This window comes from Saccostrea echinata, unplaced genomic scaffold (genome assembly GCF_033153115.1).
Source record: "Saccostrea echinata isolate AGI-Se365-2 ecotype Australia unplaced genomic scaffold, CSIRO_AGI_Sech_v1 ptg000052l, whole genome shotgun sequence".
Classification (NCBI taxonomy): domain Eukaryota; kingdom Metazoa; phylum Mollusca; class Bivalvia; order Ostreida; family Ostreidae; genus Saccostrea; species Saccostrea echinata.
In genome coordinates, this window is record NW_026889801.1 from 12176974 (window position 1) to 12249062 (window position 72089).

Here is a 72089-nt window from a genome sequence, read left to right on the forward strand (position 1 = left end):
GATCTTAATTTTATTTCAAATTCTATAGAGAGTGTTAAAAAATGACACCGGAAAGGGTTGATCTTTTACTCGAAATTCATAATTATAGAGTTTCACTTTGGAAAAACTCGCATAGACTTTGAATTGTTTGAAAAGCGTTGAGAAAGACAAAATGTGACGGTAAAAAAGATTTAGAAAGAGGGAAAACACATTCAATGTCGTGAAAACTTAAAATTGTAGCTTGTGATGATCTAAGTTCAAACAATCGGCTGCATCCACACAAACAAAGTACCTACATATGAAAAGTAATCTACGAGTATTATTTTAAACATTTCTGTCGAATATCTGCATTTTGCTGCCTCATTGGCGAATATGTAAATTTAAAAGCTTGCTTTTGTTTTTAAAGTCTTCAGGCTTTCTTTGTACCGAGTATTGACATTCAAATATGAAATTTTGCTCACCTTTTGGAAAATAAAACTGCTGGTGGATTTCTGCATTCAATGTTAAAACATGCAAAAAATTTTACGCCAATAGAAAGTTAATAAGTTTGTTAAATTCTGCTCTGAATATACATACCTGAAAACACATTCAGAGAGTTTGATTATAATATGTATTATGATGATATAGAGATAATTTATATTGATAAGATATTGATATGTATAAGTCAAATTCACTTCAATACTTATTCCTTTGTTTAACAAAAATATAAGTTATTCTTGGGTCCATCTTTCTCCTTTTCAACAGTTATAGCAGGGATTTCATTTCTCTCATATATAAGATTTCCGATAAAAATTCTAAATGGTGTAAAACATTTTTTTTTAAAAATTACCATTGACGATTGATTAAAATTACAGTTTCTTTCTTAAAGAAGAATTAAAAGCACCGTAGTGGGGTAAAAAAAGACTCCCATGTTTCTTTGTTTCAATACAAACACAAAGATAATATGAATACTTATTAAATGTTATGAATAAATATTTTGCCTTTCAGTGGAAGAAAATATCAATATTATTACTAAACTTCCAAACTACATGCTATATATATTTTTAGGATAACTGATCAATTAGAGAAATATAATTATTTTCCTTTCTACCTACCTCTGTTATTACTTACCTTTCTTAGTTACTAGTATTTAAAGCAAGCAGATTAACAAGAGCCCTATGGGCCGCAACGCTCACCTGCGTCAATATGGCTCTGTCGTTCTTCATCAGCAGATTTTTCTCCTACATATTCCTATGTACAAATTTGATCCCCTATTAAACCCCCTCCCCCCCCCCTCCGTGTTATGATTTGAACAAACTTATATCTAAACTATCTTAGGATGCTTTCAAATCCATAATATTAAAGCATGGCTCTGCTGTTCTTGAAAAGAACATTTTTAAAGATATAGCTCCATCCTACCCCTGGGAGTCAAGATTTGAACAAACTAAAATTTATGCTCCCTGAGGATGCTTACATATCAGTAAGACTAAAAATGGCTTTACTAATCATGAAAAGAGTTTTTAAAGATTTTTTTCCTGTAAATATCTCTACGTAATACTTTGACCCCCCCCCCCATACATTGTGGCCCCATCCTACCCCAGGGATCAAAATTTGAACAAATTAAATTTACACTACCTGTGGATTCTTCCATACCTATTTCTTGGTGTTCTTCAGAAGATGATTTGTCAATACTTTTTTCTATATATTCCTATGTAAAATTTGATCCCCCTTTGTGGCCATTTCTACCCCAAAAGTGAATTTGATTTGAAACTTGAATCTACAGTACCTGAGGATTCTTCCATATCAATATGATTAATCATGGCTTTGTTGTTCTTGAGATGAAGAAGAAAAAAACATCTAAAACCTTGAAAAAAAAGTTATTAGAATATTCAAATGAAATTCAGTAAAACCCTTACTATATCAATACTCAAATGAAATTCAAGTTCATGTTCATAGAACTCCATAAAGGTTCGGGCTCAAATGGTAGTACTCCAAATATATTGCGATTAATTAAGTATGAATCATATATTTTTTTCTTTGATCGCGATCGAGGTCTCAGAGAAAACTTGGACAGAAAACTACATCAATCTGTCAAAGTTTTTATACCCCTATCAAAGAAAAAAATTATATTTCTTACCATTTAATATTTATTTTTCAATGATGACATTTAACATGAAGATTATTGATTGTCCAACATATATAGTGTAGCTTTAACAAAATTTTACCTAAATACATGTATTTAAACGTGGAGTAATATATGGCCGTAGGAACCGGGGAGGGGGGGGGAGCGTGCCCCCCAATAATTTTGCCGATATATAGATTACTGTAGAAAACATTCCTACTATATGTTTGTGCCCCCTCAATATAAACGTTTGATGACCTTTTTTTTTTAAATTTATTTTTTAATTTTTATTTTATTTTATTTCTATTTATTTATTTTTATTTATTTTTTTTTTTTGCTTGTCAAGAAATTTTGGTTGATAGTGCCCCCTCAACTGAAAATATATGGCTGTGCCCCCCCCCCCAAAAAAAAAAATGAAATTGCCTCCTAAGGGCCTGCAACAAATGACTTTCACAAATTGTCCTGTCATTACAAGCAGATTCTAATTGTAACACAAAAATGACTTACCATTTGTATTATTGTTTTTTTGTTTGTTTTTTTTTTTTGTTTTTTTGTTTTGTTTTGTTTTTTTTTTTTTTGCTATATCCTACTGAGTATGTATCTCCTGTACGGTGTTTTAAGCTTTGTAAATGCAAGGGGAAGCTACTCCAAACCCTGACAACTCTTTCTAGGTCACTAAAATTTTGAATTTCATTTGCGCAACACTTCACCTTAATTTCAAACGCAACATATACTAGTATTATACGTTTCAACTTATGTCCTTACATTTTACCTGGCTGTAAAATCTGGTAGAGTCTCTTGCCGATTGTATAACACTAAAAAGATTCCGTCCTTGCTCCGGTGTTATTCAAAAAGAAAAAGTAGAAATTGACAGGAACCTATCGGACAAATTTTGAAATTAAAGAAAATATCTAATTTTACTTTCCCAAAGTACTCAGAAATACGTAAAGTCAGTCATTATGCATGTGTATTTCCCTAGGTTCTCGATACAAAAATATCCATTTTCGTACAACAATCATGGTCGGCGTTAGGTTGTAAAGAAGAAAATGTCTTTCGATGTTTAAGTCTTGACAACACTGTGATTGTTATTTTCAGTTTCCTGCCAAACTACTCATTAAAAGTTAGAAAGACTAATAAGGCGGTTAGACAGAATTTTATTATGAAAATCTACCTATTAATGACACTGGTCTGAAGAATCAGCTGGGTGAGTCTAGTCGGTAATTAAAACAAAGGCTCATGGGCTGCGTCACTCACCTAAGCAATTCGGTTACAGAAAAGCAGAAATCAGTTTAGTATTGAAAAGTTGAATTGCATAAGTGGTTTCACATTCCCAGGAGGGGGCAAGGGAGAGAGTCATGAGGTGAACAAGTTTAATTAAGCATTGACTGAAAATGCTTTTAGTTTCAAATGACTAATCATGGATTTTAAACATTTTTATAGAATCTCCCTTATAAATTCCTAAGTAAAAATTGGATAGCCCATGTTGGTCCACGGGGGACTTGTTTTGAACAAGCTTGAATCCGCATTACCTGAGTATACTTCCATATTAATATGACCAATCACAGCTTTACTGTTATTCAGGGGAATATTTTTAAAGAATTTCCTTCATATTCCTATGTAAAACTGATTATTTGATGAAACATGAACCTTCACTACCTGGGGATGCTTTTATATAAATTTGAATACATGTAATCATGACTCCACTGTTCATGAGAATTTTCCCAAAATCCCTATGTAGAACTTTGATCGCCAATTATGGCCCCACCCTACCCCTGGGGTCATTATTTGAACAAACTTTAATTTACGCTACCCGGAGATGCTTCCATATGAATATAACTTATCATGGCATTGATGCTCTTAAATTTTTTTTCCCTATGTATTCCCATGTAAAGCTTTGTAAAACCATTGTGGCCCCATCCTACACTCAGACGTCATGATTTGAATAAATTTCAATCTATACTAACTGATGATGCTTCCATATAAATATTACTTTTCATGGCTTTGCCCTAGCCCGGGTAGTCATGATCTGAATAAATCCTTAGTCTACATTAAGAAATGAACATTTTGCATAAGTTTCATCTTTTCTGGCCCATTGGTTATTGAGAAGATTGTTAAAAGATGAATTTCTTTTCAATAATTCTTTATTAGATCCCCTTGAAAGAAAACGCAACTCTTCATTAGATCAAACTTTAATCCCCTTCACCATTGGGTAGTTTGTGGCAGGTTTGGTTGGAAATGGCACGTTGGTTCTTGAGAAGAAGTTGAACAGTTTACAGACTACATACGACAAACGGACGCCGAACAATCTTCAATCAGAAAAGCTTGATCATTCGGCTCAGGTAAGCTTATAAAAGGTTATGCCTATTCGTTAAGGAGCTTGTGTATTATTCATTTGAAGGGATTTTATGGGAATAATGATTTTCATTTACTGAGTAAACTAATAGTAAAATTAAATCTTGATCTCTATCAGTTGATCATATATATCGGAGTGAGTACTCTACCGATGGCGCTACATGAGGCTTGTAAATATTGGTTAAGATATTTTTATTTTTTATGCAATTGCAGGCAGATTATTTTTTATGAGATGACCAGGGATATATTTTATCGTTTTAACAAAACAAGGAAGAGGTGGACTGCAAATGCTCATGAATTCGAAATTTCATCTTTGCTAGCAAAGAGTCCTAATTCCTTACAGTTACTCACAAATCAGATGACTGATGGTCCATAAATCAATATCAGATTACCTATTTTATTGCCTTAGGAGGACAGAGGCAAAGAGAGCTTATTCATTTTTATTTTTCCAAAAACGCAAGCTCCCCTGTCCATACTTATCAAATTTCCCCTATGAAAGTCATTTATTTTTTGGATATTGTATTAATTTTAAGTGACACTGAAACTAAACTGATATTTTTGTCATTTTCATGAATCATTTACACTTTGCCTAAGAGAATAGCCAAAGTGGATTGAAATTCAACTGCAAACAAGAAGTTCAATCCAATGTTTACTCAAACGTCCGCAAAAAACTCATTGCAGACGTCTGAGAAAACATTCGATTCAATATAATGATTTCCCAGACGTACGCCATCAATTATGATTAATGTTTTCTCAGACGTTCGCGATTAATTCGATGCGGACGTTTGCGAAAACATCAGATTGAAATTCTATTTCTCTAAAAATATTTCAATCCAGTGTTGAAAACAGAGGAATATCTCGAGTTTTCATGTATCAATTTTCAAACATATTATATATTAAGAATGTTGAAAAGAATATATGTTATTCTTGTAAACTTCATTAAAAAGTATTGAGAAACTTAAAAATTGAAAAATTCGACCTTTATAAATTGCTTCCGGTAGCGACCGGAAGTGCCTACAAAGAACAAAAAGTCACGTCCTGGCTAGAATCTATCACGATTTATAATCCCTGAAAGTTTAACATTGAAATCTTCATCCTTTACTCAGATTATCTCATTTTAAAATCAGAAAATGGTCCGTATCTTAGAACCGGAAGTAATATTTCTAAATTCCTCATGGACAAAATTACTTCAGAATACGGCACACTGTTCCTGAAAATTTTAATTAAATCCACGCAATAGTCTTTAGAAATCGCGTGCACAAAATAAGAAGGTCAGAACAATCATACCAATAGTATCACAGTATATCTTGTCTATTTATCATATCTTGTTCCAATATGATATGTATATAAATGCTTGTAAACGATTAAAGGGGAAAAAACTTAGAAGAACAATCAAATAATTAAAAGATGTAGCAACACTATAAAGTCTTCCGTGAAGAAAGAATAAGAAGAAAAAATAGAATGAAATTTGATATGTAAATCATACTATCAATAGATTTTGAAATAATTTTTGTGAATTTATTGGATTTAGTTTTCGCTGTTTAGTCTTAAGTTAATCGTGCTAGATGGCTTCAAGGTTTTAATATTTTTAAGCATAAAATCCTCCATTTTCAAAAATAGATAGCGGGAACATTCAAAGCTAACTAAATAGTCTTTTTGACACGCTCACTTTCATTTTGCTTCAAAAGAGCCATTCTCAATCAAATCAGTTTGAAATCATTCATGAAATGTTAAGTGAAGGTTAGGTAGATGTAACACGATGTGATTTTTTCATTTAAATTTCTATTCGATTTTCCCATCATATTTGCCTTTTTGCTAATGCTGTACCGTGTTCAAAAGTTATCTATATATAGGCAAAAATATTGGGGGAGGGGCACACCCCCGTGCTCCCTCCGGTTCCTAAGGCCATGAAAAAGTTATAAGAGAAAATAAAATGCAAAATTTTGTCTGACCACCCCAACAATCGACCCCATTTCATTTTCCTAAGCTAGTCGAATGAATCATATGAAAACTCGCTTGGTTTGGCTACATTTTTAAGGAAAACTTAATTGTTGTTTTTTGTCAAGTGAAGTATGTAAATCATGATCAGTACTTTATTCAATCTTTTTGGCTACTTATGTGTATGCAAATCTGACTATTCCTTATCTACAATCTGAATTTTCTGTTTGTTTAAATAGATAATCAAAATTTATCTATATTGCACAATTTGACACAAATTGACTTAAAGATAATTTGATAAAATTGTTTGTCCTATTCATAAGATTTTACAATGCTATAGTTTGTTCTTTCAGAACAAAATATGCCCTGAGAAATAACACCAATCACCAATGACTGCTTTTCCGTTGGTGGAATAAGTTTGAATCCAGACCGTCTGATTGGCCTTCATTTGCACGATTGCTGAAGATGAACACTGACCATGCTCTTGATTGTTCGTAATATCTGCACAATAGTTGACACCCATAGTTGAGCCTTCTCTTACTAACAACGTGATAAATCTTTTACTAACTCCTGCAAGTGTAGTCCAGTCAAAATGGTATATTCCGTCAATAGGTGCTGTGAACTTGCCACTCTTTGTATTGTATGCGTTGCCCTTGTTCAAAAGTATCTCCTCAAATAGTACTACTTGGTTACTTCCCAGATTATATTTTGAAGACGTCATCTTCGCATGAAACGCCACAGTTGATTTGAGTTGTTTTGAGCCTTAAGATGCAAAAAAAAAGATATTAAATGTCATTAGATAATAGCGTGTATGTAAAAGTATTTCTTCAGTGCTTCAAAAATTTAAAGTTATTGATCAGTGAAGGATGAAAATACAACAAGAAAGAAGGGCGACACCAATTTAATATCTTGTTTCGGACCTGTGCGCTCGTATTTAAAAGGAATGTAAAAATTAATATTTCAAAATTCCCGCTTCCGGATTTTTCCATTATGGTCATAACTGTGCGTAAAATATTCAAGTAAAGTTTGATGTCAGCAAAATCAGAGATTTTTCTGAGAGAATTTTCAAGAGTAGGAAAACTTATTTGACAGTCTCTGTTCCTATTGTAAAAATAACAGAAAAAGGAGGCGTACTTTTATATATTATAACCGATTGCTTCAATGGTGGATGGTAACATTAACTGTTTAAAAAGTGCTTCTTAGAGTTACAAAAAATAAATAAACCTATCCATTGAAGAAGATAGTAGATCTATTTTTGTAAAGGCAGATTATTTCAACATTGCATCATGGGGTAAACGCTTAGATTTAAGTGCAAGGAATTATTATAGATAAGAACGTACAATGTACACATATATAAATCTCTATATCTACACGTATATCATTTCTAGGAAAAGAGAACATGGGACACTTCTGAATTGCTGCTTGAACAAGTTATGGAGCTATTTATGTCTCTAGCTTAAAAAAAAAACCATTCCCCCGAGGTTTAGTGTTGCTTTCTGAATTTCTACAGTTAAAACACACTCAACTCTTACAACCAAGAACCGATTATATAGTGCAGATATGTGTGGATCGGATTCATCAAGTAGGTCGTCAGCTGAACCAGAGTGTATAACATTGGTGGTTGATTTATTGATTGTATGTTGTTTTACGTCCAATTTGAGAATTTTTCACTCATATAGATACGTTTCCATATAGCGGTGAAGGGCTTCAAATTTTGAACTTTACTCGGCGCTCAGGGTCATTGAGCAGTGAGGGATCTTTATCGTGCCAACGCCTGCCGTGACACGGGGCCTCATTTTTTAAGGTCTCACCCGAAGGACCCGCAACTTTCACTTCAAAGTGCCGAGCGCATGGCGAAGGAACAGTTGCTACCCATTTTTTTTATCGACTTAGGAAAGTCGCGGCCGAGATTCCAACTCACGACCTCCCGATCAGGAGGGAGCGCGCTACCGATTGAGCTACCGTTTACGGTCTGGAGGTTGATAATACCTCCTTTACACCATAGAATAATCGGAAATATGTAACAGCATCCTTGACAAATAATTCCAAATAGTCATGGTCAACTGTAACTAAGGATCTGCCTGCCACAAGAAAAGTATCTGTCTACCTTGATTCATTGGACTAACTTCTCATAAAATCAGAAATAATTTTTGACACTGCTTTCCAAAATATATCAATAAACTATTGAAAATAAGCCGTTTCTATATTGCAAATGTAGCAAAGTTCCATTTTACAATAACTTATATTTTGAGTTCTGTTTTATTACAGCGCATATATTTGTGTATTACTATATATTAACTTACAAATACTGATATCAATTGTGAATGAAAATTAGTTGAAGCATACTTATTGAAAATTCTATTGTGGCCCTGTAATATTTTTTTTTTCATTCTGAGATTTATTTACAAGTTGTTGCTCAATGATAAGTCTAGCTCTGTTATTATGTCCAAGTACAAAAAAGAACAGTGATAGTATTGTTGGGAGAATTGGCCTTTTTATGTACAAGTATTTAGTTTTGACCAATTAAGCATGCAAATGTCTATGAGTACATTTTTCATATTATGTGTATCATTTATTGAAGATTGATTTACATTTTTATATTTGAAGAACTTTTATCAAATGTTCCATAATGCTTTGATATGAAGTTAAAAGAATCATTTTTAACTGATTTTTTTTATTACATAGGTCCTTAATGATGGCTTAATGGTCATCTTTACATGTAAGTCACCACTAAGCACCTTTAAGCTATATTTAAGTAATAAATACACCTTCATTAAGTTACTGTTAAGTCATCTCAAAGTTCTTAATGGATGCACAAGGATAGCTAAGTTGACTTATAGGTGCTTATTAATAGCTTCTGGACAATATTTAAGTCACTATTAAGCCAAACTCATAGGTGCTCAATGTCCAAACTCCATTTAGCTATCATTAAACCACCCTTAAGCTATCATTAAGTTACCATTACGCAGTCGATAAAACTGCTTTTATGGCTAAAATATTGCTTTCATGATAATTACTTCTCGTAAATTATAAATGTCGAATATACACATTCGTTCATTCATCAAATATAAAGTAAAAGAACGATTTTTTTTAATTGAAAACAATAAAACAAAATATGCCCCCCTTCCCCCGTGCAGCATTCGATCCTACGACCTTTTGTTAGGAAGGCGAATTTTTTAAAAATCTTCAATTGGAAGACGAAGATTTTAGCCACTTAATATTTTGTTATAATTGGTACATGTATTTTATTTATATAGATTATGTTAATAAAGTATTAATAATTATATATATATATATATATATATATATATATATATATATATATATATATATATATATATATATATATATATATATATATATATATATATAACTTAAAATTACTTACATGTACCCGTGGAGCTTGGTATGATGTTCGGTGTGAATGAGCTTTTTTTTATTTTAATTTATTTCTCGCTCTTTTATTAGCAGTTTTATAAGCTTGATACGTTGTGTATTGAAATTCCACAATTTTAAAATTAAATTGTTATCAAAACCAAATATATCACCGAAAAGGAAAGGATAAAAAGATAGTAGTTCTTATAAATATGCTGCGGATATTTACTAGTTTTTTGTGCTAAATAATTGACAATCTTTGTGTGACATTTGGTTCATGAAATGCTTTTTAACATATCGTCTTCAGTTTTAATTCTTTTTATATCATAATGGGTATCAAAATAATCGTCTTTTGGCTTACAATCCGAATCTTTAATTTGTTATGTGCTTCCATTAAATTTCCTGTTTTCTAAAAATAATTAATTACCGAGATATGTCTCTGTACGTTAATTGTGCATAGTATGATCCTGTTAGCTGAACAGGGACTGGGGGGATATCTAATTAAGGTCTATTGTCTCACCAGTCGATATACTGTACCCTGTGTTATTTTACCCTGCTTTCAACTAAGTATAAATCTGTTCGGATGTTATGTTTAAAATTTATTTGGAAATAACGCAGCGTTTTCTTTTTTCCCAATCATTTTATTTAATATAAAACATTAAAAATCGACTATGATCGATGATACATCTTTACTTTTGAATTATTTTAAAAGAAAATCATTTTATGTTACTTAGGATACATCAAAGGTTTCCAAATGCCAGAATTGAATTTGCATGTATTTCTTTCATTATCAAAGATTACATTATAAAAGTATATATCATTTGAAAGCTTGTTAAATTTACTATTTAATTATTCTAAGAACAAGGTACGGTTTCAGTACAAATCTTGCCATGTGTTTTTTCTTAAAAATGAAAGTGATGTAAAAATTAAAACTCATGCTTTCTGAATCATTGAAATTCCATGCAGAAAGATCATACATATCATTTTTCTCACATGACCTTCTAAATGCTAATTGTGACGTCATAAACTTGTGTATTTTCCCTTATTTTCTTAAAAAGTTGCAGAAGACACCAATTTTCAATGGAATTTTCTTTCAGATAATATTGTCCACAGGCATCGCCCACAAAGATTTTGAGATATGTGATTTTTCAAAGAATTTTACACAACATATCAAAAAATTAAAGTGGGCGACGGCTGTGGACACTATTTTCTTAAGGAAAATAACCCTTGAACTGGGTCATTTTGAGCCCTTTTCTGTATAAAATAGAGAAATGCATCAAATTAATGACGTAATATTTCCAGAATGGTACTCCTTCATGCCATATTCTTTCCTGATTTATCACAGCATATACTTAACTAATATTTAAGCCAGTTTAAAACTTTTTGAAAACATTAAATTTTTAGGGCATAATAAAGATAAAACCGTACCTTCTTCTTTAATTTTTAATTAATACATGTAACTTATTAAAAAAATATTTAAATATTAATGTAAATTTTAGTGCATGAATATTTTATAAATCACTTTTTTTGTCTTTAACCCCTCAAAGTGGTAATTTTGCCTCAAGGTAGATTAAAGATTGAACTTAAAAACTGTATATCAGAATTTTGATTAATCTTCCAATTCAAAAGTTACAGCCATTTGCCCTTCAATGTTACCAATTTATTAGCCTAATTTAACAGTTCCCTCAGTAATTCCAAACCTAAGCTAGGTATCAAAAATCCGAGACACTGTTTTGTGAACATACATTTGAGAAGCAACCCATCCAATTTTTAGAGAAATTGGTCAATAAATAAGGAAGCTGAATCCTTTGAAATAATACCACAAACTCTCTGCTCTTACTTTACAGTAGAGGGGCAAAAACCCATTACACAACAAAATCTGCCAAAGCTAGGAATATATGACACCTTGGAGATTCAGCTTTGGATACCTGTCACTTAGCCATATTCTCCATGCATATTCACAAGAATGGGAGGTTCTTTTCTGTATTTAAGTGCTTTTAATTAGGTAAAATAGGTTCAATTCTGAATCAGGAAGATTTCCCGGCAAAATAGCAAAATCTAAGCTCCACCTCATATTTAATGGTCATCAGTGATCTGTTAGATCTCCTTCTCTAAATCAAAAGTCCCTGTAGTTTGATTACTGATGACCTCTGTGTGGCTAGTGAAGAATTCCCCAAGTAGTCACAGTGATATATTGCGTCTTTCTTGAGCAGGCAGTCACAGATCAAATCAGAATCTTCAATTACGGAACATCCACATGTGGTAGTGTTTATGTTTCATTATTGTTTAATGATTAGAAAACCATTTCATAATAACCAGAAATTTTACATGCATTATAAAGAAGTGATAAGCTTTTTTTTTTCTTAGCCAAAAATCTCAAAATTGTTGAAAATCATGAAAAAAAGCCTTTGGTGTATCCTTAACCAAAAATTCACCTATACTTCTTTTTAATCTTAAACATTTCTCTACCCAAAGAAAAAGAGACAAAGAGAGATAGCAGTAGTGTCTATTATAAGTCTGCATAATTTAATGTCAAAGTTCAATTTATTCAATATACGGAATACCAGAAAATGACTCTATATTACAATATTTCCTATAAACACATTTCCTCTGCACACACGAAAGAAAAACACAACGTGATTTTTTTTTTAATTTCATATAGAGTGTGTGTTAATGTTGAAAATAATTTTAAAACAAGTATTTAAACAAACTGAGTTTTTTGGGATAGCGAAAATTTGAAAGCACTAAAAGGAGCTATTCCCGAGTTTATACGCGTTGACAATAAATGTTACACTTGTCAAATTATGAACTGAATATTAAGATTTCGCGTGAATGATTCTGAAATATAATTTAAACTTAACAAATTAGTTTAAAAACTTCATGCGTAAAGGTAGTTTAAAGATGACGTAATCGTGGATGAATAACGTTTGGACATTAAGTTACCATTAAGCTGCAGCTTAAAGGTGGCTTAATGGTAGCTTAAAGAATTTTGGACATTTAGCATCTAGAAGCTGCAGCTTAATGGTGGCTTAAAAGAATTAACTTCTTTAAGCCACCTTAAAGCCACCATTAAGCGATTGCTTAAAGATTTTTTTTCGTCCAGTGAACAATATTGTTATTTTATGTGTCTGCAAAAATCTAAAATAGTGAATGTTTTATATGTTCAAGGGATTTAAAAAAAGACTTCATAGTGTTTTACTCTTAAAAATGTTTTTAAAAAACAAAACAACAACAAAAAAAAACCAACAACAACACAACACCAATAAGGGAAATAACAAAAAAAAAAAACTATATTTAGTCGCTCACTACGTTATTTTACTTCATCGCCTGAAAATCATGTTGATAAAAATTGTTAATATTATAATTATCTAATCGCTACCTCGATAAAAAGTGTTCATTACAAATAAATATAACCATCTGTCAAATAATGTGCAGTATTTAAAGGAGATTTAATTTTACAAATAATTACAGGCTTCAATACTCGGGAAAAAATTATAATATTGCCAAAAGTAATGTGAATATTTACCTTGCGTAGTACTATGAATCATTTCGAAGTTGGAAACATTTTTTGAGAGCTTTTCTTGTCGGAAAAGCATGTCCTTTTTCAATATTTCCAGTGAACGATTCACTCTTTCATAGATTTGGTTATCATTTTCTGCAAGTAGTTCAGTAATGCTCTCTTCAATATGTGTGACATTTTTTGTCAACTGGTTTAAAGTTTCCCGTTTTAACCTTTGATTTTCTATTTTAATTCTTTTCATGTCCTTCTGTAGGTTTTCCGTAATGGATTCTAAAGTTTTCAAATTTTTCGTCATATCAACAACTTCTTCAATGAGGTCTCGAACACTTTTCTCTAAAGACATTCTAATGATAGTTTCTTGGTTTAACAGTTGTTGAAGAATATCCACGCGTTTTGTAGAACCTGTTGTTTTGTCCTTTTCGTCATTGGTTCTGTCTGGTAATATTGACAGTCCATTTACTTGAATAAAAACAAAAGAAATCAACTGAAAACAAAGAAAGTTTTGCTTCATGTTGAATAATTGAAGTGTACTGAGAGAAAATTAGAGACAAATGTTATTCAAACCATGACTGTCTTCTTTTTATATCAGGTTTGTGGAAGGGAACGCCTGATGCCAAGAATAAAATATTGCATGGATTATTTGCACGTGCATTAGAATCTTTATCTACAGTTTATTGCAAGTACATTTCACTTTTTATCAATTATCTTGACTAAAATTTTTAAAAACCTTTACACATTTAAAAAAAAAAATGAGATAACAGTGTAAATATAAATACCCTTACCTTTCCTTTAATTATGTTTTCACTTAGGTTACCTATCTCAGAAGTAAACGTCACTATGTCATATTGAAAAGTGACTTAGAATATTGACTATTGGAAACAAATTTGAGTTTTTTTTTTTTTTTTTTTGTTTGTTTTTTTTTTTTTTTTTTTTTTTTAACTGAAGACCAAATGTTCAGTAGATAGTGAATTGTAATCCGGGATGTAACTTTGGAACACTTTTAAATAACTGGATTTTATTGTTCACACTAGAATAAATTTTGTGCCTGATGATGAAATGCTAAATCTAAATTTCAAATTTCAAAATTCAAGATAATGCCAAAAGGATATGGGGCACTAGGTAGTTGCAATGTGAAAAGAAATTGTAATTTAAAAACGGAATTTGCGATTTTTTTATTGGAATAAATTCAAACTTATCGTTTTTCTTGAAGACCTACGTGCATGTGTTATCAAATTCACGAAAGTAATTAACAGCATAAACAATATATTTTAATTGAAAACTGATTAGCAAGTACATTTAAGGATAAAACCAACCTATAGGTATTCAAGTATCAGGAATACATTGCACGTTTTTATTCTTATTTACGGTAGTTCTACATGAACTATATGTACATTGTACTGTTAATACGTTTTAAAAACAACGTAATATCATTGTAAGATATCACATATCACTTCCAATTTCATTCTATGCTCTTAATCATTGGAAAATAAGGAAATAAGGAAAATAAAGGAAATAAGGTTTCTTTAAGAAATGTGGAAATCCTATCCTTTATAGGGTCAGATATCTACTCATATATTTTACAAGACAGTTTCAAAGACTTCCAAGAAACTTGGTTCACAGAACTATGCATGGGATACATTTTTTAAAAAAGAATTTTAATTCTAAACTTCATTTGTAAGACTTATTCAAATAAAAAAAAAAATTAAGAGTTGTTGTTCCTAACTGTGGAAAAAACGTCCTGTATTTGGCTGTATTTCTTCAATTATATAGAGGTGCTACAAGGTTACAAGATTATCTTGTTGCCATACATTATACACTGTATGTATAGATACTGAACTTTTATTTCATTGAACACTTTTAAAGATTTCCTTTAATTTGTTTTTTAAATTTTCTGGTAAACTGGCCTGGCATATTTTTTCTTCAACAGATGCAGACATTTTTTTCTATTATCTAGACACAATTGCAATTAAGGGACTCCTTATATGTTATTTTTAACCCAATGCTGCCTATGTTTCCCCCTGTCATTTTAAACAGATTTGTTTTCAAATTTAGATCATTCCTTACTGATTTTTGTGACATTTCCACAAACTAAAATGCTTATATAATTTTATAAATAATATGTATATTGTAAGATATTTATAACAGAAAGTAAAATGAGAGAAGTTTAAATTTGTTTTCAGTCGAAATCTTGAAAAGGTAGAAAGAAATATCAGAATCAGAGAATTATTTTCTCTTCTCTTATTCATTTAAAAAATTCGTATATCTATATAAAAGAAAAAAAATTGGTATTGATTATTTACGAAGATACGGAAAATTGTTTAGAACAGGTGGATTGCACGTGCCCCTATTTATATTGGACGCAATTTTCAGTCTTTTTACCCAAGTGTATTGCTGTTGTGATCCGGATTCGTTTCAGATCTTGAATCAATCATGTTGTTCGTGCGTTACATATGTCTGCGATAAACGTAATTAACATTATTTTTATGTTTATCTTATTAAATTATCTAGAAAGAATTTCCAACCTTCCAACCATCCTTGATTAATTGATCACGAGTTCCAAAAATATTTCACTTAGATAAGCTACCTTAGTAAATCATATGAACATTACAAATGATTCTTAATGATTTAAGCGCCCTTGAATACATAGAAGCAGATATTATATGTATGTGTTTAATAAGCTCAATACGATATGTTTCTAGAAAAGCTTAAGGAAATCAGAAGATTTATCTTTTATATAGTTTCCGAATCATAGTTGAAGCTGCTGCGAAGTCTTCGCAGTTCTTTTTTAGCTGTGATGTTTCCTCTTTGAGTTTAACAGCAAAATTGCTTTTCAAGTATTGCTGTTTGTATCTAGACTAGAATTTCCCATTTTTCTTCCTGAAAATATTTTTTATACAGCTTATTGATTGCTGTTTTTAACACAATAATTCATTTATACTCAGTTGTTCTCAGATATTCGAAAAAGATCATACTTTTGCAGGACATTTATCATGATGCAATGATTATTATTACAGAGAAGTAACTCATTTGATCATCCCAAATTTATAAATTAAAATTAATGAAAGATCATACAACTGAGTATCTCTATTCAGCACATTTCTTGATACCTACAGATATTTAGATTGTTTAAAGTAAATCTTAAATCTCTATGAGAAAGTTATTCTTTATTACAATTTTTAGAATGGTCGTTCGTTGTTTAACCCAAAGTTGGTATTGTTTCAGACACTTTTCTAATTTATTTTATTTAATCTTTTATTTGTTCGCTTTCTACTTTAATTAGCTGGTTGATGTTTCGAAATCAATTCAAAGACTTTGAAACCATATGAATAAACAAGAGGAAATATTTTTCAAGTTCTACATCATTCCGTGTTTTATTTAGACAAAATACACCGCGCATGTACATGTTTCCCAGCATAATACCAGGAAAACGTGTCATCATACAGCAAAAATTCCTAATCTGTAACCTTTATAATGATGCATTGTTGATACTTATCAAATCAATAAACATGGATGTACTTTCTTTGTGACATGTACACGAATTACTTGGGAACCAGTTACCAGCGATCTGTATATTTCTTGTCTATATTACAATGTCTAAATTTTCAGAGTTTACCCTTAGATATTGGTTATCTATATCAATTTGTCAAAAAATCAACAACAACAAATATCATACAGACAGCTAAATTTTTAACACAAAAATGCAACGATACATATAAATGCATAAAATAAATTATTTCCAATTTATTTTCAATATACATGTATTACATTAACAACAATCTGTGAGAATTCCGTGTAATGAATACACGAAGTCCCATGTTTGCTATATGTATGATAATTTTTATCATTTCATTAAATTAGCTCAGATGTTTATATATAAATCCAAATAATATTTGATTTCATGTAGTATGGTACACCAAGTCACGGTAAGTATTTTTTTTTTTAAATTTCCTGATCAAAGCTTCTATAATTAAAAAAAATGTCCATTTTACATTTTTGTATACTGAGACCATCTTCTTTAACATACATTTCAAAAAGAAAAAAAAGCAATAGTGTTTGCAAATATTTTGAACATTTAGATATTTTTCAGACACCCACGCACCCGCCTTCTTTCAGAAAAAATAGCTTGCCCCTTCAGTGGTTCTTTATATATCTGATGCTAGAGATACTTATATATAAAAAAAATACCCGTACCTCTTATCGATCTTATAACCACGTTTGATTATGAGGAATTTGAATCGTTAGTGTGATTGTATTGGGTTCTTTTTTCCTTTCCTTTATTAAAGATACAAGAACAATATTTATTCTTAAAGATCAGTATTTCTAAAAGATGGAGAGGACATATTTTTCAAAAAATAATCTTTGAAAGATGAAATAAAATTAGGAACACAAATAGTCATCTTTGATTTGTCAGGTACCTCTAAAGATATATAACCTGAATAGCAGATCGCTATATTTCCTTGTACTTAGTTCGATTTTATTTTCAAAAATATTTATATTTAGCCACTGTCAGTTGTATATACGCAATTTTACCCCCCAAAACAAATCTCTTAGCAATATCTATTATGTAATGTGTTAAATTAGGTTTAGTTATATATTTGTTAATTATGCAATGCATTGTCTCAGGGTTTTTTTTTTTTTGGGGGGGGGGAGGGGGAGGGGGATCTTTTTCATGTTCAGCCAATAGTTACAGAGCGATCACATGATGGCTATCAATGTTAGGTGCTTAAGCTGCAAGTGTTTGTGTTTTGTTTTGCTCTGATTTGTAAAGAAAAATATACCAACCATCACCCAGTTCAACCGTCCCATTGGTAGTAAATTTTCATATGAAGAATTGTCAGGTTGTTTCTCAAATAGTGTTTCTTTCCACCTTATTATTTCGCCATAAATGTTTGATGAAATTGTATATTGATTACTATCGTGCTGTACTTTTAAGTTTTGGGAAACCCAAACCCAGATGTGTATACAACTTGCCGAGAAACATAGGATCTCCCAATTTTCATGTGTTACCTTTGTGTCATTGATAAATGACATATTTACAATTACATTCATTCTTAGTTATGTATTCTGGCTGAAAAAATAACGGAGCTGCGGAAAATAGTATGTTTAAAATTTTCATTATTAGCATATTGATTGATTGATTGCATGTTGTTTACGTCCCATGAGAATTTTTAAATCATAAAGAGACGTTACCATATACCGGTGAAGGGTAAAATTTAGACTTATACTCGGCACTCAGGGTCATTGAACAGTGAGGGTTCTTTGTCATGCCAAGGCCTAGGCGAACCCGGCCCTCTCGATCACGAAGCGAACGCCCTACCGCTAGGCTACCGTAACCGTTCTTAGCATATTGAATGGATAAAAGGATTTGTCGTTCTTGGAACAAAGTTCACAACTATTGATGACAGCATTATTCAAGTCTTGATTTTTAAATGTTATTTATTCTTTATGTCTGCTTCTTTTCTTTCCTTTCGTTTAGAATTAGTCTACTTCTTATCATTAAGCATTAACCAGAGATTTCAAAATCAGAACTGGCAATTATGGACGACAGCTTGTTTAGTTTACTATCTCTTTTTGTTTAATAAAACAATACTTGTACATATCAAATAAACTTATGTGTCTTTGATCTGTCAGAGTACATACTGTATTTGAGTATGAATCTATGAATGGCATTATCGGTCTGTGGTCCCACCTACTAATGTCGAAAGGTGAATTTGATAAATATATAAAATCAAATTATTTATATAAAAATAAGATTTATGTATCATAAACTAAAGAGAGACAAGACGAAATCGAATGTTAAATTGTGTCGTCTGCAGGACCACCCCCCCCCCCCCCAATCGACCCAATTTAAATTAGCTAAGCAAGTCAAATGAAAATCGAATGAAAACTTGTTTGGTTTAGCTACTCTTTAAGGAAAACTTAAATCTTGTCTTTATCACGCGAAATAAGTATATATCATGATTAGTTATTTATTCAATTTCTTTTTAGCTACTTATCTCTATGCAAATCTGATGCTACTCATTATTTGCAATCTGAATTTTCCGTTTGTTTAAATAGATAATCAAAATTTGTCTATATTGCACATTTTGACAAAAATTGACATAAAAACAATTTAATAAAATCGTTTGTCCATTTCATAAGATTTTTCGATGATATAGTTTTTTTTTCTTTCAGAACAGAATATGCCCTGAGAAATAACACCAATCCCCAATGGCTTCTTGTCCATAGCTGGAGTGAGTTTGGATCCAGACCGTCTGATTGACCTTCATTTGCACGATTGCCGAAGATGAACATTGAGCATTCTCTCTCTTGCTCGTAATATCTGCACAATAGTTGGTACCCAAAACTGTACCTTCTCTTACTAACTCAGTAATGAAATATTTTTTATTCCTTGCCAATGTTGTCCAGTCAAAATGGTATATTCCGTCAATAAGTGCTGTGAACTTCCCACTCTTTTTATTGTATGCGTTGCCCTTGTTCAAGAGTGTCTTCTCAAATAGTACTACTTGGCTATTTTCCAGATTACGTTTTGAAGACGTCATCTTTGCATGAAAAGCCACAATCGATGTTAGTTGTTTTGATCCTAAAGATGCAGAGAAATATGTTAAATGTCCTTACATAAAAACGTATGTTGAAAAAAATTCTTGGGTGCTTCAAGCATTTAAAGTTTCATTCAGCATAGGGAAAAAAACAATGAAACAGGGCGACACCAATTTAATTTCTTGTTTCGGACCCGCATGCTCGTATTTAAAAGAACTGTTAAAATATATGATGATATTTAAAAATTCCAGCTTAGGGATTTCGGTTCCATTCCATGCCCTATTTACCGTTTAAGTTTAAAAATTGGTCATGACTGCGCGTAAAATATAAAAGTGAATTTTGGTGTCAATAAAATCAGAGATTTTTCATAGAGAATTTACAAGAGTAGGACAGCTTATTTGAAGTATCTGTTCCCGTTATAAAAATAACAGAAAAAAGTTTAAAAAGTGCTCCTTAGAGTTAAGAAAATTTATAAATAAATAAACTTATCCATTGAGAGTTAAAGGGAGCGGATCTGCAATTTTCGTTAAGGCTAAATATTTCAACATTGTGCCATGGACGTAAAGGAATTACGGAGACGCTTGGATGTAGGTGTAAGGAATTCATAATAGATAAAAATATGTTCTTATTCTAAATCTTTCTATGTCTACACGTACATTTAGATGCATCTATATCATTTCTAGGAAAGGAGAACTGGGGAAAACTTCTGAAGTGCTTCTTGAACGAGTTATGTGGCATTTGAGGTCCCCATCTTTTAAAACTATTCTCCCGAGATTTTGGTGTTGCTTCCTGAATTTCTACAGTAAAAACACACAGGACTCTTATAGTAAGAACAGATTATATAGTGCAGATACATGTATGTATGGATCGGATTCATCAAGTAGGTCGTCAGCTGACCCAGAGTGTATACACACTGGAGGTAGATAATACCTCCCTTAAGCTAAAGAATAATCGGTTTACATCAAGACAAATTTATATGCAACATCATCCTTGACAACTAATTCCAAACAGTCATGGTCAACTGTAACTAAGGATCCGCCACAAGAAAAGCATCTGTCTATCTTGATTCATTGAACTAGCTTCTCATAAAATTAAAGGCACTGCTTTCCAAACTATATCAATAAATTATTGAAAATAAGTTGTTTCTATATTGCAAATGTAGCAAAGTCTCATTTTACAATAACTGATATTCTTAGTTCTGTGTTTACTACAGTGTATATATTTGTAAATTACTATACATGTTTAACTTACAAAAACTGGCATCAATTGTGAATGATAATTAGTTATGACAAATACTTATTGACCATTCTATTCTGGCCCTGTATATTTTTTCATTCGGAGAATTACAAGTTGTTGCTATATCTTAAGTCTACCTCTGTTAAAATGTCCAAGTACAAGAAAGAACAGTGATAGTATTGTTGGTAGAATTGATCTGTTTTTTTGTACAAGTATTTAGTCTTGGCCAATTAAGCATGCAGATACCTATGGATGGATAATTTTTGGAATTATGTGTGTGTTATTTATTGAAGATTTATTTACATTTATACGTTTGAAGAACTTTTATCAAATGTTCCATAATGCATTGCAAAAAGTACAAGAATGATTCTTCGTAAATTATTTTTTAAATTACATGTGGAGTAAAATCAAGAAGTCACTATAGGGTAAGCTATATCAACAATATTGCTATGCACTTTTATGTGTCTTCAAAAATATAAAATATAGAATGTTTTATTTGTTCCAGGAATTTAAAAAAGAACTCATGGTGATTTACTCTTTAAAATGCAAGAAGAAAACAAAACAATATATAACCGCTCACTCCGTTATTTTACTTCATCGCCTGAAAATAATAGTATTACAATTGTCAAATCGCTCGCTTGCCCCAATTTTAGGGGGGAGGGGAGGGGGTAGTTGTCCTAAGAACAAACAGTTTTATTGGTGTGGCCGGCCTAAATTGTTGAAAAGAAAAATAGTATTGTCTTATTTCATTGTGCTCAAAATATCTCTTCAAACAATCTTAGATAATAAAAAAATTAAGGAGGAGAGAACATACGAAATTTAACTTTGAGAGCAGCTCTAGAGGTAAAGTGTCTCCGTTTCGTCATTTTTTCTCTTAATTGACAATTAATTAAATCTTAAAATGATAACGTTTATTTATTTGTTTTGTGTGTTTAACGTTCCTTGCGTGAATTTTTCACTCAAATTGACCACTTGCCGGTGGAGGACTGCAAATGTAGACCCGTACTCGGCTTTTACGGCCTTTTTAACAGGGAGGGTCTTTCCCTTTTCCATGCCAGCACGAAATGCATGCGACACGGGATCTCGGTTTATACGGTCTCATCCGACTGACCGATCTGCACGTCCCGCAGTGGGATTCGAACCGGCGACGTAAGGATCAACTCCTTATTACTCTGCGACTCTAGAGCAAAAGCTCTACTACCGCGCCTGCGTTTATTTTTAAAGGTGCTTAGAATTACCGCAATACATAACAAATAACAACAAGTTTGACCTTTCAAAATAGCCATTGCTTTTTTCCCAATTGATAACGTGTCTTCTACCTTAATTGGCGCTATATTTTTATAAATATTAAATGCAGACTTTATGTCTGATGCATCGAGAAATATGTCCAGCTGTTTACTTCACTGAAACCGTGGACACCAAATATTCAGTTTCATGTTTTTGGGAAGAACCCGAGTAATTCAAGATTTTTTCCTGCTTCATTTAACCGTGTGCTCAATACTGGCTTATATGATGTAAACACAATTTCTTGTTCAATAGCATTGTAGTACTCTGCTATACCCTGAAGAAGATTTCACCATGCATCTGATACATACATGTATCATGGATCGAGCAATTTTAACAAATCAGATCGTCAAAGACAATGAACAATACACTGTGCTAGATTTGTTTTTACATGCGTTTAATTTTCGAAGACAAATATCTTATATATATATATATATTACTTCGTACTACAGATTAAGAGCAGACATAATATTATCACCAATCAGAAATTGACCCAATGTTATCAAACGTATGTGGTATTATTAATGTGTAATTTTACGTTACTGTCTAAATGAAATAATTAATTTTGATTCAGTTGATCAATTGAACATAATTTAATATTTACGGTTTTTATATCTATAGAATCCTTCCTTCGTAAAATAAATAACTAATATAACAAACGGAGAAAACAACTTTTTTTTTTTTTTTATAAATATTTACCTATTTTCTTGGATCTTTCATAAATAATTTGATTTGATTTTTTTTTTTTTTATTTTTTTTTTATTTTTTTAAACGAACACGATTTTTCTTTCCAATATAACTTCTGAAAAGTTGCATTTATCCACAAAGATTTGATTATTTACTCTCAAAGTACCTTGTGTCATGTTTTCTTTTTTATATTTCTACAGGAAAAATCACTGAATTGGATATTTAGGCTTTAAGGTAAAAAAATTTAGATCCATCGTAAATTCACATTGATTTCTATTTTGAAAAAAAAGACATCTAAAAGATGACTCCGTTTACTCCTCCTTTTTTGTAAATTAACTACGAACAATGTACATTTCAATACAATTGCTTTATTTAACTTAAACTGTAAAAAATTATTTCAAAACAGAAAGATTCCCACACTTATTGGCGGTTCGCTAGTTTCGTATTTTATTAACCGGTAATTGCTTTAAATGAAATACACATCGGATCTCGTGGATTGTTAAAAATAAAATAAATTAATTACAAATAAATACAACATTTTGTCAAATGATGTGCAATATTTAATAATATTGCCAAAAGTATGTGAATATTTACCTTGCTTAATACTATAAATCTTTTCTAAGTTGGAAACATTTTTTGAAAGTTGTTCCTGTCGTAAAAGCAGTTCATTGTTCAGTATTTCCAGGGAACGATTCACTCTTTCATAAATTTGGTCATCCTTTGTTGCAAGTAGTTCAGTAATGCTCTCTTCAATATGGGTGATATTTTTTGTCAACTGGCTTAAAGATTCCCGTTTTAGCCTTTGATTTTCTATTTTAATTCTTTTCATGTCCTTCTGTAGGTTTTCCGTAATGGATTCTAAAGTTTTCAAATTCTTCGTCATATCAACAACTTCTTCAATGAGGTCTCGAACACTTTTCTCTAAAGACATTCTAATGATAATTTCTTGGTTTAACAGTTGTTGAAGAATATCCACGCGTTTTGTAGAACCTGTTGTTTTGTCCTTTTCGTCATCGGTTCTGTCTGGTAATATTGACAGTCCATTTACTTGAATAAACACAAAAGAAATCAACTGAAAACAAAGAAAGTTCTGCTTCATGTTGAATAATTTAAGGGTAAATTAGAGGCAAATGTTATTCAAACTAGGACTGTCTTCTATTTATATCAGGTTTGTGGGAGGGAACGCCTGATGCCAAGAATGAAACATTACATGGATTATTTGCACCTCACGTGCATTAGAATCTTTATTTACATTTGACTGCAAGTACTGTGTAGTTTTTATCAATCATCTTGACTGAAATTTTTGAAAACCTTTACACATATAAAAAAAAACAGATAAAAGTGTAAATAAAAATATCCTTACTTTTTCTATAACTGTTTTCAGTCAGGATTCATGTCTCAAATGTAAAAATCACTGTCATATTGAAAAAGTGACTTAGAATATTGACTATTGGAAACAAATTTGAGTGTTTTTTTTTTTTTAACTAAAGACCAAATGTTAAGTAGATAGCGAAATATAATCCTGGCTATAACTCTGGAACACTTTTAAATTACTGGATTTTATTGTTCACACTAGAATAAATGTTGTGCATGATGATGAAATGCTTAATCTAAATTCCAAAATTCAAGATAATTTCAAAAAGATATGGGACACTATGTAGTTGCAATGCGAAAAGAAATTGTAATTTGAAAATTTGTGATTTTTTTTATTGGAAGGAATTCAAACTTATCGCTTTTCTTGAAGACCTACGTGCATGCGTTATCAATGAAATATATGGAGATAACGAACAGTATTCAAGCTCAAAAGTCCATTAAACAATACAAAATAGGAGCAGAGCAAACAACGACCTCTAAACATCAGAGGTGGGATCAGGTGCCATGGAGGAGTGAGCATCCCCTGCCGACCGGTCACACCCGCTGTGAACTCCTTGTCATGATCGGGAAATAACGGAAAAATCCGTCTACAATTCAGTGTGTAAATAATGGCCTAACAATTAGTATGAAAAACGTCAGTAAGCATTTGACTCAATGTTAAATTGTATTTGCTGACAAAGTCATTGTATCGACCATAGAACTTACGAAATGATGACTTTAAACTAGACAGCTGATATTCTAGTTTCATCAACTTGTTTGTCAATAATTTACCTCGTTTTAGAAACTGTACGTAGAGCATGATCTTATATCAAATTCACGAAAGCGATTAACACCATAAACAATGCATTTTCTGATGAAAACTGATCAATAAGTATATTTAAGGATAAAACCTGTAGTAATTAAAGCACCAAAAATGCATTGCACGTTTTTTTCTTTCATTCTTATTTAGTTCTAATTTATTTAAAAACGTGAAAAGAAGGAATCACTTGGTGTGGCCTTCAACTCGACATTTTGTTATATTGACGACGTATTATCAATAAATTAAAAAATGGCTGAAATACTGCTGCCGACTTTGGGTTCAACAATGAACGACCATTCAAAAAATATAAATTAAATAAAGGTCAAGGTCAAAAGGTCAAATATGATGACACCCAAAGAAAGGTCTTGTCACAAGAAATACACATGTGAAATACGAAAGTCATGGCTCCAACCAATCAAATGTTATGGGAAAGGTTAAAGTTGACAACAGACAGACAGACAAACAGATAAACAGACAGAACAAAAACAATATACCCCCGGGATCTTTCGATCCCGTGGCATAACAAATGATATTTGATTTCATTTAGCATGGTACACCAAATCGGGGGGGGGGGGGGGTTATTTCCCGATCAAAGCTTCTTTAATTTAAAAATCGCCATCTTCCCGTGTATACTGAGACAATCTTCTTTGAACATTTAGACATTTCTCATGATCATCAATCATCAATCACGCATCCTCCCCCTTTCAGAAAAAAATAACCTGCCCCTTCCATGGGTCTTTATATATCTGATGCTTGAGATACTTATATATAAAAAAAAAATGTCCGTATCTCTTGTCGATCTTGAAACTACGTTTGATTATGGGGAGTTTTAATCGTTAGTGTAATTTTATTGGATTTTTTTTCTTTTCATTTATTAAAGAGACAAAAACAATTACATTTATTCTTAAAGCTCAGTATCTCTAAAAGATGGAGAAGATATATTTTTCAAAAAGAAATATCTTTGAAAGATGCAATGAATCTGGGAACGCAAATAGTCTTCTTTGTGGACATTTGTCAGATAAAGAAGAGATATATAAGCAGAATTGCAGATCGCTATATTTCCTTGTACTTTGAGCGATTTTATTTTCAATAATATCTGTATTAAACCACGTACTTACCTTTCAGTTGTATATATGCAATTTTACGCCGAAAACAAATCTCTAAGCAATATCTTTTATGTAATGTGTTCAATTAGGCTTCGTTAAATACTAGTATGTTATTTATTATATTGCATTGTCTCGAGTTTTTAGGGATCTTCCGATGTTCAGCCAAAAGTTACAGGGCGATCACGTGATCACTATCAATTTTAGGCGCTTAATCTGCAAGTGTTTGTGTCCGCTTTGATTTGTAAAGAAAGACATACCCACCATCATCCAGTTCAACCGTCCCATTGGTAGTAAATTTTCATATTCAAAGATTGTCATATTGTTTGTTGGCTTATTGTTTGTTACCACCTTATTTTTCAGCATAAGTGTTTGATAAAATTGTATATTTGATTACTATCATGCTGTACTTTTAAGTTTTGGAAAATCCAAACCCAGATATATATACAAATTGCCGAGAAACATAGGATCTCCCAATTTTCACGTGTTACCTTCGTGTCATTTATAAATGGCATTTTTACAACTGTATTCATTATTAGTTACGTATTCTGGCTGAAAAAATAACGGAGCTGCGTGAAACAACATTATTAAAATTTTCATTCTTAGCATATGGAAGGCATAATAAGATTTGTCGTTCTTGGAACAGAGTTCATCACTTTTGATATTAGCATTATTCGAGTCTTGTTTTTAAATGTTATTTGTACACAATTTCTGCTTGTTGTCTTTCTTTCTGTTAAAGAATTAGTCTACTTCATATCATTAGCATTAACCAGATATTTCAGAATCAGAACTGGCAAATTTATGGACGAAAGCATGATGTACTTTACTGTCTCTGTTTTCTTTCATTAAACAAATTTACATTTCAAATGAACTTATGAGTGTCCCTGATCTCTCAGAATTCATGCTGTATTTGAGTATGTATTTATGAATGGCACTATCGGTCTTTTCAATAAATATTATATTTTTTTTTTACATATCCCAACCATCTAAAAGGATGAACAGGTTCTATACAATATCTTTTACAGATTCTCTTAACTCATCGTTCGCGTAAATATGATCGTTTCATTCTTTTGTTTCAATTCTTTGCGCATCACCTGATTTCATTTTTTCCATGCTAAGGTATATTGTTCGCATTATGGTACACTGTACATCATGAGCTCTACAAACAAAATTAATACATAATATCTAAAGAAAATTATTTAAAGATAAAGAAAATTCGACGGTAGATACAAGAACATTGTCCTTAATTTTCCCAAAATTGAAAAAAACCGTTCTATTTATTTCAAATACGCTCGTTATTTTTTCTAGAATTAGATCAGTGTTATATGAACTGTATACTATGAATTAAAGTAAGATTTCAAAATTATATAAAGTATCAAAGTTCCCAAAATCGTTAGAATATAAAAAAAAACATCAATTAGCAAAATAGATTTGGGTCAAATCAACTCTCTTGCCAGTCATGATTATATGCAGAGGAGTATTCTTTTCATATAACGACCATCGAGAAAACAAATCTATTTAAATCTTCCGTAGTATTTACTGAAAACCATTTAGTAGTGCTTGATTATTCGAAAATATTCACATTTTGCAGGGAAATCATTATAATGCAATTACAATCATTTCAGAATAATGATTCATTTTCTTAGCTAAATATCAATTAACTATATTAAATAAAATGAATGGAAGATATTTATATAAAAATATGAGTGTCTATATGGAACACACATTCCAATAACTCAGAATCTCAATGAAGCCTAAAGTTTGTTATGTAAATCTTAAATTAATTGATATAAAAATCATTTCTGGCTTTACACCGACAGTATTGCAACATTTTATCGGTTAAGAAAACATCATTTTATTAGCATATAAAAATTAAAACCATTGTACAGACTAATCAGATAAGTTAACATGCACACGAAGTACTTGTGGATAAGGTACCAGCAATCAGAATATTTCTTCTTTATATGAATTGTGTCAAAACCAACAGTATCCATTAGATATTTGCGACAGATTTATATGGGGGGGGGGGGTTAGACCCGGAGGCAGTTATGAAATGCATATATACAACTGCAAGTAAGGGCCATTGAAAATAAAATCACATAAAATACAAGGCAGTATAGCGATCTGTTATTCTTGGACACACGGGTTATACGCGTTACACGGAACAACTCACAGACTATTTGTAAGACTTGTCGTTCTTGGAACAGAATTCATCACTATTGATAACGGCATTTTAAATATTATTTATTCCTACACTCTGCTTGTTATCTTTCCTTCTGTTAAAGAATAAAAATAGATTTCAAAATCAGAACTGGCAGATTTGTGAACCAATGATTGACGCAGTTTACTGTCTTTTTCTTGTTTCATAAAACAATACATGTAAATATCAAATGAACTTAAAGGTGTCCGTGATCTCTCAGAATGTTTGTTGTATTTGAGTATGTATTTATGAATGACATCATTGGTCTTTTTCAATGAATATAACATCTTTTCACATACCATCTAAAAACATGATTAGGTATTAGATTCTATGCATTTTTTACAGACTTTGTAACCCATCGTTAACATAGCACATTATCTTTATATTCTTTTATTTCAGCTCTTTACGTATCACTTTTATTTCATTAATTCCATGCTGAGATGTATTGTTTGTATTTTGATACATCATGGGCTCTACAAGCAAATACCTATATTCTATTGAAAACGAATTATTTAAAGTTGGCGGCAGTTGTAAAACATAAACAATTGTTTAAACCATTATCCTAAATTATCCCCAAATTCATAAAACCACCGTTTTATTTAGTTCAAATACGCTCGTTACGTTATTTTTCTAGTTTGGGATTAGTATTACAGTGTATTTGAACTGTGTTATACTCTAAATTAAAGTTACACTTCTAAACCACATAGAATCAGAGTTCACAAAATCCTCAGAATATCTAAAAATTTAATTCAAAATTAGTATTGGGTAAAATTGACTCTTTTGGCAGTCTTGAATATAAGCAAATGAGTATTCTTTTCATAAAACGACAATTTAGAAAATAATTTGTTTTTCTCATAACAGTCTTCCGTCGTATTTACTGAAAACCATTAGTGCTACATAATTCACAATATTCCCATTTTGCTGGGAAGAAATCATCATAAGGCAGTAATGATCATTTCAGAATAAAGACTCATTATGTGTGCTAAAAAATAATTAACTACAGTGAATGGAAAATATTTATATATAATTATGAGTATCATATATCGAACACACATTCCAATACATGTAACTCGGTATCTCACAGAAGCCTGAAAATTGTTATATACATGTAAATCATAAATTAATTGATATAAAAATTATTTGTGGCTTTACAGCGAGTCAGCATTATTTCAACATTTTATCGGAAAAGAAAATATCTCACTTTTACTTTCTAATTTTTAGTAGACTGATCTTAAAAATCAATTCGTAGACATTAAGAAAATATCTTTAGGAGAAGAATTACTTAGAACTAAATGACTCAGTTGTTTATAATATGTTCATCAGCATAAAAACATTAACTGTTGATGTTCGCGTTTGCCATCATTTAGTAATCATCTCAAATTAGGAAAAAAAATATTTTATCATGAATCAGCGTTTCTTATCCCTATAATCCTTATGATTAAGATAATAATTTTGTAGAAACTTTTTATGTAAAAATTGACATACATTTCATTATGATATCTACAATAAATATACTTGAGAAAGTGGTATCAACATGAAGGATCTCTTCCATCAAACAATTCAATCATAACTTTGACTTCTCAAGTAAAATTGTTGTTAATAATTAGATATCGTATACAGATACATGTGTAATACGTCAGTACAAGTAACGTACTTTCACGTCAGTTATCTACTAACAAGTATGTGCCAAGCAGTGCTTCCTTTCCTTCATATATGAACATATTTTTTTTTAAATATATCCAATATTCAAATCCTAAAATATTTGAAAAAAAATCATCAAATCACACTTGAAGTGTTCTTGTGAATTATTCACAAAAGAGTTTGTTTGTTTAATGTCCCTTTCGAGACTTTTCAGTCATATTGAGACGCCATCACTTGCCGGTGGAAGGCTGCAAATTTTAGACCTGTACTCGGCACTCAGGATCATTGAGTGCCAGCACCTTCTGCAACACGGAACCTCCGTTTATACAGTCTCATCCGAAGGACCGATCTCCATTTCCCGCAGTGGGATTCGAACCCAACACGTAAAGATCAACTCCTTACTTTGCGACCCTAGAGCAAATGCTCTAACCACTACGCAAAGCGGGCTACATTTACAAAAGAATAGGTTTTTGATGATCATGAATATGAACATATACAGTTGTAAGGTGATAAATATAATCGCAGTAAAAATACTACCGTAAACAGTTTATAGCTGCATAGAAATCTATGATTCTTTTCTTGGGTTCATATTTTCGAGGTGTGAGGAAAAATATTGGTTCGTGGGGACGTTATTTCGTGGTTGCAGAAGTGTTGAGTTGTTGTATACACAAAATTGTACATTTCGTGGAGAACATGAATTCGTTCGTGTCCTCATTCCACGAAAACAACGAAAATTAACCTCTCCCCCCGAAAATTAATGATTTCATAGTAGTTTGTAGAAAGACAAAGTACATATCATGTTAAGGTATGTCACTCGTCAGCCTTTTAGAAAATTTCAGTCAGAACCTCTTACTTAAAAACTATTTATTACAATTCAATCTTTATAACATATTTAAATTTAACAATGTAAAATGTTCAACATTCAATTAAAAAACTGCGCAAAAATTCACAAAGAAGCAAGAATTATAAGGAACTATTTCTCGTGGCGGAAGGATATTTAGCAGAAAATTCTTCAAATCTACACATTTATTAAATTTAACATCTTGGAACTTTAGCCTCACATACTTTTACTCAGAGAATATTTTCCGTTATGATATGCCTCGAATATTAAATATAGGTCTCAATTTATATTTTTATAACAAAATTTACACCTTCGCTCAACAAACATTGCCAAGAAATGAAGATATATTAAGGAAGTCGAGATAAAATTACACAGTTTTTTGCCTGAAAATCGCATATTTTGACCAATATTTCAAAATTTACATCACTGACTCCAACTTTTTCTTTCATTATTTTAAACTACTCGATACTTTTGACCCATCAGCACTTACGTCGTAAAAAGTTTGATACAAGAAAATATTCTATTGCCTATTTAGATTTTTAATACCTCAAATATGAGACTTTTTTAGTGCAAAAAGGTCACACAATAATTTACGCGCATTAATTTGCATGATTTGTTCAATGATAAATATTATCCAAACTATTTTACGTAAAATAAGATTATGTTTATTGCCATAGTTACATCTTATAAAATATGATAACGGTTAAAGTGATTAACCAAAGAGTTACAATTTAAGTGCAAAAAGGTCAACTTAATTGTACCGTAGCTCAGTTAGATGCACACTGACCCCCCATTTTCTCTGCGATTTTGAGTCATACTTTATGAGTACTTATCCAAAATATACTTCTCAAAAAATCCTTGATATAACAAATTTCACGAGTGACATACCTTAAGTGATATTTAGAATAAATATACAGTATAATATTGGTTAGGACATTGACCAAGGATGCCGTCATCTAAATCTCAAATAAGATCTATTGTTTTCAAATGCTTTTTTACAGGTCTTGTATACAAAAAATGATTTATTGTAATTATTATCTATATTTTGTAAAACTATATCTTGGAGATGGTTATTCGGTTGTTTCATATCTACACATGTTAATGGATATAAAAACAGACTAACTTTGGTCAGAAAATGAAAAGTCAAGTTTTGCAAATCATTAAGACAAGCTAATGAAGATAGCCTTCCAGCAAGAAATAGCCCGCCGAATTAGTCTGTAATCTTGGAAGACAGTCGACATTTTGGAGCTACCTAACAAGTCAGTGCGTTCACATCAAAGCAGTAGGAGATTTTGACTTGGCTGTCCAAAGAACAACTAAATGAAAAAAGTTTCCGTCTCACTTCCTCTCCTAACAAACAGGCGGCAGACAGTTTTACGATGATTAGCTTGCGCGTGAAAATATCGCCGATTTTTGGTAGTAAATGGCGTCGGTCAGTATTTACCATGTGTTAAGTTAGTGTAGGGCTAAACCGCTACTATTTAAAGTCTTTAATGCACATTGCTTCCACGTCACTGATTCTTCGATTCTAATGAAAAGCTATTTATTTAATTACATAGATAATTTTCTGATCAGACAGAAAAGTCTATGGGAAGTGTCAAAGCATGGTCATCGATCGGATATTATTGCTTGGCAATTTCAGGGAGCGAAGTCCATCCCATGTATTGGTTAATTTAATAATTATATAGTCCTATTCTTTAGTCCAAGAAATATAAAATGCTTTAAGATGTTTTCAGTCGTAAAATCAGATAGTTTATCCGGATTGATTTTATATTTTATGCATTAACGATGTTTTAGACATTTTTAGCATAATAACAACTTAAAGCAACCTTTCATAATTACAGAAAAAAGTAATATCCATATTCATGTATGTGATAGGTAATTTAATGATTATAAATATGACAATGACATGCGTGTTTACAATCAAAACGGATGACGAATGACAAGATACAGCCAAGACACCCAGAATTACTAATCTTCGCAGTTTTTCAGGTATATGTAGCTTCAATAATAAATATAAAAACACATGCAATACATTACCCTGAGAATTGTTTTTTCATTAATTTATGCCATATAATAAATTCATATTTTCCTATAATCTTTTGTTTCTCCAATTTGATTCATCTTATTTTTCAAACTAAGTTTTCAATACGTTAACGTTAATTTGTTTTAAAATCTGTTTATGTACTTTTTTAACGAAAATAAAATTTATCATATTATAAACTTTGAAAAGAAAACATTTTGTTTTTACTGTCACAATATCAAAGTGTCGTAAAAATAAATATGCGTAATTTACAAACACAGTAAAGGATATAGATAACACCAAGTAAAAGACATATTTACAACCATTACATTTTGCTTTTAAGAAACATGTTTAATGAGTGAAAGCTCAAGGAATGATTAAAATTGTTCATTGAGCGATCGGGAATCCTGATTTTTCTTATGATGCAAATATTCTCATATTTCTCAAATAAGTAAGTAAAATTAAAGTCACAAAATACTTCTTTGCTGGATCATTACGTTTATGCTTATCATAATGTGAAATACATTAATATCTAGTAAAATGTCTCTAACACTTCAAGATGTCAAACTTTGAATTATCAAATGCCTATAAAGCAGATCGTGTTTTTAATGCTTTAGTTATGTTAAATCTTTTATATGCATCTTTTTTATCAAAATGACATTTTACTTTGTAGTGAATAAGATAAGCCACTAAGTCATTTGAGTACATGCATGTTTGTATATGTACTGGCATGACGAAAATTTGATTCCAATATGCTTGTTTTAAATTATTGTTCTTCTTATTCCTCCTCTCCTCAACTTTATTAAATCATTCAAAAATCGAATGACTTAAAGGATGACTGCACTTAACGCCTGTTTTTGGGTCTTTTTCGGTTGCTTCTGTTACTTTTATATCTAAACTTTATTTCACTTTTGTAAGTTTATGAAAGAATTCTGTCAATTTGGAACCACATTTAAATCTTAAAATGATTTTAGACTGTGATACAATAAAATGATTCAATGTTTTTTGTCCTCACTGCTTTCCAAATATAGTGAATTTACACTTACCTGCCCTTGATTGAACATTACATATGTATGAGAGGTGGAGCTAACAATGTAAGAAAGGGTCTTAACTTAGACTTGATAAATAATAATGACATGTTTGGAAAAGCGAACGTGATCACTCTTTCCAATCTCCCTCTACATTTTGTATGGCACAAATACACTTCTGACAAAGGTTTCAAAACGAAATCAACAATATGAGCACGTCAATGTAATTAAAGCAGATTTTATATCAATGCCAGATGACTTAACGTGTTCGAACACAGTGTCCTAACTAGTACAAAACATGCTACCTTACAAGTCACGTGACGGAATTTAGTATTCACAAAGTTACCTGAGGTAAGAAATCACGTGGTGAATCAAAATATTCAACATGTCACAATCCTTGGTTACAACACAGAGAGCGAATGTAAGAAGAAGCATTCTTTTCTCTTTTTAACAATGCGCGCATGTTTGTCTATTAATCTCCTTTTGACACATTATTATTTATGCAAATATACAACTACTGTTAAACGTAGAACAATAGACAAACATGCGCTGACTATGTATAAAGTCAGCAAAAAAGTGGGCGTCCTCATTATCGAACGGAGAAAGAAATTATGATGAACCCTACCTTTGAAAACAGATTCGAACTTCGTAAATACACACTTTTATTAAACGTAATTACATAAAGTTGTAGACTGGATGTTGACCATTCTTGCAATGAAAAGAAAAATGCTTGTTTTGAAAGTTTATTTTGTCGCAAATTCCGCATGTCCTTAAGTGCCGTCATCCTTTAATTTAAATCTTGCAGGTAAAGTGGCGGTACATCATTTGTTATACATAGATATTTTGCAAAATAGGTTTTAACTTAATAGTAAAGTAAAAGATAAATACAGTAATTCATTTACAGTAAACTTCTTTTATAACCTACTCAGTTATTTGAACATAATTTATTATGTAGAACATAAATGGATTGGGCAGCAGGCATAGCCTATATAAGCCCTCTCCACAGGTACAAGGTTCATTTAAATTATACATAATACTACATGAAATAGTTACAGGTTCATATAACAAAATTGATTGGAAATTAAGCAGAAAAAAAGTGGGGGTAGAAAGTTGTAAATAATTACCGGTTTTATGAGAAAAAATGAGGTAAAAAATATCTAGTGAGAAATACAGCAAATTAAGATAAATTGTATGAAATACAATGAATATGTATTTGAATAATAAAATTTCATAATTCATATCATCAATGAAACCTCTGATATAGGTCTGTAGTTATTGACATCATCTGCATTTCCTTTATTTTTATAAACAGGTGTGACCTTGGCAATTTTTCAAATGTTAGGAAGTGTTACATTGCTAAGTGATATATTAAATAATTTCGTCAGAGGCTTATGGATTGTTTGTGAAATATGTTTTAAAATTTTAGGTGAAACACCATCAGGACCTGATGGCTTACATATATTAATGATTTGTAACTGATCTAATACTTCGTTTTCTGTTATTGTAAATATTTCCATTTGATGTAAAGGTGGACCTGGACCCTGGGGTGGTACATGTAAATCAGGTTGATTATGGATGCAGGAAATATCTGTAAAGAAATTTGTTTAAGGCATTAGCCTTGTCAATAGGATGAAATAATGTTTGACCATCCACCTTAAGAGGAGGTGTTGGCTTGTGTTTATTATTTAGTTTGGATAATGATTTCACGATTCTCCACCATTTACCAGGTGGTATTGTTTCATTAATCTGTGCTATACTTAAAGGTTTACTAGGAAGGCTACTAAAACTAGGGCCAGGATTGGTCTCTATACAACCTAATATTAATAATATATATATAATAATACGATGAGACTATAAATTTATACACATAAAGCATTTTAGCTGACAATTTATCCATGACATCCTAAGAATACTTAAATTCACCTTAATAATTTGTGTCAAAAATCATAATATTAGATTTGGATAAAATGGATGGCATGGATTCGTACATCGGATATGCTGTATATAAAAGTAAAAATGAAACCGGTTTGATTGGAATGAGACAAAACTGAAAGAAAATGAAAACACACTAAACAATATACATTATATACAAAAAACACAAATCTGACGAGTACACACAAATATACCAGTAAGTTAGATATGAACAAGTGACAACGCATTTACAAAGGTACCTTAATTAACCCATATTCAGTTATAAAGTATCTCCGGATCTAACATGTAGTTGATTTAGAACAATCTTGTTATCAACATTACATCTTTACAAAGTATATCTTTATTTCTTTAAAATTAAAAAAAAAATTAAAAATCTGATAAGTAGAATTGCAAGAAAGTTCCTTATGATTAGTGAATTGTGATAAGCCTGAAAATTATATACGATTTTAAAACATTTTAGGGTCTGACGATAGGTTCCTCGAAAAAGTATTGCCAATTCTACTATGTGTTGACATATTTTGGTTGCTTCGTCATTTATTTATTAATAAATGACCATTCAAATTCCAACCTTGCGTTTTTATTTGTGTCAAACAAAGCACCGCCATATCAGGTATCCATAAATCTTATTTTGTATTACCTTGTAACATACCAAATATATATATATAATCATTATTATCTTGTGATTATTTAAACTGTTTTCAAAATGTCTTAAAAAGTATAAACGCCAACAAATTGTGATGTCATCAATTCAAGTGATATCAAATAGGATAATAAAGGAAATACTTTTCTCAGTTATCTTCCCTACAAATACCTGGTAATTAAAGTACCTCAATTTTTTTTTATGAGGAAACTTGTTGAAACAGCAATACTTCTATCACAATTCTTTGGGACAATCATACATTATTGCGGAACGTTTCGGCTAACCTTAAACCAAATATGAAATACATGTGACTTTATAATGAAATACCCATGCCTGTTAAATATTATTTATTGAACAAAAATTGACATTAACGGTGATTGTACTTTCAACATTTAAAAAAGATAATTAAGGGACGGTAATTTATTTCAAATTCAGACTTGATAGTGTGCATCAAGTACAATTTGGAAATTCCTCAAATAATAACAAAAAATATAATCTCAGAATAAATCATACTTGATATTCCGTATTTGAACAGTGCTAAAATTAAACCTCATAAAGTTGATGCTCTAGATTTTGCCATGTTGTCAGGTGAACCTAATGAACGATGATTGAAGACTCTGTCATCCTGTATACAAAGAAGAGTTTGGTAGAGAAACTATACCCGATCTTTCGTGACAATGATATTTTCGATGCTATCAGACGTCATCGGTCTTTTTGACAACGCCATTGTTCGTTGTTACGTCACAAATAAAGTTCGATTATCGCTCTTGATAACGAAGAACGTCGATCCCGAAATTTGACACGGGTTTTGTTCCTTTTTAACATTTTTCAATTTATGCTAATTCCAGGAGTTACTTTGTTGTTCTTTTATCTTTTTGAAAGTCGATCCCATGCCTTTCTATGGTAGATTTTTGATCGAGATTGATACTTTGTCCTTGAAAGGTAACAATTGTAACGTTGATCCGGTACGTTGGGGGGAAATCGACATTAACCGTAGCAAATTGACACGTCGCGGATTTTGAACCTTATTTTTGATATCATTATATTTCAGAGATAATAATTTAAACATCATTTCTGCATCGTTCACTTTCATAAATAAGATAGTCGTTTTGCCTAACTGCATCATGTTGACGTTAACATAAAAACGACAACGGTTTAATTCTTTAGAATGAGGTTCAAAAGTTTAAGATGGGATGAAAAACTAAAAGACAACTCTCATTATGAAGTAAGCTGCTTAGACTTTTAAGCCTTTCGGGTATACAAAGATGACATCTAGATTGTCTATATCTAAATGCTGTTGGCTTTCCTGTTCTTCTGTTCCTTCAATTTAATGAAGCTTAAATTGCACAGCACCGTCTCCGTGTTATTTTGCTGGACTCCTCCATGGTCTAAACAAAATAAGAGATAATCTTGGCTATAAGCAAAAAGTAAACATGTGATCTACCCTCACATCGAAATCTCCAATCGACCATGAACAAATAAACAAACTTTAAGGAAGATTATTATTACAAATTTCACACTACTCAAGCGTGTTAATATCGAGATATGAAGAATTATATGTTACATTTCACACTTACATGTAATTTTGGAATAGCCAAGTTTTGTACATTCATTTAGATTTAATAAATTATGAATTCTTTCGATCATTTTCAAAACATTATAATGTAAACAAACTTTGTCCACTTGTTAACTCAATTATATACATATTAAGCTTAATTACAGCATAAATTTAATTACTAAATCTGTATTTTCAAAAGTTTGATAAATATATTTATGATAATCAAGAGGTAAAATGCATTCCTATCTTATTTGAAAAGAAACGTTTTACTTCTATATCTAAGTATATAATTCTATCAAAAATAAGTTTGAAAATGTATAATTTTGAAACATATGTTAAAATGCTCAAATAGATTCCTGAAGGAAACTTTCATAAGCTCACAGACATTTAATGATAAAACATAAATTGAAAAACATATGTTAAACATATCTATAATTTTACCTTTTATATATAGATATTAAAACAAATAAATATATGTTAACTATGTTTAAATTTATGAAGAAAATGTGAACAAAAATAAATTTCTCTTCTTTTTTTCAATTTTGTTAATGCTGTTTGTACTTAAGTACATATGATAGAAACCAAAAAAAAAAATTGAATGCATGGGTTGGTAAATATTTTTGAACTCCTTTGGTTGTAAACTACGAAGAAAATGTTCACTTTCTATGATGTTCAAAATTCTACCATTTTGCAATCAACCTTACAGGTATGTCTATGCAATTTTGTATCGATTGAAAAATCAAAATATATGCAGTGAAACTCATTCATTTTACTGATACTAACATAATTTAGGTTGTTATTTTCATGATGTTTGAAAAAAAAAGTTTGTATCATCTGTCCTTAAGAGGCATTAAAAAGTGTCAGATTTCTTCAAAGTGTCACTGTATGCCTATGTTTCATGCGAATTGCTTCGTTGCGAAGCAGTTTTTTAATAACTGTTTTGTCAGATATTCAAAAATACATTTGCACTGACTCTACAGGGAGATGCAAAGTAGACATGAAGTGTAAGACCACCTAGATGTGCTAAGAAACCATTTAAATACCCTAGCTTTTTGTGAAATTCATATAACGTATCAATGACATATTAGAAAATTTCCAAGATACAAGATTTCTGCATAAGTTCTTTGAAACAGATCAAGTGATTCTCAGTTGATTTATATCTTAAACCCTTTAATGCGCACTTGATCCTAATGTTATCACCGCCCTATCTTTTACAACGTTTTATGTGAATTAATACTTTGATTTGAAAGTTTAAACTTCAAGTCTTGTTATATACTGCTACTCTCCCGCATGGAAAGGATCCAGTTCCAACGCTACCCCCCATTCTCTTTACTGACCAGTGAAGCTTTTGTCATAATACTTGCAATCAATACATTCTTGAGAGCGCATTGCAATTTTATTTAAATTAATCGGGTTTAAAATGATCACGATATGAAAGACTCTCTCTTGTCATTGGACAGCAGCGTGTATTCAATTTGATATCAGCACTGTCAAATTGTGTTATTCAATGAATTGAGTTATCATTGTTGCTCTTTATGCATACCCAGGCGTCCCATCAGCACCTGTTGTCGCCTGATATTTACCATCTTGTTAAAAATGAATAAATGTCAAGCCACTCCTAGTAAGTGTAATATTTTATACTTTGCTTTTTATCGAAATATAAATTTTACTTAATGAAAAGTGTGCAATGCTTTGATATCAATTTCATGCTGTATTCAAATTTATTTATTTTATACTTTTTATTTGTTTATTAAATTTTATTCATTTATTTTATCTTGTGCATCATTTGTTTGACATTGTTTACATTTTCTAAAACAAATTTAATTCATAAGAACAAAATATTTTGTCTATCTTGATCTTTACAGGAATATTTACGAATATCGTATATGTTATTTAATTGCTTAATTATTTAACATTGTACTTTGTTTTTAATTACATTTCATTTCTACTAAATGGGCATGGTCAAGAACTTGCTTTAATCGTTTTATGACAGGTCACTTCTTTAACATCTTCCTGTTTCAAATGTGTGAATCAAAGTCCTTGCACTAAATTAATATCGATGTCTTTAAAACCCCCAAAACGGTTGTAAATATTTAAAAGCTACAATTGTTTTATAAGTTGAAACAATTGATATGCATCACGTCTAAAGACTGCATAGAGAGGACAGTTTATTGCTTTTCTTTCAACTTGGCAAAAATACTTAATAGAATTTATACATTACTTGTATTAAGGAATTTATTTACTTATTGTATATCCTAAGAAAATGATGTTTAGATAAGTTATTTGTACATGTAGTTATGTGAGTTCTATATTTATTTACCAAAGAAACTAACTTTTTTGGGATGAGGTATTAGTGTACCTTTTTGAATTTCAGTGAATGCATATTTAAATGTACATGAATATCATGATTTAATTTTTTATGTGCCATTATATGCCAAATGCTTACATTACTTTTTTTGTTTTTAGTCACCTTTCTATTAGAATACAGAAAATGTAGAAGAACAAATGCTAATTCCAGTTGATATAACACAGAGAAAGGCTTAAGACAATTAATACTCGTATTTTTTTTTTAAATATTACAATCACATTAAGTATACCCTGTTTATATTAAGTATATGAAGTCATTCTCATGGATAATTGATTACCTATATCAATGATTTTTTTTCAGTAATTATTGCTCGGTAATCAAAATAGTTGACGTAGAAATTTTTAATTTTCTTTTTCCTTTACTATATTAAAGAATTTACAACACTTCACATTCATTTGAATATTGAAAACAGACTGAATTTTTTTTTAAAAAAAAAATTATATACTTGCAGATAGATACATTTATATATGTACGTAACATATCTTAGGTTTCATGCAAGTGCATATATACATTTTAACTAATTAACCTTTAAATCAAGCATCATGACAATGAATTCTTGTGGGAAGTTCTTCGGAAAACCATTGCCAATATATAGTTTACATTGTGTAAGTCTAGTTTGAATGGATTAGCTCCATTTACATATTTTTAAACGCCTTTTATTCATTTTTACTATCACATTTTTAAGAAAAAGGATAATCAGGAATTTTGGACGCAAAGGGTTTAATTATGAATTGACATTTTAATCAGAAGGCGATAACTGATTCATATCAATAAATTGTTTACTAAAATCAAGGCACGCAGAGAAAAAATATATAACTTTCTCAGTCCTTTTTTGTTACTGTTTTCATGGAAACGTTCTGATAAATATTATTCAGGGTTCATGAGACATTTAGAAAAGTTTCTCTAGACTCTCTTAAGTCGTGAAAAATACTTTTAAATATATAAAATTACTTAGTAACAATAGTTATGTAGTTACATTGCTTAGAAAATCAACCTTAATTTTTTATACGCGTAAGGAAACATAGTAAAAAGATTTTCCAACATATAAAAAAAAATATACAATTTTTTGGTAATTTTTTTTTAAATTTAATATGAGTAGACTTTTTTTAATTACCAAAGTTTATTTTTTCTCGTTTTAATAATGCATAATGATTCTTCGATTTGTTTGTTTTCTTAATGATATTATTATGTCTGACGAAACTTGTGAAGGGTACTTAATCAGTTTTTTTCACAACTCAGAGAGAGTGAAGATACGTGTACTATAAATTTTTACATCATGATAAGATAAGGAATGAATGAATTTACATTAGAAGTAATTTTTTTACGTTCCTTTGACAAATATATATTAGTATTTTAATAAAGTAGTTTACACTTTTTCATTCATATGGTTCTGAACAGCTGCTCTCCAGAGATAGATAAGCAGTAAAAACATTTGATAGAAATAAATATAGTCGAATTAGCACACTGATTTTTCCTTAAAGAAGGTATAGCACTGATAAATTGTCAAGCAAATATTGCTTTTATTTTCAATTTGGCTTTTTAATGTCACGTTGCCTTATCTATTCCTGTCGATTTCATTGTTTGCATCGTTTGATGACGATTGAAAACGGAAATAAATTGATAGGTATTAAGAATAGTAATATAAGACGGTGTTTATTTCGATTAATAAGGTGCGTTAAAGTGTTGGCAACTTCATTTAAAATATGTCCATGTTCTTTTGACAAGAGAACCGCTGTGTAAATTACGAAAGTCAAGAACGTGTTTAACTGGACGTGGAAGTTTACTTCTGTTTAATAAAATTCGAACGGAAGGCGGAAAAGTAATTTTAAATGTTGATAAGATTAAAATGTAAACTTCTGTCATGCATTTTGGAAGACACAAAACACACAAGCAGGTAATATATATTGCAACTGTTGTCAGAAAAAGCGCTCTGAAATCGAATTTTATTGAGAAATCGTCTCGTCGTAAAGTTTAATTTAAAAGAGCACTTTGATTACATTGGATTCGTAACCTAGGTTAAATAAAGATAAATGTCATTTGTGCTACTTCACCTGAATTGTGGCTTTCCATATTGAAATACTACATCGACAATACTCTTACAAATTGCATAATCCTATATGTTAAATGGAAAACGTCTATTTTATTAAGTCCTAAAACAGATACCTGGAATTGTGCTGCATTTCGACGTTGGTACATCTGATCAAATATTTATTTCGACCCCCGGGGAACACATTTATATTTAAGAGCCATGTTTTATGAATACTGCAAATGAAAGAAGAAACGATAGTCTAAAAGGTTATCTTATTTATATGCCTCGCTAAAGTCGTAGAAACCATTTGAAAATAATTACACAAAATATGCAGGATAAAATTATCAAATAAATTTCCTTGAAGAAATATCACTGGTGTCGCTGGGATAACGTTTTACATTATCAGTGTTGACTTTTCCTCATGTTATACTGATAAGCACATCACAAGATGAGATAGTCTTCATAAAGTTAATCATAGATTTGTCATTTTTTTTCAATTTTTTAACTTACAAAGCATTTTTGTTAAAAGTCATATTTTATACAAATACGTTCTTGTATTTATTTATTTTCCTTATATATAATTATTAAACATATTTTAAATTTTGGAATGATGGAAGCAACATTTGGATATTCAGGTGAAGTTGTATAATAGTGAGCAGTTCTTTGGATATATTTGAATAATTAAAATACATGAATTATATATCTTTACCAATGTTGAACAAAAGTCTACCCAGGTTCTGAACAATGAGCTTTTCAGTATTTTAAAAGTAATTCACTTTACATTAGAAATTTACTATTCGTAAAATTGCTTCCAGTGGATAAAACAAATATTTAATGAATGCACTTTGATATAGGGCAATATTGTTTTTGTGCTAAAAGTTACCATTTCTTTTGACATGAGAAACTTTCTGACAATGAACATTCTAGTAATTTGACCCCATATCAGGCCATTCAAAGATCGACTTCTATTTTTGGTATTAGACATTATATAGTCATATTTGCATAATGGATTGCCTTTCTGCTGAGGATTTGGCATAAATATTCGTCGTTTAAATGATGAAAATTCGTATCCGTTGCGTTATATCAACAACTTAAGCCCAAAGGCTTTGGCTTTCAAGGGAGGTTTTAAAGTCTTGAAACTCGATCTAAAGGTATATTCAATTATGTATTGTGGCCAGACATAATTACAGCATGAAATCATATTTTCGTTGACAAAAGGTAATATGTCAACACTAAGTTTAACGTTTGAACTGGGTTTACAAAAATAAGGTGAAAATGCGAAATAAAAACACTGTCTACCTCAACAGAAAGCGGTTTAGAGTAATGAATAAATGACCTTTTGACTGTTTGAATTTTCATTTACTTGGCCTTTATATAAGGAATATTACTTTATAATTCTAAATGGTGTTATATCCTTTTTCACTCTCTTACACATTTTAAAATGACTAATCTTTCGTAAAATCATTCTTAATATAACCTGAGAAAAACAAATATGTCACCAATTCAAGAAAATAACATGCCTTTAGTCTGAAATGCATACAACTTAAACTTGCAGTTTAAACATGTAAGTCAAACAGAAAAGGAACATAATATGAAAATAAAATGCACAGCAAAGTTATCATAAAAGATTATATTTCGGGATTGCAAATGCTACCTTTAAAAAATTATCCTTTTCAAATGTATTGAAACCAAACAAGTTTACCATTTTGAAATCTTTTATTTTTTCTGCAGAGGAAGCATTATTTCCTTAAATTTGAGCATATTGAAATTAATCATTTGCGAAGATTTTTCGGTACTAAAGCAAGAATAATTAGACATATAAATATATGAATTTTAAATTAATTCATGTAAAATTCACACTTTTCTGTTAGAATACAGCATCCCCACACCCCTCCAATATAATTCATTGAAAGGAGATGAATCAGTTATTGAGTGGATCCAATTTGCAATTGGATTGTGGCGTTCATTTTGTTTTATCCCACCCTTTTTTGATAGCACGCATATCAGTGCCTGCTTTATGGTATGTTTATTTTAAAGGGGGTCAGTTTGCATAATATGATGCCAAAGATTTTTGTGTTCTTAGAAGTTTTTCTAGTCTCTTCTGACCCCCTTACTATGTGTATTTTTGTTTTGCGTCATTTACTTAAATAAATGACATTTTTTTACTTTCAATACTGTTGTTATTTTCTTCTATCCATCAAAAAACTAGCTCAGTTGACTTGGCTTCAGACTTGCAACAATAACAAAGGAACATAAAGATAAATTTTCTTTCTTTAAGAGATCAAATAATGGGGGAAAATGTACTTTTTGCCCTTTCTTACTTGTAATTAGGTCGTAGCTTTTCCCTTCTTTTCTTTTTACTCTAAAGTAACAGAAATTGTCTTCTTCATTTTCTTTTCCTTGTCGGGAAAAAGTTACCTCTTCCATCTTTGTTCTTGCAAGTGGATAGTTGAGAATCCTTCCTTGGCTCCATTTTCAATCGTCACAACATACACTGTTAAGCAATAAATGCCCTTCACATGTATCATGTTCTTTACTGTTCGCCTTTCATTCTAGGCCGTATCCTGACTGATGTTCCATGTAGGGTGTGTCAGGACCATTCCTCTGGCAAACATTACGGGATCTACGCCTGTGATGGGTATATAATTTCCAAAAAATCAGACTTTTATATATGAATCAAGTTATCTTGAAGGCACGATATGAAAACATTAATTTTTATTTTCTTGTTCATGAAGTTCTTTATCTTATTATTTTACATTTCATAAAAAAGGTATCAAAAAATTAAATATTATTTTCAGATGAATTTGATAAACAAAAAGAAAACTATTTTATTAGATCGCAACAAGTATAAGAAATAATATCAGCAGTTGTTTTAAAAGAGTATTCTATACTTCATATTCTATGTTCTATACTTCACAAAACTTGCAACATACCGGTAGATATAACCAAAGATTATTATTTTATTTCAGATGCGCTGGATTTTTCAAAGTAAGTCTTAAATAACGTCACAGAACTTGATGTTTTTTCCTCTTTTAATGCTTAGGTGTCGCATTTTATACCACATGATCATCAATTTAAATTATTTTTTAAAATAAATATTCCCTTATCAATTTGCTGTCTTCGGTAAATGCAATGATTTCTCCAAGATTAACTATATGATGATGAAATATTTTTCCCCATAAAAGGGGGAGTTTCGATAAGGCCGCTTATCGGCCCACGTATTTTCATAAAAATAAATTTCGTTTTATTTTTTGAAAATTTGTTTAGAATTCAAGACATATATGTTAATTTTTGTTATTTATATTTTAAGAGTTTATATGAGATGAATTCACGCCGTAGTTGGCACATTCTTAGATGTACCCTCAAATGCTTTAACATTAGGCTAATGGGAAAATATAAGAGGGTGGCATATATTAATCGATGGTTAGAATATGAAGTGCATGAGGGACACTCACCTCGTTTTGTTCAGTAATTAGATATACTATGCACACTAATATCTTAAAATATGATGAGTGTCGCGTGTGCACTTCATATCCAAAAATTGAAAATTGTCTAAAATTCGCATATCTAAAATTAGAAGCTCCTGGTTACTTGATCTTACGCCGTGTTAAAATACAAAGCCAAAAGTAGCATATTTTTTTCTAAACCAAAGAGAACTCTCGAAAATATTAACATTAGAAAACATAATCGTATCCTATAGTTATTTCTAAACTTATTTCGTCGCCCGCGTATAACGTTAACGTCACATATTTAGCTCACCTACACGAAGTTGGGGAGCTTTTGTAATACCATCGTTATAGGCGTTCCAGGTTATTAAAAGTTTTTAATCAATTTTTTCATATCATCAGAGTCGCCTGATCTAGTGTGTTTTCTTGTCATCTGTCGGGTTTCAGATGCTGCATTTTCAGTTAAAGAAAGTCCAGGTTATTGTTTTAAAGCATTATGGAGCAGTGCAGCTATAAGCACTTGTTGAGAAGACGTGCTTCATGATGCATCTTCGGATGCACACTGTCAGACTTGCTTCAGATGCTAGATCTGACTTACATTTTCTTGATGAATGCTCAGGGTATATATTTTGGAGCATGTCTTATTATCCCTATCTTGAAGAAATATGCACCGATGATGCATTTAGGGTTTCACATTACCAGAACTGTTACAGATGCCGAATCTTAGATTTTCCGAATGACTGACTGAGAATTAGTCCATTCATGAACTTTCTTTATCAAGGATATGGTTATAGCCATTCCTTTGAATAGAAACTCTCCTCGCTTCAATCTGTTAGAGAAGGTTCACATATATTTCCGTGTGGTCTACAGGTAGGGAACGTAGATTACTTTAAGACTGGATGTTGATTTTTACGTTTCTGCAGGATATGATTTAACACATACATTTGGTATTTACAAATGTATTTTAAATTGCGGCTATGGTCTAGCAAATCAAATAGTGACTTAAGTTGGTGAAACAACATAAGCATCAAAAGGAAGTTGGGAAGCGCGAGGACTTACATGTAGGTCCTCGCTTGCCTTAATTGTCTCATTTTTGCTGAAAACATAATGCACCTCTTTAAGTGCGTAAATACTTTTAAGTTTAAGAATGAATAGAAGACATGCACTCAATGTATTTTAGTTTTTTTTATCATTTGGCTATTTATTCATGCATTCTGTAAGCACTGCATTAGCAATAATAGTCCACTATCGGCACACCAAGTATAACCTGGTTTACATTAAAAATTGAAAATGCCCTTTTTTGAAAAATCATTGAAGCGGAAGAAAATACCAACTTGATCTATAACTCATGTACCAAAACAAAAATCAGCTCAATATATGCGATTTTTATTTTTAGAAAAAACAAAACAAAACAAAAAACACCGAACCCCCCTTTTTTTAATTTGTAAAGTGCGAAAAACTAAGTGGAACAGACTGACAGATAGACAGAGGGACGGACGGACAACAGACAGACGATGAGGAAACCTATAGACCCCTCCGGCTTCATCGGTATGGGACTAATAATTACTATCTTGATAAAATATTTTGACTGGTAGTAATACGCTTGGTATTATTAAATACAATGTACATTGCAGAATGATTCTTTTAAATATACTTTAAAAATATAAATAGCTCCATTTTTTAATCGTACCAAATTCCAAAATCTGTTAATTTAAAAAAAAAAATTAAAATTCAATTTAATGATATTACGGTACATTTTATTAATACTATAATTAGCACAATAACTTTAGTTGACAAAAATGTGTTGCAAACAGTGTCAAACACATATCTTTACATTTGCTTTTCTACATACGGGAAAATGTTATATATTGATTATTAAGTTTAAGTATAAACTGTCGATTAATTCATTTTTTGAAAATTCCTGTCTTTATTATTCATATAGGTTTTATATGTTACATTCATCCTCTTTGGAAGAAGAGTTACAATTAAAACACGAGAAAAATCTTGCACCTTAAAACGCATTGAAATAAAATAAATATCATTAATTTTTTGTAAAGAAAAATATTGAAATTGGTTATTTGATGCCTTTATTCACATTTGTATTATTTCATTTATGATTTTGACATTAAATAAACTCCATTACCCCCTTTAAATATGACGCCTCCAAAAATCTAGGGAAGAGGGTATACTTAAATTTTTAATTATCACGTGACCAGAAAATGTGCAGTATAAATTTTTTTCATATTTTTAGGAAGATAACACTTTTATCTACAACATATCACAATTTCATTATATTTCTTGAGGGGCCGAAAAACAGCCTTATCGAAACTCCCCCTTTGCAAAACGTTTGGAAAACGTGTCTTTATATAAAACCTTTATAACTAAATCTATTCTGCAGCACAAATTAAACAATTCTTTTAAAAAATCTGTTACAAAAATAGACAAAACGTATGAAAACCTATTTTAAAGATCTATTAGAAAAAATAGACAATACATATGTAAGTCTATTTTATATAGATCTATTAGAAGAAATAGTCAATAAATAATCCTGTGTAAATCTCTTTAAAAGAGATGTATCAGAAGAAATAGACAATACGTGTGATTGTAAATCTATTTAAAAGAAGTATATAGGAAGAAATAGACAATATGTGACACGTGTGAATCTATTTCATATAGATCTATGTGTTTAGGCTTATTTTTAAAGGATCTTAGTAGAAATAGAAATAACGTGTGACTATAAATCTATTTGAAAGAGATTATTAGAACAAATAGAAAATACGTGTATAAATCCATTTTAAAGAGATCTCTTAGACAAAAATAGTCAACACGTGTGTAAACCTATTTTTAAGAGATGTATTAGAAGAAAAAGAAAATGCATGTGTACGTCCATTTGAAAGAGATCTCTTAGAAGTAATAAGAAGTAATAAAATATACGTGTGTATGTTTTTCCTTGATAGATCTTTCAAAAGAAATAGATGATACGTATTAAGATCTATTTGATAGAGATCAATAGAAGAAACAGACAAAAAATATGTTAATCTATTTCACAGAGATCTATTAGAAGAAATAGACAATACGTGTGTAAGTCCAGGAACCAGAATAAATGTCCTGTGGACAAGACACACAGAAATCAATGTAGAGCATGCCGACTTAACAAATGTGTGAAAGCTGGAATGAACAGAGACGGTAACTATACCCCAAAAAATAGTCAAAATGTTTCATTAAATGCTACAGAAAAAATTCGAATGGAATGGTAAAACATTCAAAGTAAAGAGGCAACAACTATATGGATAAAAAACATTGTACGTTGTTTCTACATGCATATATATTCTAAGGTAAAGTGATTTAATTTTTTTAAATTTATAAATAAAACATTTGAAAATAAAACATTATTATTCTTTACAGCTGTTCAACATGAACGGGGTCCCAGGACGTCAACATTACGGAGACAAGTCGCCATGTATCTTCGAGAATCTACGGACTATAACACTTTGTTATCTGGCGCCGTTCTGCCTTCACCGTACTTTGCTACTTCCTTTTACAGTGTAAATCCACCAGGGATGTGCGAGTCAGTTATGCTTTCTAGTTCTGCGTCTTCTTCTTCAACGTCAGCACCAACATCATCTGTTATTGTACACCCCACACCTCGAGTAAAGATTTTAATATTTCCCTTTAATAATAATTTGTATGAATATAAAGGTTGAAATATGACTTTTATGCATTTTTAAGACAACGCAATTTTTACAAAATTTGAAGTAAATTGCAATGTATTCAATGTTATAACACAACCTAGAAAAGAGTATATTTACTTTTAGTATCCAGCTGAACTGAGTGGATTCACTTTTCCGAGTAATTCAGCTGACTCTGTTTGTGAAACAGCAGCCAGAATCTTATTCATGACCATCAAATGGACCAAAAGTATCCCTGCTTTTGTGGGACTGCCTCATCGAGACCAGTTGGTTCTCCTAGAGGAGAGTTGGAGAGATTTGTTTATACTCAGTCTCGCCCAATTCCGGTTGCCCATCCAACCACACATTCTTATCACGGCATCTGGTACAGACTCGTTTTATTCGTATATTCTCTGCGTGTGATTGATTTGTAATACATGTATGTGTACATGCACTGTATGTAGTTAATATTAGTTTACCATTGCCGTTTTCGGATGAGACACGTAGTGAAGGCATTTTTTGCATAAAAATGAGCTTCAATATCCGACGAAACCGTTCTTTCAAATCAAAAACTGAAGAAATTATCAAGGAATAAGCGAAAATGATTTTTTATCATCTTTATGTAGTTAAATATTATTTAGGTTATGTAATTAAATTTTAAGAGAAGAAGGTTTAAATGACAAGAAAGAAATACAATATTTACATTCCATAATTATTTTCCTAAAAGTATTTAACAAGATAATTGCATTCCATGTGTCTGTGCAACGCATCATGACGTCACATTGGGATAGACTAAGACAATGAATTAAAAATTGATTTTAAAAAACTAATTTGGAATGCAAATATACGGTTTAATTTACATGTAAGCAAACAATATACACATAACCTTTTTTAATATATCTACTATTGCACCGTTATAACACAAAATTTGTGCTTACTAATTTGGATCCGCATCCTGTGTGAATGGCCTGTAAACATACTGTGTGAATGGAATGTAAACCAGCGTACGGAGCAATGCAGATTTGATTCAATTTTTCAATATACACCTTAGCTGCCCAACAATCGGATTTAACTATAATTCTGATTTTCACCACATTTCAGCTATAGTAAAAATGAGTCCAACGTCTTTGAAATAATGGTTGTTCTATTACAGGCTTGACATCAGACAGTAAAATGACATCAGAGAGAATGTCAACCTGTATGTTAGAAATACGGGCTCTACAAGACGTCATAGATAAATTCAAAGCTATGAACGTTGATCCAACAGAGTACACGTGTCTCAAGGCAATAGTCATCTTCAAGACAGGTACAACAAAGCACAAAATCTATTTGCAATTCATTTAGCTTAATGTGAAATGATTTTCTTTGCTTGATTTTCACTTTGAAGCTTCAACCCATGATACAAAGTTTCCAAAAATTGCCCTGTTTGGACGCTTGATTGATTAAATACAATTTGAGCCAGGTTGATTATATTTGGGATAAAGTGGAGGAAATTCATGTGCACAAGATATTGAATTAATTTTTTTTTATAATTCCAAGATTTATGGCTCTTGAATTCATAAGGTCTATCATTATAATCATCATTTTGATAGGGGTTTGGGATTTTTTTTATCACAGGGGATAAAACCATGATATTTATAGTCAAACATGGAGATAACGAACAGTAATCAAACTCAAAAGTCCATAGAAGAATTACAAATCGGCAGCAGAGCAAACACAGACCTCTAAATACATCATAGGTGGGATCAGGGGCCATGGAGGAGTAAGCATCCCCTGCCGACGGGTCACACCCGCCATGTGCTCCTTATCATGATCGGGAAAACGGAAAAATCCGGAAATAACTCAATGTATAAATAATGGCCTAATTAGTATGAATTAGATGAGCTCTACTATTTTCAAAATTCTTTTACAGCATTACGAAGTCCTGCTAATGAAATGAAAGCCCTACGAGACAGCCATGCTGTGGCTCTGTTACAAGATCAAGCACAGGTTACACTTAGCAAGTACATAGAAACAACATACCCATCTCAACCGTTCCGCTTCGGTAAACTTCTGCTATTGCTTCCACTGTTACAGACCGTGTCATCGAAAGTCATCGAGGATATGTTCTTCAAAAAGACTATTGGACACGTGCCCATAGATAGACTGATAGTGGATATGTTCAAATCAGGAGACTTTTAAGAACTATGGATCGGGATCGGGATCAGCGTAAAAAGAATACTACATTATTTACACCAACCAAATGAAGAAGTGAATAGATATCTGTTTTATTTTGCATATTGAAGAATGATTGAGGAGAATAAAAATGAAACGGGCTCATAAGAAAAGAAAAATTATCTGATGGTTAGAAGAGATTCATCTCAGAATCAAATAGACGATTTGATCTTATGTCATGGCATATGTTTGGGGTTTTGCTCATATTTAAAAGATATTGAAGTTTTTGCTATAATCTCTGATTTAGGATCCAGTGTTGTGGGTAACTATTTATTTGCATTTATATTGTACATTATTGTATGTATATGGTGAATTTAAGCCAGGAGATGTTTGTGTACTGTGTAATCGGGCTTTTTAAAATATGTTATATATGTTTTTATGAAATATATAATTATATAATAGTTGAACAATATTACTTTTTCTGTTTTTAATGCATTGTTTTACATTTTCCTTGCGCGTGTTGACTTCACAATAAAAAGTTGGATAATATTGTTTGTTGTAATGCATATTTTTTCAATTAAATTTACTTTATGCTTTTGCTTGTTGAACATGTTACATGTAATTTTCATTGGAATTATGGGACTCTGTTAGATAAGGTTTATAATGATCTCTGAGAACTTCCACGAAAACACTTTTATAATGACCTTTAGAAATTTTATTTGCCTTTGCCCTGGTTCTACTGTTTCATCATTTTAAAACAAATGTAACGTGTCCTTTTATCCACATATCAAATCTTAGACATATAGTATCGACGTCGATTGAACAAATATACCTACCACATAATTAACGACGATGATTTTAATTATTTTGTTAAATAAATATTGTTGTCTTAGACTCCCCCTTCTTTGCTTTTAAACACAATAAATTATTTCAACATCCATTCTACTAACATAAAATCAAAATTTTTATTTATATTTATAAAATGTTAAGGAAAGAACAGTTAAAATCATGATTTTTTAAATCATAGTACAAAATCTTCGTTTATTGCAAAACAATGACAAATCATGAATATTTAAAGAACTTAAACAATTTTTTATTGAAAAATCGGATAGTAAATTCATAATTATACTTATATTTTGAAATATTGAATGCCTAACGGATATATTTAAGAAAGGAACCCATGAGTAAAGGTTTGATCACATATTGCAAACATCTCTGTTCTTTTTTCAGTGCTTGTTCAAATGACATTGTTTTATTTCACATCCTGGGCATTATATACATTGTTTACCCGCCATTGACTGTCCGAATTTCCTCTAGACCGAAGTCGTTGATAGCTTCAGCAATCGATAGCTCTTCTTTGTCAAAAGATTGATGTTTTTATAAAAGTAAACACCAGGATAATGATTATTGCACAACGGCGAGAAATCTCATAAATCTTCATATGAAGCGAAAAGTGAAAGTTAAGTGCATGCACCAAAGTCAACTTTGGAAAAGTGAAAGCTTTGTAAGTTATATGCACTTTCAAGCACTTATTTTCAAGGGCACAATCAACCTGATATTTTTAAAACCATGTGTACTCTATGCGGAATACCTTTTATAATTTTTTATGAAACTTGAAATATTTACTTTGAATGTAATATTTATCTACACATCATCCGCAGATTCCACATATTGTATATAAACATCAGATTCTTTAAAACTCCATTCAAACCACATATGCATCAACGCTGTCAATTATTTTTAAGACATATTTACTAAAGTGCAAATTGCCCAAAGAGTATCAATTGTATCATTCTTATATCATGCTCAATGTCAAAACACGCATTCTGCTTTATCTGGAGTTTGCAAATTCGATTCATAGCGTTGAACATTTACACTATTTTGTAAAACAAGACAATTAAGAAGTATTTTGGCATTACTTGTACTCTGTAAAAAGACTATATCAGTTAAAATCCCATGTGTTTCTTCCAACACGTGTGAAACTTAAGCAATAGCTGAAGGGCAGAGTCAAGATATGGGGACATTAATGATGCTTTGAATTGAAATTAAGGTTATAGAATCAAGGCTTAGATGAGAGTATCAATGTCTTCTGTTGTTTTCATTTCTCGTTAGATGCTAGAGCACCTGTTGGTCTTAACATACCTGTGGCAGAGGAGAGGAAAATCGGAGGGAGGTCTGAAATATAGATTTAATTTTCTGCTAATCTGAGTGTAAGAAAGACGTGGTCAATTCGACATTTAATTGAGCCGCACACCTATGTCAACATGGGTAGAAGAAATCATTAACTTCTGTAATGGGTTACTTCACTGTGATGTCCCAACCAATGAACAAACTCGAACATCAACATTACCCTTTTTTCTGGACACCTGCGATGGGCTGTGGGCAAAGAAGATTACAAAACGATGCCTTTGATAATAGCATTCCTTGTGGTTGATTGTTGTCAGCTATTCAAATGCGAAAATGATAATATTTTATCTCTCAGTTCATGAGAATTTCATTTATCTTTTCCTTTGATTGCAACTGATCATATATTCAAGATTTCATAAGCTAGGAATTATGACACAATCAGGATATTTGACTTTCATATATATGTACTTGTAGATTTCAAAGGTGTTTTTCAAAGACAGATATCGCCTTCCTTTCAATAGTATCCAATACCCAATATAATTCAATTGTTTCTAGGTTATTCATTAATTTTATCATATTTTTTAATGATGGTGTTTTCATTAAACAGTAACCACTTCCATTTTATTCATCTTTACAAAAAAGATGTAGGTGGAACACATGAGCAAAACACAAAGAAATACAGGTATATTTCAACTGAAGGTAAGTTGTGGTCAACTTTTATAAGAATAGAAGTCTTGCGGTTTACCTATGCATGGTTACTGGTTCGGTAATGAGCTTCGCCCAGGTGTCCACTTCAATTAGGAACACTGATTTCATTTCAGGACTTTGAGGATGGGAACTTTTACACATTAGATTGTGTCTAGGTCAAGAGGTACAGTTGGCATCTTCAGAATTTTGATAATTAACATGAAAGGATTTTTAGCCTTACACATTTGAAAATGACATCTTTTGCTACTATGTAGTACGAATAAATGAATAGTTTCCATTTACATGTAATATAAAATATTGGGTGGCTAAATTGAAGGACTTCTACCCAATGAAATGTTTTGGAAGTGAATTTTAAGAAAGTGCTTGTAATATGTTTTCATTAAAGGAAGCATTCATGACCATTTGTATTTTATTAAGTATACTGTCCAGTGAAATTTAAATTTAAGATAATTCCTTTTAATTAAAACGAATTGGGAAAACGACTACTTGAATAGGGTTTGTTCTAAGAGTACATGTACATTATTTACCTTATTTTGTAAATTCCAGGTCATCTCTCTCTTAAGTGTGGGCTTTCACATATTATATATGACATTAGAAGTCACAATGCATAATAGTTCAGGGAATATGTCAAATCATATTTATATTTTAACTTTATATTTTTTTTCAAGTGCTGAATTGAAGAGAATTTGGTTTCAAAGAGTTCCATAATAATCTGGTAACAGGCAAAAATCTTTGAAGTTTTCTATGAAGACATTTATTAAATAACCCTATGTTAACAATCATATCTATTAAAATCTAACTTAAGGATGAGAAAAAGAGCTCTTTTGGTCTGGAAATAAGCTCTTAAAGGAGACTTTATTCCTATCCAAACAATAAGTCATTTCTCTCTGAGGTCCAGATTTCATCCGATACCTGCACCCCATGAGGCTACATTGACAGAAATGGAAAATTGATACTGACAGCAAATCATCGCAGAACAACTAGGAGCAGTGGAATTCATTGTTACCAAAGAAATGTACAAATAAATGAAAGGTTTTGACTTTCAAACAGAAAATCATTTTTCAATTTAATTAATAATTAAAACGAAGTCGTATTTTGATACCACGGGGTTTTTTTTTGGTAATTCCAATACATCGTTTTTATATTTTTTATTCATAATTGACTTTTTGTAAAGATGGTATTGACTCGTACCATGATGTTTTACATGTAAGTTTACACAGTGTCGGAATTCATGCATGAAAATGCCTGTTATCCATTTAACAAATTAAGCAAAGATATAGGAGTAGTCAAAATAAAATACAGTGCACAAATCGAATAATAATTGAAATTTATATGGATGACAAATACAACATATATAGGTAAGATTTAGAACAATCAAAAAACATTTCTGCTGAAATCTCTGGCACATGAAATATGAAGATAACAAACAGTAAATAAGCTTGAGAGTCCATTGAAACAATACAAATTTGGAGCAGAGCAAACAAGGACCTATCAGACATGTTTATTTTGAGACTTTGCAAGTACATGTATATGCAGAAGTGTGTCAAATTTCTATGCATGTATTTTCCGATAGATGATTAACATCACAATGCATTAAAATATGGCATCATATAGCTTTTTTCCAATTTCCAATATTTACCTGTTGCAGCAGTTGTGTATTTCCGTAATTAATTCATATGATAATGTGGTTTGGTCTACAGATTTTATGGCATTATTCATTTATAAATCGGCTTACAAAATTAAGCTGTTGAGTTCGAAATTGTGAAATCTTTTTTGACATCAAAGTGATAGTTATCTTAATAATGACATCTCTCATAAATTTCACACTCTAAAAATTAGTGACGTCACAAATGGTAACAGGACCGCACTCAGCATGTTGTAGACGTTCTGTCTCCCAAAAGTTCGTGAATTTTAACTCGGATTGCAGTTACTGGCGGAATTTCATATTAACAAAATGTCCGTTTTGAACAAATTATAATTTTTTCATTGAATAGTATGTCTAGAAACCTGTTGTGATAATTAGAAGTATTAAGTCTGTATTCGATTGTATCAGGAGTAGATGTCCGCTTCCCTTGCGAGAAAATTTACTGTTAAATGAACATAAATTGTAAAACTTGTTAATCTAGCATGCACACTCAGTGATTTTACTCTAGCGAGTTGAACACCTCTATTGAAATATATTTTAAAATTTTCAGGTTTTATACAGTTTCAAATGTTGATGATTCCTTTTACTTTTTGTATAAGAAAAGCGATATGTAACTGGTTTACCTGCACATAGAAAAGAGACTTTTTACTAAAAGTCTTTTTGAATTCTAACTTCTACATGTATATTTCAAGTAAGGCAAATAAAATGATCAAGCATGTTCTATAAAACTGATGTTCTCTAAGGAGCCTTACACATGCATATATCTTTATTGTGGGCTTTTCAGTCAATAAAAATTGATATTAAATTTGGCTTAAAGCAATCCTTAAAATATCCGATAGCCCCATAAACTACAAAGTACTCAACATGAGCGATGACAAATTTCGAACTGGTTAAACTAAGACTTCCCCTTCTTTTACTAGTTCAACAATATGATACCCCGCTGCTTTTCCCATTGATGAAGTGATATTTTTAATGTTGGCTTGCAGATTTTTATTTTCCCTCAATCGTCCTCAACGGGTGCCATTTCTCAATTGCGTCCATCGGAAAAAAACCATTCCTTCCTAATTACTCATACATCAAACAATCCAGGGGAATTACTTCACTTCAGTGGCTGTCAGTCAGTTGAATAACGTGTACATTTGAAGTCTCTAATCATTTTGACAGCCGATGTACAAGATATTAAGTCAACGACAGTTAAATGATGTCCCTTTCTTGTGAAGACGAGTACAGGCGCAAGAATACCAGCAATCCGCCCTAGAAGGAATCAATAACTCGACTCCCTGTTACGAACATCAAACTTAACCCCTTCTCTTTCAAGTCGATGATCTGAGCGCCGAAATTTGACAGGACCGACGAAAGAAAATATGCAGCTTTCCCATTGGTGTTTTAATTCCCTGCATTTCTTACCTTGTACTAGAACAAAGAGGACCCGTGGCGATAAGAACCAGGGGTCTTTAACGATTAACGATTTCACTTTCATAACAGAGTACCCCTGATTGTTCAAACGTCAAATCGCTGTCATGGTCTATATCGCTAGTCTTTGTTCTCAAATCAAAATGTTTGTGTTTCGTCAATTTGATTGCGTTTGAAAGTCTATGATTCTGTTTCAGTGTATTAAAAAGAAACCCCTTTGTGTGCAAAGATTCCAATTAGAAAGTTAAGAGCAAGAGGCGTTGGGCGGTTACCAGCTCTTAAGTAAATTATCTTAATTCTTCGGACCACCGACGATATTGGAACTTTTTGGAATATTTGTCTTTCAAGATTTAAGTGCACGCGACAGCAGAACAGGATCTAAATATTAAGTTCAAATCCATCTCTATTTTTATATTCATAAAAAAAATTAATGGGTTCTCCCTTATTATATGTGAATACAATATTATTATTAATTGGCAATAAAAATGAAAGATTTCATAGTTTATAATTATGGATAGCTTACATTTTAGTCGTTTTTTAGACGCTTTTTTAAATAACATTATTTTGTACTTATATACACAAGCAGATACATGTACGTATGTTTCACATTGATATGACTTGTTTTCATTGACGTATAATTAATATGAGAAAAAATATTCCTCCATTTGGAAAGAACACTTAAGCGAAATTGATGAGAATGCTTTAGAAAGAATTCGAATAAAAAAATTAACGTGAATTCCTTGTGCATTTTTAACGTAAAATTAATCCCAGGCACACATGTCTACATGTACTTATCTTTTCTTAAAGAAATGTGTAAAATTAAGTTTGTTTTTAAAAAAAAATCTTCAAACTTATTCTAATAATACCCGTATATAATGAGAAATCAAAATGCATAGGGTTTCTTTTTCTCCAGAAGTGCTTTTAGAAGTCTGATTTTCAAGTTAATTTCCCAAATATTTGTCTTCCATCATGAAGGTTCAATTTTGAATCAAATGAAAAAAAAAATTGTGATTTTTTTTCTTTTAGCTCCTTTAACACGTTTGAATCTTTTCTATTAAGAGTATTATACAAATTACAATGTGTACAAGAAACTGTTTTGACGCAAAACATTTCTTTCTCTTTCTCCCTTGGTCTGTTTGTAATCACTAACCCATAACCTTTTGATATATTTCTTTACTTGGTAAGAAGCATCGCATGGTCGAAATCATAAGAGGAAAATCTAACAACAAACATCAAGTGAAAAGTCTTTTCAAATGACAGTTCCATTCTTTAGCTTTTTCTCCTCCATTGTAAGAAGGTTAATGAATGGTCAAGATGGATAGAACCTAAAAATCTAATCTGGCCGAAAACCACATCATTAGTATATATCATTAAAGGTAAACAAACACAGATTTTCCCCACTCTAACACCTGTGTGAAAATAAGATGCTTCCAAATCCCCTTAGCAGTTTAAGAGGATGTACCCTTCTCTATATTTCTCTGGCCATTTGGAGACAGATATTTCTAATGGGTCTAGACGGATCTGAGGCTTTATGATGTGTTCAAAAAAGATTTTTACCAAACCGATCAAAACAGTTTCTCTACAAAATAGTGTCATTTAATTATTTTCAGAATACAATAAACATGTATATATTTTGGTCTTTGGCGTTGCTGAACACATATGAAGAGCCTGAAATAAAAGAATTAAAATTCTGAAATAGCTTTGCCTTGTTAGCGAAGATTATCCCTAGGTCGTGCTGTCATTTCGGCATTTGGTTTCCGTAGCTCTTCGTCTAGACTTCTTGAGATGGGAATAAGATGAAGATTAAAGTTTGGTTGTGTGGTCTTTAATTCTTTTTGACACACACAGATTTTCATTCTGTAACAGGTGGTGAAGATATGAATTTGGAGAAAAAGTCATGTTATTTTTTTCTATGTTCTTTCAAACATTTTTTTTTGGGGGGGGGGGGGTCATCACTATTGTATTATGTTTGTTTGTTTGTTCTGATTTGTTGTTGTTGTTTTTGTTGTTTGTTTGTTTGGTTTTTTGTTTGTTTTTTTTTTTGGGGGGGGGGGGGGATTGTCACGTCATTGAATACAGCTCTTTGTATATGACAGATTTTTCATGATTTGTTTAATACTGTTATTTAGCTTCATTGTTCTTTGTGTTGAAAACTTTCTTTTATTTCCTCAATAAACGATCGTTCTAATTCCTAAAGAATGCCTTGTGTTAATGCTTATAGAAGTCACGTAACGTGCCAAATAGAGCATCTCTGTATCTGTTATTTCATAGAGATATGTATCTCAAAAAAACTACATATACTTAAGCACACAAGATGCAATGTATCGAAAGTGAAAAATCTTATACTCCGTACATTTGATTTACTGTATGCCTTTTCAAAAGAATTTTTATTAATCTAAAAGATCAAAAATAAAGGCTTCCAAATTTGTTTTGCAAAAGCTGGCAAAGAATTTCTACTAGTCGAAAAATGTTGGTCATAAATGTATATATAAAATCAACATGAAATTTTAAAAGTATAACGTTGAAGATTTAACAAGATTCTCAAATATTTGCCCCGTTACTCCAATTACTATGTATAAAAAATATCCGCGCTGGCTAGCAAAATATTTGGAAATGTTTATAGAGTGTCCCATTACCTCTCCCTGTTGACTTTAACAAATCTACGTGTTATGGGTTGAAAGTCAGACAGAAAACAGAGAAAATGCAAATAAAGAATAGACAAATAGCTCTTTTCACAGATGTCCTTTTACCAGAAACGGTAAATATCCACACGGCAAATATATGTCGGAATAAGGCAAATTAAACCTCGAGCGATCAAGGCTATAGTTTGAAATGGGGGGATTTCGTCGCGGTTTTTCGAAACATAGACTTAAAATCAAGTGTTAATCAAAGTCAATTTCAAATAGGAAAACCGTGAAATCGCTTCTCCTGTGTTGGCTTTTAAGCGATTTAATCAAAGCCTAGCGCTTGGTAAATATTTAAAAGAGAATTTAAGTTAATATTTGTTGGATTCTAATGCTGTGAGGGATTATTTACTTTTCATTATTTTTCCTCACCTAGCGAAAGTAATTTGAATATCCCCCGTGCTTGAAATTCAGGTGGCGAACATTTTAGAAAATACATGTCAGATAAAGAGTAAATTTTTTCAGCTGGAGTATATATGATTAAAAAATCATCAAATCATCTTTCAATGTGGACATTTGTCGATTTGAAGGCTAATTTTAGTCTTATGAATGTGAGATCTTATTTGACTTCATCTTTCGACAAAAATGTTCATTTTAATGTGTAAATAGTAACCATACAAATGTGTGCGGTAGTCGTAAAAGATGATCTTCACAAGTGTTTTTAACTTATCTGTCATTTCGACAAAAAGGTTCTTTTGAAAATTGAAATATCTGCACTCTTCGTCATTTTGTCACGCACTCAATGGTCTTATAACAACTGTCAACTTAAGTCTGCAAAGATCACTTAGAAGTCTCCAATTAATGCTGGATTGTAATTTAAACATTTTTTTCAAAGATTTCTCCTCTTCTTCGATCGCCTACTTGTGTGCTTATTTTAGAAGTCACGATTTTTACAACAGGCATAAATTGCGAAGTATCTCTTCTGACAAACGAATAAACGCGTATGAAAAAAAATTAAATTTTCTATTCTTTCCAGATTTCACATTAATAGCAAATGAGTATACATTATTTGGAGTAAGAGATAACCTGTTCAATACACAGATTAGACAAAGGATGTACTTCGGTGAATATATGCGTGAACAAAGTTAAGTAATTTTAAAGAAACATATATGAGAAGCAAAATAGGGACTTTTAATTCAATATTCACCAGTACACGATAATTAATCTCATGTCCACTATTTATTCAGAAAAAAATTACTAGTAAAACAGATTTAATCCTTATCTTACATTTTGAATTCTTACGTTTGGGTGATGTCATGCATATGTAAAGACTTTTGCAAATATTGCAAAAACGATACTGTTTATGAAGTAGTATGTATGTATGTAGGGAAAAAAATCCACAACTATTTACGGATTAGTTTAATCCGCGTAATATTGTTTACGCTGTGATGCGGTGTAAGGAAGCGGGATGGAGATGACAGAAGTGGTTAAAAAATTATATTTAGAATTTTAAACAAAACGGCCATATAAGAATTTTTGAATGGTCTATGTTTGAATAAGGCTTACCTCTAACATGAGAATGCGTTTTGCTTTTTATCCTCTGGCATAAGGCCCCTTTCTACCTCTCCACTCTATAGTTTTTGTCTTCTCCTCTTTTCCCCATTTCTATTAACAGAAGTGGAAGCCATTTTTTTATTGTTGCTGAAGTGAACCAATTGTCATAAATATGCATGCTTAGTGTTGGTAAGGAAAATATTTGACATCCACCTTAATGCCTATTTTGCTAACATAAAAGAGAGTTATGTGTTAACTATTTTTTGACATATATGTATGTTGAAAAAGGCCATTTTCAAAAAGTTTTTAACTCAAAATGGAAAAGTCCTTACAACATGAATTTAGTGCACATCACGTTCATAAGAGTATCAATGAGACATCATTTATGATCTTACAAATGCAGACACGTAGTATCGTTTTTGAAAGCGGATGGGAAGCCAAAAAAATATTAGAGTTTCCTGAAAGATCTTTGATAAGAAAAGAAAGAAAAGGTTTATATTGACAAAATGTCCTGAAAAAAAACACCCTTTCAAAGAACATTTTTAACAGTAAAAGGTTACTTTTGGGAAAAAAGTAGGTGCCTGAAATGCAAACTTCTATTTACATGTATTTCTCTCCAAAATTTGATTAGGTTTGCTTTACGAATGTAGTGAATCAAAAATGCATGCTTTTAAATTATTTTATGAACTTCTCCTTTGATTAAACTTTCTTCCTGACAAAAAGCATTTTGCAAACTCCAATAATTACACTTAATGATTATTTTGAAATATGCAGATGCATTTATCCTAAAAAAAAAAAAATGATTTCACTGTTCATAAATCTCATTGTCGCGTATAAATAGCATTGAACACCTTCCCTTTATTGTTCCCTAACAAAAATTATTCCTGTGTAACAGTTACTCTTAGAACCTTGTCATATAAACATATTTGTCGACATTTGGATCTATAATAAGGAATTTTAAGAGCTATGACCAAAAAAATTTTGCGGGCCACACAAGAATACCAACGATCATCATGGTGTGTGGTGCTGCCTTCTAAATGACAACACAGGGGGAAAGTGTCCAATCACTTCTCCCCTGTCCCATTGAACACATCAATACGGGGGCTGACAGCTAATATTGACTCATTTTAAAAGTCAGCGTATGTTTTTTCTCGGGGACGGCCGTAGTATTTAGGCTACACGTCTATCGCAATCGGTAGGACTTCACACTTTAAAGTCAAACGTGTTAGCATTGTTGTTGGACGAGCAACCAATTACAAGCTGGAAATTTGGTCAATGAATTCTTGTACTGAAGGCCCTCTATCATAGGGTTTTTGTTCTGTCGAGTATTTTGCTTTGTACTTTAGGTGTGTATTGAGGACTTTTTGACATGTAGAGGACAGCGTAGGTGTTTCTGTGAATTTGTTTCATCAGTTTCCTACGTATGGAATTCCATATGAAGTAAAGGAAAGAGTTAACCCGTAGATTTACTATGTTCAACGTAATTTTTTACAACAAACAAATCACCATTTCAGAATTATAGGCTTTTTTTTTTTACATTTATTATATCTTTCGCAGAAGTCACTTTTCAATCATCCCACTGCTTTTTTAATATCAATTACAAACATACTGAATGTTTGTTTAAAGCCCATCAAGCAAACTGAAGTTAATAATTCTAAACTGGCCCTTGAGACCATCATTACTTAAACCTGAATCCAGTTGACAGCATTCTGGGCACGCCCAATTTCTAATTACTATTACAATTATTACAATACGATACAAATATTACAAATACTAAATCTTAGACTTCGTTGACTATTCTCGATGCATTACATTTTGTAGCTATTGATTTTTTTTTCAAAATTAAATGAGGATTCAACCTTCATGTTATTTAAAAAGATTTGATTTTTATGATATTTGGAAGGCATCCGATCATTATGATAATGTAAACGCACCTATGCAGTTATCATATAATAGCGCTAGAGCTCTTTCCCGCTGCTTCCTGTCTGCTAATTCATGTACATGTATGCTAATGCATGATTTAAAAAAAAAATACTTGTCATTTTCGAGACTCAAGTACGCTAATTTATAATTGCGCTAATCCGTTGAAGAAGATTGCGCTAAATTGCATCCATTTACAGTACATCGAAGACATGCAATGGAAATGGCACTTGTACATAGACGTGTATATAAATCTACATAATGATATATTTACTGTGTTGGTGCATCCTCCCGATGTTTGTAAACATTACAGTTGTGTGGTCGCTTTATTGCATGATCTTAAGCTAGATACAATAGCTTATATTATTTGAGACTCTGAAAGGATTAACAATTTGTTTAGACACATAATCCGGTTTTATATTTTTTGAAAGTCATCTCATGAGTTTCCTTGCGGCAAATATTAATACAACAAAAATTTCAAATATTTTTGTGTGTATTTTCAAGTAGAAATAAAAACAAATCACTTTCTTCATTTATGACCTCCAACATAGAAATTGTCATGAAAATATATTCCTCGTTAAGGGAATAATTTTCATATGTCTATTTTATGTATATGGCCAAGAAATGGACAATTGATATTATTACTCATAATTTATCATAGATTCTTATCCTTAACGTAAACAAGGAATGTTTACCCCGCAATATTGCAGAGAAAACAAATCTAAAACCTCACAAAGATGTTCCCATACATTCCGTCTAGATTGTTAAGAGATATCGTCTGACACGATAATGATTTGTAAAAAATTTTCAAAATTGAAACATCACATTGTGACAAACATGTCTAAAATAGCATAAAGTCTACCAATTGAAAACAGCCACAAAGTAAGTGTCATGAAATCAGAGCTTTCACTGCTAATTTATCAGCTGACTTGTTGACAGCGCTCGGAAATCTACAGATATAACTTTGTGTTGTATTAGAGGAATGTCGGGCTCACCCAGTAAAGTCATTCGACACTTGACATGTCGCTTATGTCAACAGATCTGAAAATATTTACGGCCGCTTAGGCGATCTCCGACAGGTGTCAGAAAAGTAGCCATCCTGGTAGCCATAGCCAATTGAATTTTGAGAGAGAGAGAGAGAGACCAATCTTATGAAATAGGAGTTAGGTCCCTACTGCTTTTTACAAGAACACTAAAAAATTTGTCATATAGTATAATTTTATACAAAATGTAGTTTGCTTTCATCGGTTTCGATTAGACTTCAATCGCTGCTATTGGGCTAACTTTGTAGAAATGATTTCGTAAGCACGTCAATGATTTTGAAGAAATTACTAGTACATTTTTTTTAGTTTCTCTGCACTAGTCTTTAATTGTATGACATTTTATTTCTTTGCTTATAAGCATTACCTTATTTAATTACATCTTACATAATATACATTACAGGTGTTTATCAACGTAAGGGTACATAAAATTTGCTTACATACATAAAAACCTTTTGAAAATATAACATAAGTATTCTTCAATATTCCTGTATACATATGTCCCAGACCCGAAAATCGCATTAAATAATTATACATGTATCAGTAATTGACTTCTCTTTCAGAGTATTTGACTTCAATAAATATGTTATGAAATTTAAATAAAATAAACCTAAAGAAGTATACTATCAGACCAGAATAAAACAGGTTATTCACTTTCACGTAACCAAAACATCACAAGACGTGAGCTTTTGTTGGTCCCCTAAATCACTCAAAGAGACGACGTGTACTGGAAAGGCAGTATAGCGATTACGCATTCCATACGCTAACTGTCGTGTTGTTTGGTCAAATTAGTCAAAAGAACAATGGGCTTAAGTTGAAAATCGGCTTAAATTTTCAAAACTTTGGCGTAATCTCCTAAAGTCTACTTGACCAGGTGGCTGGCGCAATGTGTTAAAAGGCCGCTAAGATCAATGTTCGTAAAGTTAAGGTGAATCTCTTCTTGTAGGCAATTCCTGCCAAGGGGGACAAGGGGAGGATGTATATGAATGGAAATGAAGATATTCTATTATATACTTTTTTTCATAAGAAGACAAAATGTTTACAAACTTTTTTTTTATATGAATTTGAAAAAAGTTAAGTTTCGTCACATGCACATAAAATGTACAAATATCTCAGTTTCAGAGCTTATGGACAAAGATAATATTTTTCCACAAAGTAAATGGAAAGTTGTTGGATTTTTTTTTTATTTGAAAGGAGGCTTCTGGCACACAGAAAAGTTAGACTTTTTTGTTTAAAAAAAATATGAGAATTGAAGAGAAATTGAGAGTGTGCGTTTTTGTAAACCATAAATTAAAATCTTATATTTAATTCACTCAATATGTGTCAGCTGTCCTCTAAATAAGATGCTACTTGAACATTGAGAGTTCTCAAAAATAAATTAAATGACTATGTTAACAGTCCTTAAAGGTCAACGATTTCAATTTTATCAAAACGGAATAATGAAAGTGTGCCCGATGCACCATTAACTTCTCATATAAATCAATGTCACATCAGAATAGAATCTGGCTTATTATTAAATAAATAAAAGATAATAATATCTCCAAATTTGAAGTATTGAGCGAGCATCTTTCGCGCGCTCACTTAAAATTAAATCGTATAATTCTTAATAGCTGTAATGAATTATAAGGTAATAGCAAAGGGCGCACAAACACGAGAGTGTCACTTTTTATAAAAAGCTAGAAAAAACACTTGACCCCTGAATCGAAACTATAATCTGTAGATTAATCAATTTCTATTCTTTTTAAGAGATTTGTGACATATGTTTAAACAGAATCTTGTCTCTATACGATTAGACAATTGGAGTGATCTTCTGATGCAAAGTTGATCGATAAAATATGCACTATTGGATATAAGGATAATTCCAAAAAAGTAAACTTTTTTATTCAATTTCTTTTCTCGAGAGTTTAAAAACATGTAAATTTATATCGTTTTAAAAAAGAAAATTTAAAAAAAGAATTGTGTATAGTCTGGAGTATAATTTTTTTTTAAATTTCTTTCAAAGAAAAATGGCCGAGGACTAAAATGGCATACATAATATTTATTCATTCGGTAGCTATAGGAACAACTTGTTAAACAGGATTTTTTGATAACTTCACTCGTGCTTCGCACTCGTGAAATTCAAAAAAAAAAAAAAAAAAAAAAAAAAAATCCTGTCTCACTGGTGAAATAAATTCCATATGCAACTACAAAACATTGAATATCCTCCATATATTTACTTCAAGAAAATGATCAGGAAGTACCAAGTGTATATATTTGCTTCCACTAAACATTTTAAAGAAAAAGGTCCATACTTCTTATATCAATTTTATTTTTTACTAAGAATACTCAATAGAAGACTACCAAAATGTCATAAAATTAGGTAAATAAATGTATACACTTATATACGGATTATTTTTTATGTTGATATTCAGTACTACATGTAGATATTTTGTTCACTTTTGTACACGTCCGGGTAAAATCAATTTTAATTTGCCTCAGCTATTCACAAAATATTCTTTCGCACCTATATATAAATAGGCTATATATATATATATATATATATATATATATATATATATATATATATATATATATATATATATATATATATATATATATATATATATATATATATATAATTTTTTTTTTTTTTTTTTTTTTTTTTTTTTTTTTTTTTTTTTTTTTTTTTGAGGTGGTGATGGAGGGGGGGGGGGTATAAAATTATTTAAAAGTATCACAAAGACTCTTAACGAATTCTCCTTAATACATGAAATAGTTCATCGATTTAAAAAAAAAAAAATTATAACAGATGGTCAAATGTATTATAATGGTGTATCGTAGAGTTTTGTTTTGTTTGTTTGTTTTATTATTGTTATTATTATTATTTTTTTTTTTTTTTTGTTGTGTTTTTCAATTTTTTTTTTATCTTTTTCTTTGAATTAAGGTCAGATTTCATTATAACAGGAATTATTGTTGACTTTATAACACAATTAGTGTATGACACATTGACTTGCATAACCAATGTTACAGAAATGTTTGTAAGTCAACAATACACCTATTTTCTCATTACCTTAAAATTGGATAGAAATAGAGGCTTAAAATTATGATAAGTAGATAAAAGTACCTATCTTTGTATCTTAACCTAGATGTGTCAAAAGTTACAACGAAGTCCTTTCAAACTACAGTACCTAAGAATCCAATTCGTTTGAAAAAGGGTCATTATCTCCCCTGGTCAGTTACATCATGTCAAAGAGGAAAACCAGCAGCGGTGTTCATTATCTGTCGTCACTAGGTCGATTTGACCTCGGGCCTGAAAAGGCAAATTGTTAAGTCAAGCGGCTTTTGAATTGAGTTGAATAACAGATTGGGAAAAGTCAGGTTAGATAAATTGAATACACTTTCAGACTAATCATTGCTCCAATTTAATAGGTTGACTCAATTTTTTTTCAAAGTTATGACGACCCTGTAGAAGATCGATTTCTTTTTATTTAATTAATCAGCAGAATAACCGTGTCAAACTTAATGCAAAATTAATTAAACGCGCTAAAGATTGATTTTATTTCTTTTAAATCAAACACGATTTAACACATATAACCAGATTTCGGTACATATCGCAAAAGACTTCAATTGATTAATAAAGGATTAATGTCAATCGTTTTAAAAATTATCCTTGAAAAAAAATCAAATCTTTTAAAAAATAACATCTGATTTTTAATTCTTGTGTTTCTAACCGGATTTCCGAGTGAGGTCGTCAGTTTATCGGAATTCTCCGACTAATCCAGATTAGAGGGACTTTCTGCTGTTCTGTTGCCTTGGGCGGTTTTCTGCATTAAGCAAAAAACAGCTTTTACATATTTCGGAGTATTACGGGTTAGTGTCTTTGGCAATTTCCCCTAAGGTCAACTCGAGGTTTCGCTAATTTTCATCTACTTTTAAATGACTTATTTACCAGCGGATTAAGTTTGTAGTCTGTCTTTATATGATAGACACCTGCACATGGCTTATACCACAGCCAAATGGTAAAATACAGCCTCCAGCAGAAATTTACTCCCAAGTTATAAACCTGCAATTTACATTGAGTAAGTGATGCGGTCGAAGTCGTATACATTGTACATGTATGCGTATTTCTGTAACAAGACACCGTTGATGTATGTGTATATTTCGTTTAAAATAACAAAATTTACATGAGCATGAAATTCACTATGTTTTCCGGTATCAGGTTTCCAATACCAGCCGAATATAGTTTGTTTATTCTTTCAAACTTTGACTGAAATGAACGAAGATATTCATGCATGATCATTTCTCCACATATTGCAAGTGAAAAAAACATGAAAAATTTATGAGATTGATCAAAGTTCGTTATTTTCATCTTTTACATTCTAGAGCTAATAACAAAATGTAATTTTCTGAAAATGTAAAATGGACAAATGAAAGAGCAATGGTCCCCACCTGTCTTGTATTCTGTAGCAAAATTAACGACCTTTCTCATTACATTAATATAGAAAATTTAACATTACGTCTTCTCAATACTGTGAATTCAACTTAGTACAAGATGACAAATAGTACTACGTATGCAATTCCCTGCTCATAATTCACCAAAACAGTTTTAATTGATTATTTTCATTTTCTATAACTAATCTAATTGAAAACTGAAAACTATGTCACGTGATCTCCAGTTACAAAAGACATATTCGTGATGTTTCGGTGCAGATCTCGTTTGCACTATTTGGGGGAGGCATGCCCCGCACGGAATGTTTTAAACCCGCAGAAATTGAGCAGATGCATTTTTATACGGACAAAGAAGTTATATACTGAGTAAAATAGAAAAAGCGAATTTGAGTATAAATTGACTTTCTGATCTCAAAGTTTAGTCAATAAGCCATTATTTAAAAAGGTTTACAAATACATAATTTTGTATGGATATTTAGTTTGTTTAAACATTATATCTTTAAAGTTTGAACGCAGTGACGTTTACTTTTCGCTGGAGGGGCAACGATAAATAATAGCCGAGCTGTTAATCCATTGTCATTCAGGAAGCTGAGGCTTTGCCGTATGAGAAAAAATTTGATGCAATAATGCATTTTTCAATGTTGATCAAACGTTTCTATAACGGCGAATATTTTTATGTATGAACTATCATTGAAAATTTAGAAATTTTATTTTCAGACTATTTTGAGAGTAGAATTTTGAGCTTATTTCAATACCTCTGCAGAGTGATCAATTCACCCGATACGTATCGCCTTTAGTGCAAAATGCCACTAAGTGGAATTTACCCGTGTAGAACATTTAACAGATCATGCACTGTAAATAAATGTTACAAATGCCTTGATGTCAAAGTATGTATTATTGCATAAGTAGAGTTGATAGTGTCTTTTTTGTATACAAAATAAAAGACCATGAAGGTGTTATAATTGCAAATCTAGAAAAAAGGCCAACGCCATCGTAGAGAAGGTAAATGCTTTTGATGATAAAATGTCTAAATCATACCAAATAATTAATATATTCAGTGCATTTGTTACAGGAGCGTATAGAACTTTTGTTGGGAAACGGTCAATGTCTTCAGGACTGATGGAAAGAAAACAAGAAGTAAAAAGAAGTCAAAATTAATCGGCCAAAAATACAAACATGAAAAATGTCTGCTTAGTTCACAGGTCGTCTTTATGACCATGCACATTCTAGTCCATTCTAGTTCATAACAGTCTGAAAAGGTTAAATCTTCAACAGATAGATAAAGATATACAGATATATTGATATTTTTTTTTATGTTTTTCTTCAGTTATTTGATATTTGTTCACTTATACATGTATTTCAAAAGTTTGAAATTCAAATTAATTTTTAGTTAAAATGTATTTGATGTTCTTAGAAAAATAAAATATGTGACATTTACAATTCAGTGAGCAAAACGAAACATAAAACCTCAGATGTTTTGGTTTACTTAAAGTTTCAAGACGCAAGTCATGATTTATTATACAGATGCATAATTTATACACGAGAATTAATGTCTTATAAGTTTTGAAATGTGGGACAAATTAACCTGTAAATTTACACTGTACCTATGGATAACTGTTTCACTTATTTATAAAAATTATTTACTCTTTTCTTTGTTAATGAATATAACAATTATGCTCAAAATATTTCATCCACATATTAAGGAAAATATGCGCTGGCTGATATAATTTTTTTTTTGTTAGAAGGAGATATGTACATGTAGAGTCCATTTAAAATTCATATTATCAAAACCCATATTATTATGATTTCTCGCATGTCTTGTATAGATGACGCAATTTTACAAAGAGATGGAATTTCAGAAAGGGACTATGCCAGGTTTTATTATCATTTTTATTTATTTATTTTTTTTTTTTTTTCATTTATTTTTTGCCCGCCAAGAGAAATCGTAGAATATTGCCCTGAGCGTTGCATGGCCCCAGTTAAAACAAAAACAAAACTTGGAGAGCACTAATAATTTTCAAGGCATAATTGGACAAAGATTGGTATGTTGGTATATTAGGGAGAAATAGGCTTATTGTCACGAGAAGTGTATTTACAACGTGGACATTATATATACTTGTACATGAATTCTGAATTAGAAAAGAATTGATGTTATGATTAAAGAAATGTATTTTCGACGTGCACTGACTGACACTAGCAACGATTAAAATATTCCGTATTTACATTTTCTTTCGTGATATATCATTTTGACAATTTACTTGAAAAATTAAAAGTTGAAAGAAAAATGTTCATGTATTCATAAAGCTGAAAAACTTAACATTTATCGAAACAAAGATGTCAACGATTGGTGGATGGGTTGGGGGTGGGGTTTGTATGTGAGCGCCAAAATTGCCCATATCTTACCAATATTCATTTAAAAGAATTTGTGTATTTTTTTATTTTATTTTTATTTATATGTTTTTTTTTTCTCTTGTAATTATTATTAATGTTATTATTAGTAGTAGTATACAATGTATGTAGCAGTTTTTATTGCTATATTGCTTGTATAGTCCTGTGAATAATATTAATTCTTTCGGACATAGTTTGCATTTACGTTCTTTTTTCATTTAATTTTCTATTATTTTACACTTATACCTGCATATAATTTGGAAATATAGAAAATCCCATCATTCAAGGTTACTATTTTTTCTATAAAAATGCGTGTATAAAAGTTGTTCGATCTACCACTTCATGATCCCAAATAATGAAACTTCCGCTAATCGGAAATATATTTTTCATAATTGTTTTTTTTTCCACATTTTTTTTTAAAAATAG

The 72089-nt window shown here is 31.1% G+C and overlaps 2 protein-coding genes across 2 annotated transcripts; one reads left to right on the plus strand and one right to left on the minus strand.

Moving 5' to 3' along the window:
• Window positions 1-6719: 6719 nt before the first annotated feature.
• On the minus strand, window positions 6720-19807 carry LOC133203970 (uncharacterized). Its single transcript, XM_061339762.1, has 3 exons — window positions 19618-19807; window positions 13272-13724; window positions 6720-7132 (listed from the first exon to the last, which is right to left on the minus strand). The coding sequence occupies exons 1-3, from the start codon at window positions 19805-19807 to the stop codon at window positions 6720-6722; spliced, it is 1056 nt and encodes a 351-aa protein (XP_061195746.1).
• A 19898-nt stretch (window positions 19808-39705) lies between these two features.
• LOC133203946 (nuclear receptor subfamily 2 group E member 1-like) lies at window positions 39706-51867 on the plus strand. Its single transcript, XM_061339740.1, has 8 exons — window positions 39706-39772; window positions 45105-45186; window positions 45518-45536; window positions 49045-49180; window positions 49400-49644; window positions 49810-50047; window positions 50816-50968; window positions 51575-51867. The coding sequence occupies exons 1-8, from the start codon at window positions 39748-39750 to the stop codon at window positions 51841-51843; spliced, it is 1167 nt and encodes a 388-aa protein (XP_061195724.1). The 5' UTR covers window positions 39706-39747; the 3' UTR covers window positions 51844-51867.
• The last annotated feature ends 20222 nt before the right edge of the window (window positions 51868-72089 follow it).

What these genes read in the sequence shown, in the direction of transcription:
- LOC133203946 (XM_061339740.1), top strand. Translation starts at nt 39,748, where the DNA reads ATGAATAAATGTCAAGCCACTCCTA. An exon ending in CATTCTTATCACGGCATCTG is followed by an intron (nt 50,048 to 50,815) that starts GTACAGACTCGT and finishes GTTCTATTACAG; the next exon opens with GCTTGACATCAGACAGTAAA. An exon ending in AATAGTCATCTTCAAGACAG is followed by an intron (nt 50,969 to 51,574) that starts GTACAACAAAGC and finishes ATTCTTTTACAG; the next exon opens with CATTACGAAGTCCTGCTAAT.
- LOC133203970 (XM_061339762.1), bottom strand. Translation starts at nt 19,807, where the DNA reads ATGACGTCTTCAAAACGTAATCTGGAAAATAGCCAAGTAGTACTATTT. An exon ending in TACTGAGTTAGTAAGAGAAG is followed by an intron (nt 13,725 to 19,617) that starts GTACAGTTTTGG and finishes TTTTTATTCAAG; the next exon opens with TAAATGGACTGTCAATATTA. An exon ending in GATTCATAGTACTACGCAAG is followed by an intron (nt 7,133 to 13,271) that starts GTAAATATTCAC and finishes TTGCATCTTAAG; the next exon opens with GCTCAAAACAACTCAAATCA.